Genomic DNA, 69,278 nt, shown 5'->3' with positions numbered 1-69,278 from the left:
TCCGTCGGATAGACGGGGGCGACGAAGGCAATGAAAGTGACTGATGTAAGCAAACTTATAACCTCAGTTCTTGTTTTGAACTGTGGCTTGCAACTTTAAAATACTGAAGATCACATTTGTAGGATAAAAATCACATGATCTGCACATGAAAAAGTTTGTAAGTTATTCCATACCATGACTATATTTTGGCAAAATTTGCCCTAGAACACCGTTAAAAGGTAGAGTTTGCTAGAAGCCACTAAAAAATAGTAGCTATGCTGAGAGACATCGTCAAATTGGATACATTTGCTGAGGAACACTGCCAGCAATATTGTAATCGATTTAATAGTAGAGCAACAGGAAATGGCAATTGTGCCCCTACCTTATCTTCTCCCATGGGTCCTTCCTCGGTTCCTCCTCCAGGAGAACCATCGTGCCCTCGGCCTCGGCGGCGCCGTCGCGATGGGTAGTAGCGGCGGCAAGAGCGTGCTCCGGCGCCGCGCATCCAGTACTGCGGGAAAGTGAATTAGCCCGCGAACGGTGCCGCGTCCTCCTGACCGACGCTTGCCCCAGACTCCACCGGCGGCACGGCGGCAGCTGAGATGTTATCAATCGGCTCCTAGAACTCACGCAGCAGCATCGACGACGAGCACGCGGCCGCGTCCCAGTTGTCAACGCCAGCACCACTGAACTCCACCACCCCCTCCGCTCCCCAAAAGAGGCCATTCCAAGGCCCTCTTGCCATGGCGCCACAGTGCCACACCCAAAGCGACGGCTGCTGCCTTGCTGCTAGGACTGGGATAGCACCACGGCATCCAATGCCATGCCTCCGTAGGTTCTCACCTCCCAAGGAGCCGCCCCATGCAGGGTACACAAGAATCCGAGAAAAGCTAGGTCCCTCCCATGGCGAATCGCCGGCCTGCCGGTCGGGGAGTTGATTGGAGCTGGTTGAGCGGGCAGCAGCTGCAGTGCGGTGGTTGCGGTTTTTTTGTAGCAACACAACACAGCTGGTCGGAGCTAGAACGGAGGGAGCTACAGAGCTGGAGAACACATGAACGCCACTACCTACGCGCCGACGTGGCCGCTGCAGGGAGGGGCCGGCCGCCAGGAAGAATCGGCGCCGCCGTCTGTTCTGCTAGAGGAAGGGACGCGTTGGAGAAGAAAGGCAGCGGGGCACAATTGTCATTGGCTGTTGCTTTGCAATTAAATCAATTACAATATTGTTGGCGGTGTCTTTCAGCAAATGGATCCAATCTAACGATGTCTTTCAGCATATAAGCAATTTTTTAGTGGTTTTCAGCAAACTCCACCTTTTAACGGTGTCCCAGGACAAATTTTGCCCTATATTTTTTACAAGTACGAAAACAATATTTCACCTTTGTCCATAGCATGAGGGCTGTGCAGGCCAGCAATACTTCACCATATCAACCTAGTTCAAATGATTATCTGTACTGTCTTGGCTGATTCTCTTCTTGTGGGTGAGTAAAACACGGATCCAAGCTTTGTTGTCCTAAACAGAACCCTCCGAAATTCAGAATAGTCAAGCTTACTTGTTTTTTTTTGGTGGGGATTTAAATTGCTGCACTTCAAGCTTTCAGCAACTGTTTTATTACCATCATAAATAAAGGGGCCTCCCCAGTCGCCACATTTTATCATGATGAGTACGGGCTGTTTGATAACAAATGTTTTTACTGAGAATACTATATCTATTCAGAATTAATACGAGTTACTCGATTACAAACTATAAGACTTTTAGTCCCATTTATGCAGTATTGACGCCCAATGAGCGATATGCTCGTATTGTTACTTGTTAGACTCTGTTATCTTTGACAGCTTACTTCAAAAACTTGAAGACCCTCTTATCTGTGATGGTTTGAAAAAAACGTTGTTATTTTTTAAAGCCTGAGATGAGATAGAACCTTATTCAAAAAAGAGATGAGATAGAACCTTATTCAAAAAAGAGATGAGATAGAACAGTTTCAGTCCACAACATCCAAAAAATAAGGCCCAACCATTCTTTCAAGCAATTTTTGTCAAGACTTGCTTTAATTACCTCGAGCAAGGGCAACTGATTTCACTCTTTTTTTTTTGCGACTGGACACTGGAGTCCCAATGCACGCTCACTACAGTATCTGCTTGTGCTTGATTTTTAATCGAAAACTATAACTGCAAGTTTTCTTTGTTTCCAGGAACCTTGCTACTGGTGAACATTAACTTCTGCTGTATATTTGGGGCGAAGTGCGTGTCACCATTGACCTTGAGGTCCAAAAGTGGTAAATGTGATGATATGTTATGTAGTAGTCTTTGTAACCCGTTACCTTGAAGATGGTACTTACCTTGGTTCACCATTGTAGATGAATGGATTTACATTTTTAGTTGAATGGAGTTTATGAGTTATGGATCATTTGTTGGCTCTGCTGGTATTGATTCATCTTAAATATGCTCTATTTACATTTTCCCTTTATTTTGTTCCTGAATACTTGTCTAGGCTGAGGCTCTACTGAAGGATAAAATGATTGCATAGCTAGTATCTAATCTAATGGTATCTATTTTCAGGATTGGATGTTCCTTTTATAGATCATCTCTGTTCTTTTTAATTTTGCTTTTAGATAATCTGTCATTCGATGAGAGTCGAGAGATGATTCATGACGGTCAATAGCTTTTGGCATTACTAATCTATCCGTACCTCCTGTTTAGTAAAAGAGATTAAGACAACACCCATCAATTATATGGATAATATAGATACTTCCATTTTTGCCTGCCTGATCAATCAACCACCAAAAAGATTGTATATGTCTCCGGGCCCTGATGAACCTTGTGGGTTTTCATCTTACAAGGATTTTCGAGGTTGTTTATTTAAATCTATTTTTGAAATATTATTGTTGTTCATTCATCTCTTCTACATGGAGGAATGGAGGTACTATGAATACAAAATAGGTTTTTCTGGAGAAATATTGTCATGAATTGCTTTCAGATTCTTTCATTCACTCTCTTCGGCAGCTCCAGCAGCCTCAAGCCCAACAGTGTTTTCCTCTCACCCAGCTCCAACACCAGCTTCCAGCCACCAGCCAGCCAACAATATTTTTCTCTCACACCACTTCAGCCACTAGTTCCAGTCCAGCGAACAGAGTGATTGACAGCTGACGTGTGACAAAGTGACAACCTTGATCTGGTGCTGTGATATGATTCCTTTATTTGGTGCAACATTTATCTTTCTAGATAATGTATCTTCATTCTTCACTCTTGCAAGAGCTCAAATGCTGATTTGTACTGTCTTTAGGGAAAGGAAAACAGATGTGCAGATAGTCTACTCCATCGAGACTTTGAGATTGCAGCAATGTAGGTGCTAGCCGAGAGATATTTGGCATGTCTACAACGACCGTTTTGGTGTGAGACGTGACGTGAAGTGATGTGCTACCCAAAGGCCAAAGGCGAGTTTGTTGCTGCAAGATATTTCTGCGGAGCCACCGCATCCAACCTTGTCCTACAATTGCCGAGCTGAGCAGCAGTCAGTTGCACCATTTTAGGCAGTGGCGGAGCTCGGCAAGAAATTTAGGTGGGGCATAATTTGTAATCTTATGTTAAGAGCAACTCCAACAGATTGATTTTTTCTTTTTCCCTTTCCATTTTTTAGGCATAAAAGGGTTTTAGGGGGGGGGGGGAATTTAGCTCCAACAGATTGATTTTTCCTTTTCTCCTTTCCCTTTTCCTTTTTATTTCTCTCCCCTCTCCCATTTTTAAAGGGAAATTCCACATTCTCTCTTTCCTTCTCCCTTTCTATCCATTCTTTCCTCGCCACAAGATCCACATACATGAGAAGATCCTAGCCACTCATAAATTAAAGAGGAAAGAAAAAAATCAATCCACTGGAGCACATCTCCCCAATAATCTAAAATTGTGATGGGGGATTTCCCTATAAGATGAGAAAGGGGAAAGGGGAAAATCAATCTGTTGGAGTTGCTTACGGCCACAAATGAATGTCAAATATAGTATTAATTCAACAAATACCAACTAAACCATAGGAAGAAGATCCAACTAAACTTATGAATGTGAAGAAGAAATTAGTTAGTTAGTGTATAATATATTATATATGATTATCTAAAAATAGAACACATATCACCCTAACAATTTCCTTCAAAAAATCATCCTAACCAGCTGGCCTTGCACTGCAGGACTGAGATGTTGAGCCAGGCGAATTTTTTATATTTTTAAACTTTTTTTAACAATATTTTAAGTTTAACCCGTATTGGTTTTTATTTGTAGCGCGTAGCCCGTTTGGTCGCGCCAGTGCATGTGGCACGACAATGTGGCCACGCTGGCTGCCCGAGCCAGCGCAGCACCGCGACGGCGATGACGTGGCCCTCCCTGTCGCGCCACATGAACTGGCGCGACAAGCCTGTCGCGCCATGCGGGCTGGTGCGACAAGGCCAATGTCCTGGGCCGCCGGCCCCTTCTCCCCCACCCTCCCTTTCCTTCCCTCGCTCCACTCCGACCACAGCGCGTCCCAGATTCCCCCAAAAACCGGGTTTTTTTAGGGGAAAAAGTACGGGGAATCGTTCCCCACCCTTCCCCGAAGGTATTGCGCCTAATATCTCATCGTTTAACCGTGTGCATTAGTAGTTATTGGTGGTTATTTTGATTAGGGTTAGGTTCTTGATATGAGAAATGATGGTGTTATTGATAGTTTTCTCATGATTAGGATTTTAGATGATACTTAGATGGTACTCTGCTCTCGATTTGGACGTGAGGTAGTACGTGCATGCATCGATTAATATGATTTCTAGGATTGAGTGGTGGGGATGTTAATATGAGTTACATGTAATTTTATTCCATAGTTTTAGAAATGTACATATTATATTTTGAGCGCTGGTATATTGTGCTTAATTAGTATATACTTTGTTTCCATAATTATTTTGTTTTTGTTTCCATAAGTTTTTTTTATTTCACATGGCAATTGAATTTATCTATCTGCAGTGCACATGGCAATGAGCGATGCCCGGTACAAGCTGCTTGGTGGTGGACAGTACCCATCCGAGTGTGATGAGGATGCCCCAGCAACTCCTGCTCTTCCAGTTCCATTCTGTCGTTGTGAACCGGGCAATCAGCTGGCAGAGGTGAAGCAATCGAGGCATCCCAAGACGGCCGGTAGAGCATTCAACATATGCAAGTGGAATGATTCATTGAATCCTTGCCACTGCTTTTTCTTTCAGTGGATCGATGGTCCGGATAAGTTCGATCCTAGAATTCGGCTGTTCCCTTATTATCGGTCAGAGTCGTGGGCGTACAATGAGTTTAGACGATGGGTCCCTCCCCCACCAAATCCAGCACCTATGACAGAGGAAGAGAAGCAAGAAGCTGCTATATATCGTGTGAACAATCCTCCCAAATGTCATTGCGGTGTTCGTGCCAAACTTCAAAGGCCTAATATTGGTGTCCCTGCAAAGTTCACTCCCTTTTTTAGATGCTCGCTAAAGACTAGAGTAAGTGTCATGTAGCGTAGCATTGATTCTTTAATTTTACATGAGTAGATACTCGCTAATGTTATTTGTCATGCAGGATGGATGGCCGGCATGTGACTTCAATGAGTATATTTATGGTCCTAGATCTCATTGGCCGACAGAAGAGGAAGTGCGAGAATTTGAGAGTGGGAAGAAGCCATGGCCATGTACAACTACTCCTAGTCTTCGATGCAAGTGTGGTATTCTGGCCACAAAAGGCGTAGTTCCTTCTGAGCTTGGCTACGGATATTACTATGGCAATAGCTACGGAGAGTATTGGGTTCGTATATTAACCACAAAGTTGAAACTCCTTATGATTCTGTCATTGTGCTAGTATTTGATATATTAACATTTCTGAATGTTTGGCTCTCAATAATTTTTCAGGAGGGAAGGACATGTGATTGGGAGTGGTTCGAAGGCCGGTATGAGCTAATGTTGCAATTGGGCAGAACAAAAGAGCCTTGGAAATCTCGAGACACTTTAAATAGAAAACTGAAGATAAGGAAGGATTACCAAGTTACTTTGCCCCTTGAGTCATTTCTGTCAGGGTCTGTACTCCAAGACCTACGGCGTGAGTATGGAAAGAAGGCAGCAGAAAAGGCGACTCTTGAGGATTGCATTGTTTATTGGAGGAGGAACCGAAGCAAGAACCCACGGCCCCTCACAGATAGGGAGCTTTTGGCAAATTATGAGAAGAAGGAGGAGGAGGAGGAGATGGAGAGGCAGAGGTTAAGGGAGGAAAGAGCAAAGAATGGTTTTACTGTTGATCCGGAAGCTAAATACCGAAAGGGTTCATGGGAAGAATATTTTCAGAAATTGGAGGCTAACAAGAGGATGGAAGAAATTGAAAAGATGGAGGATTTAGCTCAGGAGGCTCAGATAGAGGCAATGCAGGCCCTAGTTGCCGATCTGCCACACAAGGTGCCCAACGTTGAGAACGATGTGTCATCCGCGAGCACGGAGGTTTTGGGTGTTAGAGCTACTCAAATGGAGGCAATGAAGGCACTTGTAGGAGACTTACCTGACCAGGATCACCCGTCTGACAGGAAAGGAAAAGCAGTGGACACACCTGCAGTCGATAACCAAGGGAATAGTGCAGTGCAGGACAAAGGGAAGAGTGCTTCTGAGCATGACCACGTTCCTGATGATGGAGATGATGACGAGTGGTGGTCAATGAATGCAGATGAAGTAGAAGTCATAGTGTCCCAAATTGAGGTAAGACAGGGGAAAGCTGTAGTCCAAGATGATGGAGATGATGATGATGATGGTTGGGGAGAGCTTTTGATTGAAGGCGACTCAGATTAGCTTGTTTTATTTATAATTGTATGGACTGTATATATGATTGGACTATGTGTGTGACGGACTTTTTTTATTGCTGGACTATTTATGTGCTTTACATATTCATGTGGTTGTTGTATGTGTATGAGACTTTATTTGTAGTTTCGAATATTGTATGGTTATGAAATTAGGAATTTATTTAGTTTGTATCGTGTGCATTTTAATGATGGGTCATCTCCATTATTGAACAACTGTTTTAGATTACAATCGCAACTGCAGATGCAAAAATTGTTTTGGCATGATGCGCGTGTAAACTTAACAATTGCGCACCGTAATATTATAAATATTTTTTTTTGAAAATGAATGGCAAAGCACGTTCAATTTGAAAGTGGAAATATTTTAGATCTTTTGAATATTGAGTTCTTTTTTAAAGTATATGTTCTGTTCAAATTTGAAAAATTATGCAAGAGAAATAGAAAATAACATTGAATTGTGTTAGCTGCGTATGAAAGTTATAGATTTTAGAATTTGGAGCAACATTTGTTCAAAACTGCTCTATTGCGAATTTGTTGGTTTTGAAGTTTTGAGCGACGTCCATGCTCAATGTTTTTTAATTAGAATATGTTTCGGTGTCCGAATCATAGGTGCAGCAGATGTCGATAAGCATTTATGCGAACAAATTACGAAAATACTCTGAATTTGAAATGTTGTTGTAAATAGCATGCAGCGAGAGGGAGCATCAAGGCAGAGCCGCAAGGCTGTTAGCTAAATAAAATTCTGTGCTTGTCGCATCACTCCGGATGTCGCTACAAAGCTACTCTGTCGCGACATTGGGAGTGGCGCGACCAAAGGGAGCTGCCACGCCAATAAGTTAAAAAATGCAGTTCTTACTGGGCTTGGGCACACAATGGCGCCACACCACCAAGTTAAAAAATGCAGTCCTTACTGGGCTTGGGCACACAATGGCGCGACAGAGGGCATATGTCGCGCCAGTGGTGTTGGTGCGACAAGCCATTTCAACGAGTTTGTAAAATTGATATCAATTTGTAGAAAAATCTAAAAAATGCAAACTCAAACTTAGGATTTTAGGATTGGCCTTTAGGATTATTACTTCAGAGGTTCTTTTACGATCTTAAAACGAGGGAGTCCTTGGAATTTAAAAAATTCAACTCAAGTTTGAAATTAAAATAGGAAACTTGTAAAATTGATATAAATTTGAAAAAAATCCTAAAAATGTAAAATAAAATGGTTTGCACTCCTTGGAATAAGTTCTACAACTTTGTCAACATGACCATGGACAGTTCTCGGAAATTTTGAACCTTAGATTTAAATCTATATTAAATGACACATAAATGTTCTAGGTGTTCTTGAGCTATACATAGATAACATGGAGACATGTTGAAGACCAAAAATGTGTACAATATCACGTTTTCTTTATAATGATGCAGTATCACCTCTAAGTTAGAACATTTCAATTACACATGCTTACCTGACTCGATTCACCCTGAGTCTGCGATCCTAGGGGAGCATCAAACATCTGCGACATCCTAAGCACCTAAAAGCTTGGGTCCTCATCTTCTGATTCGTCTTGGCGATCGGACTCTTCACTGCCTTCGGATGCCTGGATAGCTTTTCCCCTTGACAAGGCTTGGGAACCAGTCTTGGAAGTGGTCCTTGAACGGCTTCTCGAACCGGAATGCCCAGGAGTTGTAGCGGTTGTGGCACCATAGTGAATCGGTGTCCGTATGCTGGAAGTGGGGCCACGTGCCCTTGAAGTTTGCGCACCAGAGGTGTAACACCCTGGGTGTCTGCACAGTAATTAAAAAGGTGTCTGCACAGTAATTGTGTGTGTTTGCTATGTATCTTGTGCTTGAATTGCTTGAAAAGGATCTTTTTGTAAATACAAAGGTTATATGTGTAATTATAATTTTATGCAAGGTCCTTTCTCTAGTTATGTTGAATAGGTTTTGTAATTATAGCTTTGGTGGAGGGTCTTTTTGCAAAAATTTAGTGCATTTAATGCATGGCAGCATTTTTTGCTTTTAAGTCTATGTTTGAAGTGAATTTGCTTTGAAAAAGACAAATTTCCTAGAATTCAAAATCCCTTCAATGTTTTTAATTTTAGATCTTGAACTTTGATCAAATGAATTTTTGCACAACATCAAAGTTGTAGATATTGAAAAGTTGAACAACTTTTATGTTGAACACTTTTTCATTTGAGCCCTATTTTAAAAGTTATCGCTAGTTTACAGAGTAGTCCCTGGAATTTTTGGAAATTGCAAAACGACCCTTATCCCCATCTCCCACCTCCCTGCTCTGTTCTCGCCGCCGCCCACTGAGAGCGCCGCCCGCCGGCGCCGGGGAGGGCTTTCCCGGCCATTACTCTGCTTCGCGCTGGCACCCACGCGTCGCACCGCTCATCCTCCCCCTCCTGTTGCCTCGCGCTGGAGCTCCTCGGCCGTGCCACGCACCCCCGCCGCTTCCAGAGCCGCCCCGACGGCCACTACCGTGACGCCGCCATGGACAGCCCCGGGCAGAGCCCGCCGCCCTCTCCTCACCCGCGCCCGAGCAATAAAGGAACCCCCGAAACCCATTCCCCTCGCTCTCTTGCCCTTTCCTCGCGCCCACGCCTCGGAACGCCGCTGCCGCACCACCCCGAACCCCGGCGAGCTCACCCCGCCGCGGAGCCGCCACCACAGACCCGCTCCACCCCAATAGCCCCCACCATTAGCCGCGCCTCGCCCTCGCGCAACTCCCAGACCGCTTCCCCTCACCCAACCCTCACCGGAGCACCCTCGCCGTCGATTGTCTCCGCCGCCGAGCCGCCTTGCTCCGTCGAGCCGCTGCCTCCGAGCCCCTCCCCGCAACCCTAGACCACCCAGAGGTGCGCCTTGAACCCGTGAAGCTCACGCAGCCCTCCACCCTCGCCGCCGGTGAGCCCCTCGCCGGGAAACAGCCGGTCAAACCCGCGCTCCCCCTCTGACCCGGCCCAGGGACCTCGGGTTTAGAATTCCAGAAACTTCGGGGGGTTTTGTGAATAGACAGTGACTCATAGGAATAGTGCCAGCAGGGACTTGTTTGTAATAGTTTGCTGTGATCTTTGAAATTCAATATCAATTCGTGGAAAATTCGTAAAATAGTAAATCTAAATGTTTTAGAATCCCCTTGAAGAGCTCTATGCAGTAGAACCATAATATGTTAGGCTTTAGTTACAAGTTTTTGCTGTAGAATTTGATTTGTGTTACTAGTGCATAAATATTGGTTGTTTTTATCTTTTTCTTAAATACTGTATATAGCCATGTCTTGCAGTGAAACTTTTATGGTAGTTTACTTATGTGACACTAGCTTTTCTATAAAAATTTTATGATCAGTTCTCTTGTGTAGCTATTTCTTTGATTTAATCCTTGTTTGGTAGACTTTAATTATGGTAAATAGTTTCTGTTCATATTAAATCGTGAAAATATTTTTTCATGTTCGTTTTGAGTAACTTAGCTTTTCCAGGAAGTTTGAGCATTAGTGCATGACTAGAACAGGAGCTAAAAATAAATCTTGTTAATCTACTTTCTATTTTGTTTATTTTCTCAGAGTTATTTCTGTATAGATAAAATCATGAAAAAATCACAGTTGCTAGAAAATTTCTGTGTAAACCTTCTGTTAATTTTGAGCTTCTGAATTGCTCTAGTTTGGCCTGTATAATTCAAGCTTTTACTAGGTGTTGTCTAAATGAATGAATTGTTGTGATTAAATGGCTACATGTCTTGGCATGATTTTTACAGGGTAGCTTAATCTGTTCATGTTCTGTTTAGGGTAAGTTTTACTAAATTTATTACTGTTTGTGCTTTGAGTTACTTATTTATTAGCAAACATGGAATTAATTGCTATAGGAATCAACCACCACTCATTTTATGAAGCTAGTCAACTTCTTTTGTGCTGTTGATCATGATGCCTTGTGTAGTTAAATTTGGTATTTAACTACTCTATAAACAGTTGCCCATGTGTGTTTTTATAATGTTGTTCTTGCATTACATATAGACACGACTGCCTTATCGGACGGGACGTACGAGCTGATCCCGGAGTCTGGCGGAGGTGATATTGAAGCTCAAGTAAACACTGCTGAACTAACTGAAGCCCCGGACCAAAGTTCGGAAGAGCCTAGGGCGGAAATAGTTAGCAACTATCTAGAAGGCAAGCCCCGGACATAACCTATATTTCAAATTATTATCACTTACTGTTATTTACTTGTGCATTTACAGTTCTTAGGATTTGAATTGAAACCCTAGATGCATGATCCTAGGAACCTATGTACTGAACACTAGACTTGAGTTCGACTACTTGCTAAGCTTATAGGACCGGTAAAAGTCGAGTGATTGCCTGTCACTCGCGAGCTTTATAGGAATTGCCTGTTTACTTTCTGTTATCAATATAAGGACGACGGACGGGGTTGTGTTCGATATCATGACTTTATGTGAGACCCCGTCTGTGTTGATGAACTTGCTAAGGTCGCGGTGTGTGGTAGTGCTGGTTAAGTTTTTGAAAGTACTAGTCACATGCCGTAAATATGGTACGCGGCAAGCCTAGTAGCCGATTGGACCGGGGAGTGGATATACCTCCCACTCTCTCTTAGGGATAGGTTTTATTTTGATGTTGCGCAACACTACGACTTCAAGGGACAAGGTTCGGCCTTGGAGCCCTGTAGTCGGGGAGAGTGGCACTATCCACAAGCCGGAAAGAAAGGTCAACGGTTGTTTGGGAATGACCCGACGGTGTTCCAGACGTGTGTGCTAGGTTTATCCTTGCAAGGTTGAATTTTGGTTCAGAATCGTCCGCCTCTCACGATGAAATGAGACTGCTTGATCTCTTTGCCACACAGAGTAAGAAGAGCAACAATATTATGATCAATCTTGATGTTTGCTTAAAGTTCTACCATGATTGAATAGTAGTTGCTTACATAGAATGGTTAATCAACTAGAATCTTGAAAGCTAAAACTTGAAAGTAAGGACATACTCTTTATTGCTTCTCATCAAAAGGAAAACCAGAGCCTCACAAAACCTTGCATAGTCTAGCTAAAGTGGGCTACTTATACCCGTTGACGGTTAAGTCTTGCTGAGTATTAGAATACTCAGCCTTGCTGTTGAAAACCCTTTTTCAAGTATGAGTTTTGAGGATCAGATCGCTAGCTTGACCTATCCTTGCTCATTGCCTCCTGGCTGGTCCGTAGAGTGGGATACGTCTTCGGCCGGCAATGACTATGACGAGTGATACCATGCTTGGGCTAGACTGGTATACTTTTGCGACGTGTTGTAGTCGTAGTATTTTATCTTCCGCTGTGTTTAAACCCTGAACTTACACTTATGGTTTGTATAACTGTTTTACTTAAGTTGGCTTTGTAATAATGGTTTTAACTGGTTTGTAATCATTACTATGCCTGTGTTGTAAAATTGTGGTTGTAATATCTCTGGACTCGCCTTCGTATGGGGTATGCTTGTTCGATCCGAGAACCGGTGGTTGTATCGGGACGTTACCCGACAGACCAAGAATTGTTCCGTTTGAAGTGCGTTTGAGCTAATGTTGCCTTTATGGTGATAGCCTGCGCACTTGAGCCGGGATAATTTAGGTGGTTCTGCCACAGCTGGTATCAGAGCTGCAAGCATACACCAGAGGTGTTGGAACCTTAAAAATCGTTTTCCGTATAAAACGGAACAACAAAGGATTTCGAAAAACTACGTTGGATTCGTTAAGGGTTATGCATAGAACGTAAAGTCCTAGGGAATTTACGGGAATTACTAGGTGGCTATTTGTGTATGGTTTATGTTATCTGACTTCCAGCACTTTACATTTTGTTAAACCATACTCACAAGCAACTCTTAATTCTTGTAACGACGCACCTACGTTGAGGTAAGAAGGTAAGGATCCTCAGTCAGCTGAGGGAGTCTGACCTTCCCGTCGGTGATGCGAGCCGAACGCTGCCCTCAAGCAGTGGCTTACTTGAGGTGCTTCCAATATATCGACGATTAGTTGACTATATTGAAAGTAAAGTGTGCTCAGTCAGCTGAGGGAGCCTGACCTTCCCGTCGGTGATGCGAACCGAACGCTGCGCTCAAGAAGTGACCTACTTGAGCTGCTGCCAATATACCGACCTCGGTCGGCTATATTAGGAGTAAAGGAACTCGTGAATACGCCACTGAGTAGCGTATGTTAACGTTGGTCATACGGCGGAAATTGTATGGCTGCCGCTTCTATAGTGAGCGGTAATGTTTGGGGACGCTTTCATGAGTGCTGGCATGAAAGGTTCATGGGGTAAATATATATATGTTTTGTCAATCTTCTGCAGGTCCACTAACCACGATTTGATAAGTTAAGAACGGTTAGAGTGTATCGACTAGTTATATAGGGAGAGCCGTATCTATGTATGCCACCGTGCTAACCACGTAAGCCCAACCATAGTTGGCAATTGTTTATCTTGTGAGAACGGTCAGGACGTGCATGCATATTTGGTTGATGTTTGATTTTGTTCCTAGTATGAATCCTCATAGATAAGTGTTAGTGTGCTTAAGCCATAAGTAAGTTAATTTTGAATTTAGAGAGCATGTTTGTTGCAATACTTAGATTTTCTTGGTTGAAAACGATGGTTTTGAGTAATGCCTTCATCCTAAGCCCCATCTTGTTATAAGGATCTTTTCATTCCTTTGAATCTCAAATGATGAACCAGTACCGATTGTGGTTTATTATTCTCTGAGTTTGGAACCATATCATCTTTTGATTTAGAGTCATATTTGCTTTTCCGCAGTCTTCTTAAAAGCTTTATTTAAGAAGTCTTGAGATAATCACATTACTCACGTTTGAATCCTTTTTGATTCAGATGGCGACTTGTCCCCATATCTTTTGGGATGAGAAGGGAAATGCTCATACCGACTGTCTGTACTGGGAGGGTTTTCCAAGGATTCTTTGGGATTCACTTCGTATCTTCCACTACCCAGAGCCACCCCAGTACATGGGACGCCAGTTTTCTGAGGATGGAATTAAGAAGAACAGAGTTACAATGACCATTCCTCAGCACCCCACCTTGGAGTGGCCACCGATTGAGATTGAGGTGATTGGGTACCATCTTGTTGATGCTTTTGAGACAGCAGCTCTCAAAGCAATTACTACTTTTTGTGAGCACCATCCCGAGGAGGTAGCTGCATATCCTATTGGTTTGTTTCCAGCAGTCAGTGCTGGCAATGCAGAGTGGCTGTTCAGGGTCACCCACTTCGGGCACTTAATTGGAGATGTAGCGGATGAGACTATTGAGGCCGTAGTCAGATATATGAATGCTCAGTCGCACTACCAGATACTTCAGCAGTGACACATGGACCAGGTGATAGACTTGGCCCAGAGTTTTTACCGATGTCTTCGTTTGAGAGATACCCAGATTCAGGGACTTCAGGATGCCGTTGCTGGGAGGGATCAGGCCATTGCACAGTTTGAGCATCAAGCTATGGAGCATGGTGCTGAGATAGAGCAGTGCAACATAGTTATTGGTTTTCTTCAGGGGCAGGTGAATGAGCTTCAAGCAGATTGGGCTGATGCCTTAGCACATGTTGGTATGCTCCAGGAGCAACTAGATGCCCCAGCTGAGCTTGCAGCAGCAGATGAGGACCCCGAGGAGATTGAAGGAGTTTCTGATTTAGATTCAGAGCACGCACTTGCTGAGCCTAACCCTCAGCCGGATGACTCTTCTTCTGGCAGTGCCTCTTCTATGGGCAACCTCGACGACTTCTAGGCACCTTAGACTTGACCTAGATAGTTGTGTTTTCTCTTGTTGTAGCATATGTACATAAGGAAGAGATGTTGTAAAATAGCCTTAGGGAGGAGTACCACTTGTTGTATTATATGTGGTAAGGGTGTGTGATGTAGGTTGTATGAAAAATGCTACTTTGGATGTAATATAAGTAGCGACTACCAGCTTGGAAATCATGATCTTCCTGTTTACCAATTCTCTTCGTTTGTACATTTCTAGGTTGTTTGATGAATACTAAATATGTTGCAAGTTTTGTGGCATGTGTGCTCATCAAATTTTAGCCTATTGAATTTGTGAGACTAAATTTTTAGTCCGATCACTTCTATGATCTCTGTTGATTAGCAGCATAGCACATAGCGATAAAGAATGAATTGCTAGATTATCTTCTTTACCCTTTTGCTCTTAGCGTTAAGTATCCAAAACGATGGAGCGTGAAGCTATCTGACAGCTGACCTATTCTGAGTATTATGGGTTGCACAAATATGTGTTATGCATATTGTGCTACACCGCAATTAGTTAAATTTTGCAGATTTGATTTTGATATCCAATGTATGATCATTGCATGTACCATTGATTTTGGAAGCAAGAAATATGTATCTAATGGATGTCTTCCATAATTACAGATGGTTGGTCATACTCGTGGAACGCCTGATGGCTTCGGTTGTGAAGCTGGCAGTGGATCTCAGCAGCCACCGCCACCCCCGTCGAATCTGGCCGAGTTAATGGCCATGCAAACAGAATTACTTCGCCAACAAGTCCAAGGGCAACAAAATCAGCCACGCCAACAGTATGGAGGACGGGAGGCACAACCAGCGGGTTACCAGGAATTCTTTGGTACCCAACCTCCACTTTTCAGTCGAGCTGATGACCCACTGGACGCCGATGCTTGGCTCCGTACTGTTAATTCCAAGTTTGCACTGTTAGCGGTACCTTGTGTGGATGCAAATAAGGCCCATTTTGCCGCTCAGCAACTTCGTGGTCCTGCACGTATATGGTGGGATAATTATTGTGCAATGCAGCCTGCTGAACATGTTATATCTTGGGAGGAATTCAGAACTGCCTTCAGATCACATCATATTCCTGAGGGACTAATTGAAAGAAAGTTGAATGAGTTCTTGGTTCTAGATCAGGGAACCCGCACTGTTTTACAATATGCACAGACCTTCAATCATCTGTGCCAGTATGCGGGCCATCATGCTGATACTGATGCCAAGAAACGTGATCGTTTCCGTCGTGGTCTGAATACCAAGCTCAAGGAACGCCTGAACCTTGTTCAACCCAACACTTACAATGAGCTGGTCAACTTGGCCATCACTCATGAAGATTGCATTGCTGCGCATCGTGCCGAGAAGAAGCGGAAGGCACCAACAGGACCCTCGAGTGCTCAGCCACCGAGGTATCATTTAGTGCAGAATACTCCACCCAGGCCTCCACAAAGAAATGCCCCAGTGGGCAGGCTTGTCTTTAGGCCGCCTCAGCAACAAGGAGGATTCAGACCTCCAGTGCAGCAGCAACAGCAACAGCAACAGCAGCACCAGCAGCAACAGCAACAATTTGGCCCAAGGCTGAATGCCCCACAGTTCAATAGTGGGAATGGTAATAATCGATGTTTCAACTGCGGCAGTACTTCTCACTTTGCCAAGAATTGTCCGCAACCCAGAAGGAATAATCCAGGGCAAAACTCCAACCAGAACAACAACAAGGGCAAGGATAAGAGGCAAATGGTGCAAGTCCGGCAAGGGCGAGTTAACTTCACTACTCTTGCAAACCTTCCAGAAGGAGCACCAGTAATGACGGGTACTTTCTCTATCCACAATAAACCCGCAGTCATATTATTTGATTTTGGTGCAACGCATAGTTTTATAAGTGCCAAATTTGGAGCCAGAATATGATTGGACTTTTGTCATACTAAGGGATCTTTTATGATAACAACCCCTGGTGGGAAGATAGCTTCCAATCAAATCACTAGATGTGTGCCAATTAAGCTGGGTAGCAAATTGATAAAGACAGATTTGATCTTGTTGAACTTAGAAGGCATGGATGTTATTCTGGGCATGAATTGGATGACTAGACATAAAGTACTGTTAGATATCTCTTCCCGAGCTATCGAGATAGATTCACCCCATCAAGGAGCCACCATACTGTATCTACCACAACAAGAGTGCTTCAACTCTTGTGCCTATGCCACAAAAGAAATTAAAATTGAAGATATCCCTATTGTGTGGGAGTATGCGGATGTATTTCCAGATGATTTGCCTGGAATGCCCCCTGATAGAGATATTGAGTTTGTTATTGAGCTTCAACCCGGTACCGCCCCTATATCTAAGAGGTCGTACCGAATACCTCCAAATGAGTTAGCAGAATTGAAAGTCCAACTCCAAGACCTTCTTGACAAGGGCTTTATACGTCCAAGTTCGTCACCCTGGGGATGTCCAGCCCTGTTTGTGAAAAAGAAGGACAACAGCTTGAGGCTATGTGTTGATTATCGACCACTCAATGCGGTCACTATTAAAAACAAGTATCCTCTTCCCCGCATTGATATACTGTTTGATCAGTTAGCTGGAGCCAAGGTTTTCTCTAAAATCGATCTTCGTTCTGGCTGCCACCAAATAAAGATCAGGCCTTGTGATATTCCAAAGACTGCTTTCTCGACCAGATATGGACTTTATGAGTATCTGGTCATGTCTTTTGGTCTTACCAACGCCCCAGCCTATTTTATGTACTTAATGAATTCAGTCTTCATGCCGGAGCTGGATAAATTCGTCGTGGTATTCATTGACGATATTTTGATCTACTCCAAGAATGAAGAAGATCATGCTGAGCATTTGCGTATCGTTCTTCAATGATTACGATATCACCATCTTTATGCCAAATTCTCCAAGTGTGACTTTTGGTTAGACAATGTGAAATTCTTAGGCCACACTATCTCCAGTGATGGAATATCTGTTGATCCAACTAAAGTACAAGAAGTGATGGATTGGGAATCTCCTATTTCAGTTCATCAAATTCGCAGTTTTCTTGGTTTAGCTGGATATTATCGTCGATTTATTACTGATTTCTCTAGAATAGCCAAGCCTATGATGGAGTTATTGAAGAAGGGAGTGAAGTTTGTTTGGAATGATAAGTGTGAAGAAGCCTTCCAAACTCTCAAAGCACGATTAACTACTGCTCCAGTATTGGCTACACTAGACAGTACCAAACCTTTTGATGTTTATTGTGATGCTTTGGGTACGGGACTTGGTTGTGTGCTTATGCAAGATAACCGGGTTATTGCTTATGCATCAAGAGCTCTCCGGAATCATGAGAAGAATTATCCAACACATGATCTGGAGTTAGCAGCTGTTATTCACGCCCTCAAGATTTGGATACATCATCTTATGGGAACTCACTGTAATATTTACACTGACCATAAGAGCCTCAAATATATCTTCACTCAAACTGATCTCAACATGAGACAGAGACGCTGGCTAGAGTTGATAAAGGATTATGATCTAGAAGTGCACTATCATCCAGGAAAGGCTAATGTGGTTGCGGATGCACTCAGCCGCAAGTCACAATGCCATTGTCTATCTATAGAACCATTCAATGAAACTTTATGCCAGGAAATGATGAAGTTAAACCTAGAAATGGTACCTCAAGGAAGTTTGAACCATATATCCCTTGAGCCTACACTTCATGATAGCATCGTCATGGCACAATTACATGATGAAGGTATCAAGATCATCAAGGAAAAGTTATCACAAGGAGAAGCAAAGTACAAATGTTTCCGAGTGGATCATAGAGGAGTTCTATGGTTTGAATCTCGACTGGTTGTACCCAAGGATCATCAGCTTAGAAAGCAAATCCTTGATGAAGCACATCTATCGAAGTTTTCGATTCATCCCGGTGGTACCAAGATGTACCACGATCTTAAACAAAACTTCTGGTGGACTCGAATGAAAAGAGAGATTGCCAGATATGTTTCTGAATGTGATGTGTGTCAAAGAGTTAAGGCTAGTCACTTGAAAGTAGCTGGTACTCTCCAACCTTTACCCATTCCATCCTGAAAATGGGAGGACATCAGTATGGATTTTATCGTTGGCCTACCCACTACTCCTCAAAAGCATGATTCTGTTTGGGTAATCGTTGATAGACTCACCAAGACCGCTCATTTTATTCCAGTACACACAACTTATTCTGCCAAGAGATATGCAGAAATTTATCTCTATCAGATTGTTCGTTTGCATGGAATTCCAAAGACAATTATTTCTGATTGTGGGCCTCAGTTTATTGCACGTTTCTGGGAGCAAATGCAAGAATCCCTTGGAACAAAACTGATTCGTAGTTCAGCTTATCATCCACAAACAGATGGGCAAACTGAACGAATCAATCAAATCCTTGAAGACATGTTGAGGGCATGTACTATTCAATATGGCAAGAACTGGGTTAAATGCCTAGCACTGGCAGAGTTTTCATATAATAACAGTTATCAATCCAGCTTGCAAATGGCACCATTTGAAGCATTATACGGTCGAAGGTGTCGAACTCCTTTGAATTGGTCACAAGCTGGAGAACGCAAAATTTTTGGGCCAGATTTAGTCTCTGAGGCAGAGGAGAAAGTCAAAGTTATCCAGGTTAATCTTAAAGCGGCTCAATCAAGACAGAAAAGTTATGCAGACAAAAGAAGAGATCCTTTACAATTCGAGGTAGGGAACTTCGTATATTTGCGAGTATCTCCTACTAAAGGTGTTCAACGCTTTGGCATAAAAGGGAAATTAGCACCCCGATACATCGGACCATTTGAAATTATCGAAACTTGTGGACCCGTTGCCTACCGACTTCGTCTTCCATCTCAGTTGGCTGTCATTCATGATGTCTTCCATGTATCACAACTCCGGAAGTGTACCAGGGTACCTACTGAGATCCTTGAACCACAAGATATCGAGATTGAATCCGATCTGTCTTATACGAAGTATCCCATCAAGATTCTTGACACCAAAGAAAGAAGTACTAGAAGGGAGAAAGTTAAAATGTACAAAATCCAGTGGAATCAGCATACTGTGGAAGAAGCTACTTGGGAGACTGAAAATTTTCTCCAAAGAAACTTTCCCGACTTTCTTAGAACAAATCCAGGTACCAAGTCTTTGCATCCTTTTATTCCTGTAATCTCGGGACGTGATTTCTTTTAGGGGGGAAGGCTGTAACACCCTGGGTGTCTGCACAGTAATTAAAAAGGTGTCTGCACAGTAATTGTGTATGTTTGCTATGTATCATGTGCTTGAATTGCTTGAAAAGGATCTTTTTGTAAATACAAAGGTTATATGTGTAATTATAATTTTATGCAAGGTCCTTTCTCTAGTTATGTTGAATAGGTTTTGTAATTATAGCTTTGGTGGAGGGTCTTTTTGCAAAAATTCAGTGCATTTAATGCATGGCAGCAATTTTTGCTTTTAAGTCTATGTTTGAAGTGAATTTGCTTTGAAAAAGACAAATTTCCTAGAATTCAAAATCCCTTCAATGTTTTTAATTTTAGATCTTGAATCTTTGATCAAATGAATTTTTGCACAACATCAAAGTTGTAGATATTGAAAAGTTGAACAACTTTTATGTTGAGCACTTTTTCATTTGAGCCCTATTTTAAAAGTTATCGCTAGTTTACAGAGTAGTCCCTGGAATTTTTGGAAATTGCAAAATGACCCTTATCCCCATCTCCCACCTCCCTGCTCTGTTCTCGCCGCCGCCCACCGACAGCGCCGCCCGCCGGCGCCGGGGAGGGCTTTCCCGGCCATTACTCCGCTTCGCGCTGGCACCCACGCGTCGCGTCGCACCGCTCCTCCTCCCCCTCCTGTTGCCTCGCGCTGGAGCTCCTCGGCCGTGCCACGCACCCCCGCCGCTTCCAGAGCCGCCCCGACGGCCGCCTCCGCGACGCCGCCGTGGACAGCCCCGGGCAGAGCCCGCCGCCCTTTCCTCACCCGCGCCCGAGCAATAAAGGAACCCCAGAAACCCATTCCCCTCGCTCTCTTGCCCTTTCCTCGCGTCCACGCCTCGAAACGCCGCCGCCGCACCACCCCGAACCCCGGCGAGCTCACCCCGCCGCGGAGCCGCCACCACAGACCCGCTCCACCCCAATAGCCCCCACCATTAGCCGCGCCTCGCCCTCGCGCAACTCCCAGACCGCTTCCCCTCGCCCAACCCTCACCGGAGCACCCTCGCCGTCGATTGTCTCCGCCGCCAAGCCGCCCTGCTCCGTCGAGCCGCTGCCTCCGAGCCCCTCCCCGCAACCCTAGACCACCCAAAAGTGCGCCTTGAACCCGTGAAGCTCACGCACCCCTCCACCCTCGCCGCCGGTGAGCCCCTCGCCGGGAAACAGCCGGTCAAACCCGCGCTCCCCCTCTGACCCGGCCCAGGGACCTCGGGGTTAGAATTCCAAAAACTTCGGGGGGTTTTGTGAATAGACAGTGACTCATAGGAATAGTGCCAGCAGGGACTTGTTTGTAATAGTTTGCTGTGATCTTTGAAATTCAATATCAATTCGTGGAAAATTCGTAAAATAGTAAATATGGATGTTTTGGAATCCTCTTGAAGAGATCTATGCAGTAGAACCATAATATGTTAGGCTTTAGTTACAAGTTTTTGCTGTAGAATTTGATTTGTGTTACTAGTGCATAAATATTGGTTGTTTTTATCTTTTTCTTAAATACTGTATAAAGCCATGTCTTTCAGTTAAACTTTTATGGTAGTTTATTTATGTGACACTAGCTTTTCTATAAAAAGTTTATGATCATTTCTCTTGTGTAGCTATTTCTTTGATTTAATCCTTGTTTGGTAGACTTTAATTATGGTAAATAGTTTCTATTCATATTAAATCGTGAAAATATTTTTAAATGTTCTTTTTGAGCAACTTAGCTTGTTCAGGAAGTTTGAGCACCAGTGCATGAATAGAACAGGAGCTAAAAATGAATCTTGTTAATCTACTTTCTGTTTTGTTTATTTTCTCAGAGTTATTTCTGTATAGATAAAATCATGAAAAATTCACAGTTGCTAGATCATTTCTGTGTCAACCTTCTGTTAAATTTTGAGCTTCTGAATTTCTCTAGTTTGACCTGTATAATTCAAGCTTGTACTAGGTGTTGTCTAAATGAATGAATTGTTGTGATTAAATGGATACATGTCTTGGCATGATTTTTACAGGGTAGCTTAATCTGTTTATGTTCTGCTTAGGGTAATTTTTGTTAAATTTATTACAGTTTGTGCTTTGAGTTATTTATTTATTAGCAAACATGGAATTAATTGCTATAGCAATCAACCACCACTCATTTTATGAAGCTAGTCAACTTCTTTTGTGCTGTTGATCATGATGTCTTGTGTAATTAAATTTGGTATTTAACTACTCTATAAACGGTTGCCCATGTGTGTTTTTATAATGTTGTTCTTGCATTACATATAGACACGACTGCCTTATCGGACGGGACGTACGAGCTGATCCCGGAGTCTGACGGAGGTGAACTATATTTCAAATTATTATCACTTACTGTTATTTACTTGTGCATTTACAGTTCTTAGGATTTGAATTGAAACCCTAGATGCATGATCCTAGGAACCTATGTACTGAACACTAGACTTGAGTTCGACTACTTGCTAAGCTTATAGGACCGGTAAAAGTCGAGTGATTGCCTGTCACTCGCGAGCTTTATAGGAATTGCCTGTTTACTTTCTGTTATCAATATAAGGACGACGGACGGGGTTGTGTTCGATATCATGACTTTATGTGAGACCCCGTCTGTGTTGATGAACTTGCTAAGGTCGCGGTGTGTGGTAGTGCTGGTTAAGTTTTTGAAAGTACTAGTCACATGCCGTAAATATGGTACGCGGCAAGCCTAGTAGCCGATTGGACCGGGGAGTGGATATACCTCCCACTCTCTCTTAGGGATAGGTTTTATTTTGATGTTGCGCAACACTACGACTTCAAGGGACAAGGTTCGGCCTTGGAGCCCTGTAGTCGGGGAGAGTGGCACTATCCACAAGCCGGAAAGAAAGGTCAACGGTTGTTTGGGAATGACCCGACGGTGTTCCAGACGTGTGTGCTAGGTTTATCCTTGCAAGGTTGAATTTTGGTTCAGAATCGTCTGCCTCTCACGATGAAATGAGACTGCTTGATCTCTTTGCCACACAGAGTAAGAAGAGCAACAATATTATGATCAATCTTGATGTTTGCTTAAAGTTCTACCATGATTGAATAGTAGTTGCTTACATAGAATGGTTAATCAACTAGAATCTTGAAAGCTAAAACTTGAAAGTAAGGACATACTCTTTATTGCTTCTCATCAAAAGGAAAACCAGAGCCTCACAAAACCTTGCATAGTCTAGCTAAAGTGGGCTACTTATACCCGTTGACGGTTAAGTCTTGCTGAGTATTAGAATACTCAGCCTTGCTGTTGAAAACCCTTTTTCAAGTATGAGTTTTGAGGATCAGATCGCTAGCTTGACCTATCCTTGCTCGTTGCCTCCTGGCTGGTCCGTAGAGTGGGATACGTCTTCGGCCGGCAATGACTATGACGAGTGATACCATGCTTGGGCTAGCCTGGTATACTTTTGCGACGTGTTGTAGTCGTAGTGTTTTATCTTCCGCTGTGTTTAAACCCTGAACTTACACTTATGGTTTGTATAACTGTTTTACTTAAGTTGGCTTTGTAATAATGGTTTTAACTGGTTTGTAATCATTACTATGCCTGTGTTGTAAAATTGTGGTTGTAATATCTCTGGACTCGCCTTCGTGTGGGGTATGCTTGTTCGATCCGAGAACCGGTGGTTGTATCGGGACGTTACCCGACAGACCAAGAATTGTTTCGTTTGAAGTGCGTTTGAGCTAATGTTGCCTTTATGGTGATAGCCTGCGCACTTGAGCCGGGATAATTTAGATGGTTCTGCCACAAGAGGCGTGTGGACCAAATGCCTCGTCTGGCCAAGCCATGCAATTGACCCTAGCGGCCATCCGCCTGCAGCTCCGACGGACTCTCTGTATCAAAGAGCAATATGTGAGTCATTACCCGTTCAACTATATTTCAGATAACCAGTTACATTCGGATTCAAGGAAAGATAGTAACCTCGACAAATGCCCTAAAGTGCCCCCCGGCATTGTCTCCTTCGTTTGCATGAGCCATTGCCACGCCAGCCTCGTTAGCAAGGCGTCCGAGTTGTTGTGCCTATTTCAATTCAGTTAGTCCAAAAATAATTGAAAATGTGCAAACGTAAGGAAATGTCAAACAAAGAGCATGATGTACCATGTAGTTCTGCAAAGGGCCCCGTTCGGGCTGAACTCCTCCACGAGTGATATCATCGTACGCATCGATGATGTCATCATCATCGTCGGTGTCCGCGTGGTCTTCTATAGATTCAGTGGATTGTGGTGGCTTGACTGAAACTCTAGCCACTGAATGAAACCACCGAAGGTACTCCTTGAAATGGTTGTGCCTATGTGCCGGTCCACTTTCCGGATGCATCCTTTACCTTTGTTCCCACTGTGCCAGTAGCTGTGCGTGTTTGACACGCCAATCATTCTCAGTGTACCGTTTCTTCCTGTCAATACTAACATAAGAGCGGTGTATTAGTGAAATAATATTGGTAAAGAGAAATGAATATGAAGGCATAAAAAGTACCTATGCAAAGCTTGGGAGGTCGAAATTCCTTCCGGAGGGAAGTCTTGCAATCTGCCGAACTGTCTCTTGACACGGTGCGGCAAGTGCATCTCGACTACAAAGAAAAAAATCAAAGGCACGCAAGTCCTCCACAGTTCGGCATCGCATGTGCAAATATCACTCAGTTCCAACTCGTCCAGCTCGGCTCTACTGTACGGTGTCCAGAAGATCTACATACCACGTACGCATTAGAAATCATGTAGACAGAAGCATTTATTTACCGAACGGTATGAAGGTTATAACCTGGTTTTGAGTGAGGCAGTCTAGGTCATCCATGTAATGCATGTAGCGGCGTGCAGGATCCCCTCTTACAGCTCCCACGTTCTTCCAACAGTAAGCAACGGTGGGCCTGGACTCCTCATCATGGTGTGGCCACGGCTGCAAAAGGAGGAAAATTATGGTTATCCAAAAATCATTTAATGCCCCGCAAACGAAAAGTGAGATTGCAACGCTAATTAATACCTCAAGTTCGCCTCGGTACGGCCGGCCTACTGGAAAGCGCTCCCAAATCTAGATTTGCAGGAGGTATGCACAACCTCCTAGGTTTGAATCATTAGCAATCCACCGACATGCGTCACAAAGCTGCCGGTACATCCAAGCTAAAGTTGCCGACCCCCAACTATATTGAGCAATGTTCTCCCACTGCTGGCCCACAATTGGAAGTATCATCCATGAAATCGTGTTTCCCGAACCATCAGGAAACAGAAAACCTCCAAACAGGTGCCACAACCATACGCGAGCATACCACTCTACAACCCCCTGCGGTGCTCCTTGAGGACAATGGTTAAAATTCTGCCTCAACCAAGCCGAGCTAACCCCTGAGGTTTTCCTGTCCTTGACCCCCTCAGGTGGTTCTGGAGGCCGAATCCCAATCAGTGCTTCTACCATATCTCTCCAGCCATCATTCTGTATAATGCCGGTCACTGCTATTCCCTCTAAAGGCAGCCCAAGAATCATCGCCACATCTTGCAAGGTGATGGTGACCTCCCCGCAAGGTAAATGAAAAGAATGTGTCTCCAGCCTCCAACGGTCCACAAAAGTAGTTAGCAGAGGCGCATCCATCGCTGGGAGGCCCGCACACACCACTCGAGCAAGAGGAAGCATCCCAGCCCGGCGAAGGTACGGCACATACCGCTCATCCCACCGAAGGGGGGGAGTGGGTACGTGCGCGGAGGGGCGCCAACACCTAATATGGGAACAAATGAGTCGTTACAGGCAGCTAAAAAGTTAAATTGAACTATTGAGAAACAGTAACACTAACCTCGGCACGGTCAACTAGGACGTGTGCTCGGTGCTTGGAGTCGTAGAACGTCTCCAGTAGGGGGAACGCGGGGTGCGCCATCCTGCAATGATGAATCAAAACTCGATGAGTATAAGACAAAAATAAAGACCAAGACAAACCCAACTAATAATGATTAGCAAAACACTGTATGTATATATTAATATTTGTGCTAAGCACAAACTACTGTACCTCTCCCCGTGTGATACGCCTAGTCCTCTTTCTAACGCTTGTTGTGGACGTTCTTTTTCGTTTAGATTTTTTTTCTTCTTACACTTGCACTGAGAACAAAATCTATGGCACTTGGAGCAACGGTTCTGGCTCCTGTCCTCATCGAAATCACCGGTGCCATAGTCCGCACTAGCCCGACCTTGCGACTCGTCCATGTCACCTTTGAGCCTTTTCTTCCGCCTCCTTCCTTTTTTAAGTTTCAATAGCGACGCATCCGGCACGTACTCTAGTCCCTTGTACTCGGGCCATTGGGACGGATCGAGATAAGGCTCAAAACTGGACTCCCATATGTTGATTGTGTTCGACCGAGTGTAGTACGGGCTCAAATAGGTGGGGTTTTTGAAACAAAGTCCTCGATCTCTACATGCCGTTATTAGGTGCGAGCATGGAAGGTGCAACAACTGTGGTGTCATGCAAGTGCACTCGCCAGATCTGAGGTCCACTTTGTAATGGCGTCCTCCATGACTCTCTCCTCCTATATTTGTACCACCTGCACCTCTAACACTATAAATCATTCTTTCAGGGCCGTAAGGCGCTGCAAGCTGGTTCACCGATCTATCCTCAGCATCCTTCAGGTGTTCCTCCGCTATTAGTCCCCATTGTCCACCCTTATCCAACAAACTCCTGCCTTTACCCCATCTATCGACGAAGTACTCGTTCAACTTCTCGAAGGAGTACTCTACAATGCCTGCAATAGGTCTTGACCGAATACCCCTAAAAATATTATTTAATGACTCAGCATTGTTCGTGGTCATGATACCGTACCGCTTCCCCCCTTCATCATAAGCAAGAGCACATTTATCCTTGTCCACCATCTCGCCTTTCAGCCACTCCTTGGCCGTGTCATTCATTTCCTTTTCTAAATCAGCAAGTTTTTCTTCAAAAGCTTTTTCCGTGCGCACTGAACACAATAACTTTAGTTTCCCAATTAGTTCCTTCTTTTTCTGACGCCTCCACATGTTTGCTGCAAAATGTCGCATGCACCACCTATGCACAAGAGGGGGAAATCCATCCATGTGCTCTTTAACACAGTTTAAGAGGCCATGGTGCCGGTCAGAAATCATACAAACTTGTCTGGAGGGACCCAAGACATACTGCCGCACCAGCTTCATGTACCAGGAACAGCTGTCGTTGTTTTCTCCTTCGGTCAAAGCAAATGCTAATGGAACTAGTTGCCTCTCTGGATCCACGGCAACTGCCATCATTAGTGTCCCCTTGTATTTACCCGTCAAGAATGTGGCATCCACGAGGATCACAGGTCGACAATGCTGGAATGATTCCGCACACTGGGGAAAGCACCAGAACACCCTTTGTAAAACATGTTTGTACACTCCATTGTGAGGAAGCATCATGTTTCCTGTGTGTACGAACCATGTAATCCCTGGATTGTATAGGGACATGCCCGTCAAGACTCTGGGCACCCTTGCATATGACTCAATCCAATCTCCCCAACAAAAAGCTATAGCATACTGTTTTGCACGTCAAGCTTTCGAGTACTTCACCCGGTAAGAACACATGCCGAAAATTGACTCCATAAGCGAAGGAACGGATGTGTCGCTGTCCTTCCGAACAATACCAAGAATGCGATGTGCTAGGTAACGTGCCGTGCACTGTGCGTGAACTTGCTTCGGTCTGGAGGATGCACATGTGTGAGGCTGTCTGACTTTGGTGATTTTCCACTGACCCGTGCCCCTAACAATCCGTGCCCATACACCCCGTAGGCACCCCTGCTTGCATAGCACATCGTACCGTACGCTCTTGTCCGAATGAACCACATTAAATGGACGATGATGATGCACTGCATAATCAGCTAAGAAAAACTGCAACTCTGGAAGTGAATTGAACTTCATGCCCTTGCGAATCTCTGGACTGTCACTATCAATTACAAACTCGCTTTCAAAGACATATGAGTCACAAATTGCTCTATGGATCCTACTAAGATCCTTATCATTTGAAACCGCCGGGACTTCAACGTGGGCTAGCTTCATCATGCGCAACTCTTCAGCGGTACAACTAAATCGTGCCTCAGCATTATTAACAGCTCGACCCATTGCCCCATCCCTACACTCCTCATCACCACTTATGTCCTCATGACTAGGGCTGGATCCGTCGCCATCATCATTTTCCTGCTCTGCTTGGGGCGCCCTAGCATTACCCTCCGGTTCTTCTTCCCCAGTGGCTTCATCATCGTCCTCATCATCACTACTATCGTATTCATTGTCCTCCGAACCTAAAGAAACATCATCATCCTCTCCAGCACCCCTCTCATCCTCCTCCTCGAAGGTACCACTGTCGAAATGATCGCAAGCGACGGCCATATCATAATCCGCAACAAATTCACTAGCACAAGTGAGATTTGGGACATCTTCTACAAGAGTTGACTCTTGAGTTATATTCTCAATACGAAATTGAACTTCATCTACTATCCCAACTGGTTCTTCTAATCTTGTTCTACGGGTTATTTCAACAACCACCTCTAAACAAACCACATTTGCACGAGCTACTATATCCTTGTACTTTCTCCAATGCATCTCAGATTCCAATGTCATCAAAACATAATGTGCTCTAGCTTTACCACAATCAAATCTACCCCTCAGAGATATTTCATCAGTTCCACATGAATGTTTCGAAACCACCCGGTCTACCAAATCCTTTAACAATGGAGGACTATCGAACAGTTCGATATCCTCTACCATATTCTCAAACTCTCCAGTTTCCTTAACCATACCACCATGAAAAAACCCGAACTAATTCGTCCATCTACAACAAAAAAAATCGGAGTACCTTCATCACTTATACAACCCTTGGATCTTGAAACAATATTATGAGTATTACATCACATGAGCTTGCACCTTATCCTAAGAATAACTAGATGGATCTTTAACCAACCATGACAAGATGATCCGATTTTTACGAACCTGACCGCAAATTTAATAAGCTCAACACCAAAGGAGTCCAAGTAATTGTTTCTCTCTCAAAACTCTACTTGTCCTCATACTAGGATTTGGACCAGGTAGCAATGCTAATAGATGGCTATGGTAACACCAATCTAGATGAACTACAAAAATAATTCTTCACGGTGCCTAATATCCATTAGTGAAAGCCATATTAACATCCCCACTAATCAATCCTAGAAATCATATTAATCGATGCATGCACGTACTACCTCACGTCCAAATCGAGAGCAGAGTACCATCTACGCATCATCTAAAGCCCTAATCATGAGAAAACTATCAACTACGACATGATTTTTCAAATCCAAAACCCAACCCTAATCACCAAGAATCACTAATATCTACAAATGTGCACGGATAAAGGATGAAAAAATGGGAGCAATACCTTCGGGGAAGGGTGGGGAACGTTTCCCCCAACTCCCCCCCAAAAGCCGGATTTGGGGGGATCTTGGGGGGGGGGGGGGGCGGCGACCCCTGGACGAGCTCTGGGCGGGGAGGCGTGAGGGAAAGAAAGGGAGGGTGGGGGGAGGATGCTGGTGCGGGTCTAGAACATTGGCCTTATCGTGCCAGCCCGCATGGCGCGACAGGCTTGTCGCGCCAGTGCATGTGGCGCGACAGGGAGGGCCACATCATCGCCGTCGCGGCGTTGCGCTGGCTCGGGCCGCCAGCGTGGCCACACTGTCGCGCCACATGCACTGGCGCGACCAAACGAGCTACGCGCTGCAAATAAAAATCAATACGGGTTAAACTTAAAATATTATTAAAAAAAGTTAAAAATAAAAAAATCGAGGCAGGCAGGCGGCAGCCCTGCAGGTTAGCCTGGCAAGGGGCGCTAGCGGGCTACATAGGCACAGCAGCAAGGGGCGGGTTGCAGCTAGGCCTAGGGCGCGGCAGCTGCGCGCTATGGGATAGTGGCCTGATACACAGCGCAGTGACAAATCCCTTCTACAGGCAGCGAACGGCGTCGCTCGACTGCTGCACCTCAGGAAGGGTAGTACTAGGGGCTCCTTGCTGGCAGTAGGTGCCCCACCCTGTCGCATGGGGAGCTCCGCCTCTGATTTTAGGAAGGAATGATGCTTTTAGGCCCTGTTTAGTTCCCACTACATGAACCTCGTAAACATAAAAAAAACATTACATCGAATATTTCGACACATGCATGGAGTATTAAATGAAGTCTATTTACAAAACTTTTTGCATGGATGGGCTGTAAATCGCGAGACGAATCTAATGAGCCTACTTAATCCATGATTTGCAACAATAATGCTACAGTAATCATCCTCTAATTATTAATTAACTATGGATTAATTAGCATCATTAGATTCGTCTCGCGATTTACAACCCATCTGTACAAAAAGTTTTGTAAATAAACTTCATTTAGTACTTCAAATTAGCAAGATTCCAACGCAAATTTTTTTTGCAAAACATCTAAACACGACCATACTGGCCGTTCTTTGTTAACAAAAGTGGATCGTTTGTTCTCTCCTCGGTCTCACAGACTGCCGCTTGCAACAACCTCCAACTTCTCATCCATGTTCTGAAGTTGCCCATCAGAAAACTACTCATTTTGGTGGATCGTACCCGAAAACCCTATGCTCCCTTGCAAGAATGATTCCTTGTTTCCTTGCAAGAATTAAAAAAAAAGTTGGGGGCAGTGAAGTCGCTGGTCAGAGACACCGATGCTGAGACTGAGATTGTGAGTCGGGAAGCCACAAGTCACAAGACGTGAACCATGGCAAAACCGTGGCATCGCGGTGCTGCTCACCATGCTGCACGGGAACACGGCACTTGCAGGCCATTTCCTGATGATATTTTGACACTGACTGGGCACTTTTTCTTTTTTTGTTTCGGAAAACGGCTGGACACATGTTAACCAAGTGCTGCGAAATCTACTTTTGTTTCAAGAAAGATTTTCCACATAGTGCTGTCAAAATCTATAACATAAATGGTCGTAAATGATATTAATTCTTTCTAAATCTTGACGTATACATCTGTAATACCTGTTAATTCTCAGTCTCTCTAAATCTGACGGAGCGATCATAAAGTTTTACGATTTACATAATCCAAATTCGAGGTTAACCGCTATTAGACGTACACTGCTTTCCTTCTTTTGTGTGCTCATATCATAAAATTCATTGTTTCTGCCGAAAAAAATAAAATCCACGTCATTTTTGTAATTGCCGTTGTATGAATCCAGAGACGAGCACAGATGGTGGATAAACTCGTCGAACGGCGAGTATCATCCAAACACGCCAGCCCAAGCACGTGCACCCGTCTCCGTGTGGACCCAGAGAACCGGCCCACCTGTCAGTGAGCCACACGGATCAACATCGCCGGGCTGGACACTTGGCCTCCACGAAAGCCACGGCACCGCGCGCGCCTTCCCGCTGCCGCCGACACGTGGGCCCCGTGGACGCTCCCCTTTGACCCGCCTCGACGTCGGTGCCGCGCGTAACCCCCTCCTCCTCCCTCTCCCACCGATCAGGCGAAACGGCACGCAGAAAAAAAATATTAAAAAACCTCCTTCCCTCCCGTTCTGTTCTTCCCGGCGACGAGGCGAGGAGCGGAATAGCAGGTAGGTTTTCGAAATCCCTCCCTCCCCAATCCCCCACTCGTTTCGTTTCGTTCGGGTTCCCCCGCCGCCGATCCTGACGAGATTATTGCTGCTTCTCTCCCGACGCGCCGCCGCCTCCCAGTCGCGAGGAGTCGAGGAGGATCCGAGGCCAGTTATACGTCCGCCCCCTTCCCTCTTCGCGCGATCGTGGTTGGGTTTGTTGGTCGGGTTCCGCGATTTCGATCTGTTGTTGATTGCGTCCCGCGATCGGTTTTTTTTTTTGCTGGATCGCTTTTTTTTCTTCTCTGTTGGATCGATCGGTAGCGATTCGATTTCACAACGCTGGGATCACGAACTACGAATTCCCGTGGCTCGGTTGTATGGTTGCAATCTGCTTCGCGATCGCGTCCTCGGCTGGTCGACCGCCTCGTTTGCGCGCTGTAGGGATTTGGGCCCGGGGTTGAGGGCGCGTGTGCTTGAGATTCGTGCCGCCCGCGGATGGGTCGACAGCTATGGCATTGCATCTGATGCGAGGTGGGGAACTGGGGATCTTAGGCTTTTGCCGGCGCGAGCGGTGGGGCATGGAGTACATGGTGGTGCTCGGTTTTGCTGCTTTGACGCAATCTTTGTCGCCACTCGGGGTATGTGTGATTTCTCCTTTTGGGGGGAGATGTGAGGATTTCAGTAGTGCGGTATTGCCGTTTGCTCGTGAGGGAATGCTTCTTCTGTAATCACAGAACTGTGATCGCGATGGTTTCTCCGTTTATAGTGTTATCAGTTCTGTTTATAGTGTTACCAGTTCTGGCGGCTGGTTGGTTTGATCTTGTACTGTTGTCTGTTTGGTCCCTTGGATGAAATCCAACACTGAATTGGACCATTCTGCCCCCCCCCCCCCCCCCCCCCCCCATTGCATCAGCCATTCAGTTGCGTTGTGCAATCATGCTGAGCACCATTCTGGTCTTATCTTTATGTGTACCTCTATGATGCTATGCAACCCACCCCATCACTGAATCTGCCTCGAGACTATACAAAAAAGCTGGCCAGCCAAACTGGCTGACTGACCGACTTTAGCCTCGTAGAGGAGCCATTACGTCATGAAGAAACTGCAGGATTGCAAGTGTGCTGCATCAACACACCACACATGCCATGCAATCTATTGCACTCGCAGACTCACTGGAGCGTGCATACAATCAGTAGTAATATAGTTAAAGTTCATGCACCTATTATATTGCTCTTTGTCTTAGGTAGTGCTCCCATCGTGGCCCACTCGTGTGCCGACTAATTGCTTTGTGGTCCAAGCCAGGCAGGCAACTCAAAAGGGAACAAAACAACCAATATATTTCATTACTCATGTCAGTGAGAGAGTACAAATCAGAAAGAGGTGCTCTGCAAATTGTACCATCATCTTTGGAATCCTAGATAGGAAGATATAGCATGCAAGTGCACCTAATGATTCATTTTCTAGGAACGAGAGAGAGTGTACTTAAATCAATCCTTGCAAAAGTGGGGTTTCAGTTCAGAAATTTCATACTTTGGGACAGCAGAGAATTATTTATGAATGTTTGACTAGTATGCAGGCTGCCAGGATCTAATCTAGGTAGGGGCTGGATGCAATGAAATATTTATTTACCAGTAGTATATATCCTGTTCTGCTGATACATATATTCAATGTATCTTATGGGTCATGGAGTGTCTTTGTGCAAAGATGATTTATAAGTTGTAAATTCTGTATTTTGCACATACACGTTCTTCAATATGTAGTACGAAAGAAACTTACAGTTGAAACATAAATGTGCTATGGTTGTAAACATAACAAATTATTTTAGTATACCTAGCTGTTGGAATACATTTTTCTCAAGACCATTAGCATCAACATCTGCTTCAGCGTATTCTATCAAAATTTAGATCCAGTCCTACTACAGATACAGATCAACCTTCAGCTTCCACTTGATAGTTTATTAGGTTATATGCCCAAACCATTCCATTAAATTCTAGGTATTTTGAAGGTCCTTTGGTGGTCCTACCAGTCAAAAACCAATTAGTGACTAGGTTTGTAGCTGAAGGTTATCTGTGCTCTGTTACAAGTTTTAATTCTAATCTGAGTATGCTTGTTAACGCAAAAGCTAAAGGCATGAACTGTTTCTTCTTGGTTGTGCAAAAGCAGAGAATCAAAGCATGTTAGGGGCTATCAAGTGACCACTTCCTTTAGAGTTTGGTCATGGTCATGCATGGAAGCACTTCCCTAGGAGAGAATCCAAACTAGCTTTTGGACCCAGTTTTTTACACGACTCCATGATTTGCATCTGCTACTCCTTTCACTTCACCCAAGAGAATGGAATGGAAGAGAAGGCATATCAACCTGTGGTTTTGAAACCTATATCTTCCCTCCTAGTATCTACTAGAACCACTGCTAGTACTAATAACTAGCACAGTGCCATAAGAGAGGAAATAGCTGGAGTAGATAAAAAGCTAAAGTAAATCCACTGATGTAAAAGCCTCACGGATGGGCATAAGTAAAGGGCAAGGGAAACAACGCAGGAGATGCAAAATAACTGAAAAATAAAGGGGTCTTAAAAGAGTTCTAAAGAGTGCGGTCAACGCCAGCCTCGAGGAGTACTACCATCTTGAATTCACCTTATCATTCAAGCATGGTCACAAGTAATGCTCACCCTTTGCTTTCTGCTGAGGAATCATTTTCATCTTGTTTTGCGCATTGGGAGTTCATTATGAGACAATGCCATCTTTCTCTGTATTCGAAATTCCCCTCTCTTATAACAAAAAAGATAAAGCCAAATTCTCAACACTTACAGCTCAGCAAACCAATTGGCTCTGTCTTGATTTGAAGTGTTACCTTTTCTTTCTCTTATCTTCTGTCACTTTCATCCATTTATTTTGGTATTATGTAACAAAGCAGTGTAACCATCTGCCAGTATGCTTTTGCATTAGATTAGACAACAATTCACACCTCTGTTGTGGATATGAGTAGAGGCTGCTATTTTTAGTAAACGTGGACAAGGATTTTGTATCAGTAACCCCCTTTGCTCACCCCCTAGGTTCTTGGGGCCCATGTGGCACATGATTCCTGAAAGGTTCTGAGGATGTTGCTAAAGGAAAACTCAGGTTATTTGCTGAGCATAGGGTAACAAAGACTTGTTTTTAAACCAATTATTTGCTTAAGCATGTTTTTCTTTCATTGCATGAACTGCATTCATGACATAACTCGTGTCCATCAGCCCCCTCCCTTTGCAATTTAAAAGTTTTCAACTTATTGGATCAACATAGTTGGTAAGACACTATGTTCGTGGTTTCACTAGTGAGTTTTATTTTGTCACCTGCACATCACGTTGTAGCTGTTTATGTTGATGGCAAGCTGTTGATGCTTTATGCTCCTTTCTGTCCTGGCATTTAGAATATTCACTTGGTGCTGTAATGTCCCAGTATTCATACTTGTTCCTTCTTATCCGAAATTTCAGCTAGTCCATTTCTTATCCATGCAAAATAAAAGGGCAATTTGTTGAAGCTTGGTTGTACTGTTTTCCTAAAAAAATTTTTGGCGAATTTATCTATTGATTATGGGACTTGTTTCTGTCATCTTAATGATTAGATAGCTTTCAGCAAGTTGATTAGTTTAGCCAGTTACATGGAAGGGACTTCTAAACTAAAGGAAAGGTGTTCCAGTTTAAAAAGGCTTTCAAGTTATACTGAATAGATGAGACGGTTGAGGCGTTGAGCAATCATCTTGTTGTAGATTGCTTGACAGAAATGGATATAGCCTTGAGTTGATGTGATGGTTGGGAATGGATTCCATGGTCTTGTCTCAATTATTGATGGTAAAAGAAGGTAAAGTTAGTGTCGAATATCAGGAACAGGAATAGTCTTTTCTTAGTTGCAGGAATCAATAGTTACATGGCAATAAATAAGCATAAGTTCAGAATGGTGGGCACTATTCTCTACATGTCAAACATCTGTTTATTTACATCTGCACTCATCTTTGCTCAGAATCTAGTAAGTGCTGATTTTAAGTTTTGCTTTTCTTTCAATATATTTGCTATGGCTTGACTTGATTTTGTATATGCAATATTCCATCACACGTGTGTGGATAGCGCTGGAAGTAGGCAAGTAGCCAGCACAATTTCTCAAGTTAGTGTGATAAGCTGGATTGCTGGCATGGGATTAGATTTTCTGCCTTTTGTCATAGATATGATTGTGGTTTTGCAACGAGGGAAAGAAATGGGTGCTATGTTCCCCTTTCAAAAATAGGCCTCTGTCATTCAGCAGTTAACCATAGCTTAGCTGGATCGATTCAAAATGTGCCATGGAAACAGAGAACACTTTTACTGACCATTAACATTTGCTTGTCTGAATGCTATACTGATCCCCTGAAATTCCATATTAATGTCACAACCTTTTATTTTAGAACATTTCTCAAAATATTCTAATCACCGCTACAAAGACTAGTGCATACCAAATTTCCTAAGTACAAGAACACCAAGAAGTGCACACTCCTCCATCCCATGTCTCAAAAGATGTTGCCAAGGCAGGCAGAGATGCAGGGCAAAGGAGGCATTCAAACTCCCATAATTCTTTTCCCTTTAATGGCTTTCTCTTCTTTTCTTTTCTTTAACTCCCCTCTTCTTTCTGGTTTTACGTGATTCCCATGTTCTTCCGGCCAAAGTGCACCAAGAATCAAAGGCACAAAGATAGCTCAACCCTCGGTTTCAGCATCCCCTCCAAACTTCACTATAAATACCCCTGCACATAGCACCTTGCTGCATCACCATTTCACTTCACAGCACTCCTTGTCCTAGGCCCCAGAAACACAAACGGACGCTCTTTGTTTAGGTAACTTAGCTTTGTGTTAGTGTGTAACTTCATTTATATCTTGGCTGAACTCTGTTCCTTGACTTAAGGGATAACAGTTGGGTCGTCAAGCATGATGCGTGTTTTTGTTCTAGCTACAGTTTGATCGTATCGAGTTTTATCTGGCTAGATGTGCCCATTTTTGGCATTGTTTTGATTGTGCAACTTCTGCAGGCAAGATGAACAGGAAGCCTGGAGACTGGGACTGCAGGGCTTGCCAGCACCTCAACTTCAGCCGGCGGGACCTATGCCAGCGCTGTGGTGAGCCACGTGGAGCTGCTGATCGTGGCAGCGGTGGTGGAGGTGACTATGCCAACTTCGGTGGCCGCGGTGGCTCCTCCTTCGGCGGTGGCTTTGGTGCTGGCTCTGATGTCCGCCCTGGTGACTGGTTATGTTCCTGCGGCGCGCACAACTTCGCCAGCCGCTCCAACTGCTTCAAGTGCTCTGCCTTCAAGGAGGAGGCTGCTGTCAACAGTGGTGCTGGTGGCTTTGATGGTGACATGTCACGCTCTCGCTACGGCTTCGGTGGCGGTGCTGCCCGCACCAACCGCCCTGGTTGGAAGTCTGGAGACTGGATCTGCACCAGGTGTGTATCATTTAACCCTTCTTCTACCCTACAAGAATAAAATAGTGCTATCCTTTCTTGTTTTTGGTTATTTGTAGCCAATGAACTGGCTTAATTATTTCGCTATAACGCTTTCATGAATCTGTGCCCTTTTTATCAACTTGGATACACATGGTTTGTGGTAGTTGCGCCCTATGTGTGCTTATTATATCATTGTTTTAGGCTATTCTTCCATGTTTTGGGGCTTTATTTTCGAAAAGGAGGATGGTGATATGTTAGAAAAGAGAATTCGTTTATCAGCAACGTTATGCAGCAAGAGACAGCAGAATCATCTGGCTACCCTTTCTGTCTGCGTGGGTGATAATGCCAGAGTGGCTTTATCTTCTACTGCTAGCTGCCGATGCATATCAACTGTCACGTACTAGCTAGTGGATAATTAGGTCGGGATTGGTTGTCCCTACCATGTTTCAACTTTAGCAACAGTGTGTCCTAATCTTCCAATGTTAAAGTAGGCATATGATTTGAAGTTTCATGTCTTGTGAATTCTGCTTTCGGCTAATGCATATGCGCATCTAACTATAACGCTTGCAGGTCCGGATGCAACGAGCACAACTTTGCCAGCAGGATGGAATGTTTCAGGTGCAACGCACCACGGGACTCCGGTAGCGCTGCCATGACCTACGATACTTATAACTTAAAAATTATCAAATTAATCTTTCCTCCTCTCGTGCCCAGTGTTCACGACCTGACCTCCGCGTGTTACTCCTTGGCAGGCACTGAGGTGTAGGATCGGAGCTGATGCTTCGAACGGACCCCGACGAGCAGAAGCAGCAAGAAGATGAGTCCCTCAAGCTGATAAGAAGAGTAGTAGATTTGCAAAAGGCGTCCCCGATGCTCTATTACTAGTTTTGTTCCACCCCTACCGTTTCCTTTTAGAATTTGGTTCTCATCTCATTCGCATCTGGGACAGTACCCCCTCGGACCCTATGTTTGCTGTTTTATTCCCGTTGTTTCCCGCAATGTTTGCGCTTTGCATCGAGTCATGTGATGTAACCCCAAAACGCTTGCTTCACAAGTATTAACTAGTACTGTTGCTTCTTAATATTTCATGGGTGTGCCTTGCGTTTGTTGGTGTGCGTGTGTGTATTGTGGAAACAAGCCTTTGGTGTCTTGTTGCTTGGCCGGGGAAAGACGGCAAGAACACAAGCGGTCTGCCGTTACAAAGCAAACACCGTACCGATTCAAACAGATGAAGAATCTACTTGACTAAACCTCAGGACTTTGTTGTGAAACTGTTACTAGTCTTCTTCGAAAAAGATAATGTTCTACTACAACTATAAGTAATCGAGAGCTTGAGAGACTGACGAGGGCTAGCAACACGCGCATGCACGTGCGACGCAACACGTCGTGCGGCGAACCGTAACCTCTCCTCCCCAGGCCGGAGGGGCCATTTCGTGCGGCCACATGTGGTGCTTTTTTCTCTCTCCCAAGAAGGCCAGGATCAAGAATTGAAGCGCGCGCCAGCACGTGCACAACACAAACACACAGGCAGGGTCTCAACTCTCAAGTGCGGTGCGGTGCGTTGCATTGGATGCTCTCTCTCTCTCTCTCTCTCTCTCTCTCCCCCCCCCCCCCCCCCCCCCCCCCCCCGCCTGTCTTTGAACTCTATCGCGGCCATGCCTTGTCTTTAGCTCTTTGCGGTTAAAAGGAAAGCGCCCTGCCTCGTTCTCCCGTCCACGCCATGAGCGCGAGCTCACCTGCTCAAGGCGGGCATGTGCGGCCCAAGTGATACGGCTAGTGCCGCGGCGTGGCAGTGGCAGGGGAAAAAGATCCCAGTCAAAAGCGGCCAGCATCACCCCCACTCGTCGGCATCCCTGCCGCGCACCTCGCCGCCGCGGCGCGGCACTGGCATGGCACTGGCAGGTCCGCCCGCCGGGCTCGCTCTCGAGAGAGATTCCTTCTTCGGTCGCCTCGCCGCCCCCCCCCCCCCCTCCGGGCTCGCTTCGCTGCTTTATACGTGCGCTGCCACTGCCTGCCGCCCCCGCTTTGGCTCGCTTTGCCCGCGGGCTTGCTTCTTTTCTCCCTTTGCCCCGGCCGGCTGCCTTTTATCGTTGCGACTGGCGAGAACCCTGCGGCAGGGGCAGGGCATCCAGGGCCAAAGGCGGGAGCACTAGCAGCGCTGCGTCGCATATGGGTATGACTCGCTCGCCGTGCCTTTTTGGATTTGGACGCTGGCCGCTGCCGCCGTCTCTTGTTTCCCGGCGGTTCTCATTCTTCCGCGCGGCTCCCCCACCTGCGTGCACCGCGAAGTGCATCCACCAGCGGGGGATGATGGGGTGCCGGCAGTGCCGGGAGAGCATGCATCGCGAAGTGACTCAAGGTTTGAGAGAACGGGCCTCATAAACTGAGGATAAATATTAATACGGAACAATGACTCTCAAATATAGGGTGGCTATGGAACATAAATGGATTAGATCCACGGCTCCTGAAAACAACGCCCCTTCTCTTCGTTATACATAAAACATTGTTGAAACTCCGCATCCCTTTAAAGTCAGAATTTGCTAAGTGTAATTGACAAGGCAATGATCAATGTTGTTTTTGTAATAGCAAAGAAACTATCCATTATATGTCTTTTTTTAATTGTTATTGCCGCTATGCAACAAAATTGCACCCAGGTCCCCAAATTTGTACCGAAGTTTCATCTAGGTCCCTAAACTCTCAAATCGTCCATCTAGATCCCTAAACTATGTTAAGAGGTTCAACCGAGGTCCCAAAAGCGCCACGTAAGCAACAAAAGCTGACGTGGCATGCCACATTGTATCATAGTGGCAAATATTTGTAAAATGACTAAGCCTTTCTTCCCACCTCACAAAGAGACCCCTGATTTTAGCACTTAGGACCCTAGAACTAAAACATGGATTACAATGTGGCCCTCAACCCCACCTATCCTATCCGAGCTCCCATGCCGGAGCCACCGTCTTGAGCACCGTCCTGTCCGGCGCCGGCTACCTGCAGGCTGCAGCCGGGAGCGGCGGCGCGGCCGCGCCACGGCCCCGGCACAGGTGCATCTCGGCCCGGACGGCCTCAGCCTCGGGTTCAGCACTGTCACCGGCGGCGCGAGGCAGAGCAACTCGGGCACGACAACAATGGTGAATGGTGGGGCATCACTGTGGTGGTGGAATCGCGCAATTGGTAGAGGGGAAATAGAGAGGGAAGGTACGGGATGCTCTGGTCGAGGGGAATCGAAGAGTGATGGCTCGTGCTGCTCGAATTTGACCGGCACTCGCGCTCGGCTACGGAGGAGCGAGCGGCGACAATGGAGGCCGAGCTTGGCCTTTGTAGGCGAGTAACAGAGGGGGCGCGGGTGGAGCGCGATCAGGGGCAAGCCGAGCACGCGTGTGCAAGCCCCGTCCCTGCCCCCACCCCCGCCGACGGCGTTGCCGTAGCGCTCGGCGATGAGGCCGCAGTAGGCCTCGAGCTCGGCGAGCGCGTCGAACGTGTCCTGCTCCCAGACGGCGTGCTCGGCGCACTCCAGCGCGCGGTCGCGGCGACCCAGGCGGAGCAGCTGCTCGACATCCCTGCACGCACCGCACCTTGCGGTGGCCGATCCTCCGGGCTGCCTCCTCCACCGGCCCTGGCGCCTCCTCATCCTCCTTCGCGGCCGCCGCGACCAACGGCGGATCCCAGCCCCCCCCCCCCGGCGACCCCTTCGTCCCCAGCCCCCACAACCTCCTCGCCGTCGCTGAGTTCTTCGTCAGCTTGCCGAATCTCTAGGTGTGGAGAGAGAGAGATTGGCGAGGGAGAGAGAGAAAGGATCAAATACGAGAAGATAAAGAAATTTAGGGTGTTTTTTGTAAATATTCGCCACCATGACGCCACGTGGCATGCCATGTCGGCTTCGGGTGCATGCGTGCGAGGGTTTGGGATCCATTGTGAAACACTTAATGTACTTTAGGGACCCAGACGGACGATTTGAGAGTTTGAGGACCTAAACAGAACTTCGCTGTTCGGGGACCTAGAGTGCAATTTACTCTAATATTTAATTGGAGAACTGCACAAGTTGCATTTGAATATAATAGAGTATAGCTCATTTATTCGAACTTGATTGCACCGTGTAAGCTAAAAATTGGATTTGTTCGGGGCTATGCCCGCGCGCGAATGGCAGATACTCTTTTTTTTTTTTACTCAAGCACTAGTGGAAAAGAGTATGTTGTACCATGGAGATGACGGTTAAGTAGATATTTGTCAAACATGGAAAAGGCTATGCGCGTGAATTTATTTGTTTTGGAATTAGTTGCTTCGAACCCCTGGCAATTTCAACTTGGTTATTACTCTACCACAGTAATGATTTGAGATTGTAATAATGAATAGCTGAGTGCATGCGCAGGCCGTACCGGCAAATTCGGAGGCCCTGTGCGAAACAATGCACCGGGGCCCTAGTGGCCTAGTGTAGAATCGCGAATGCCAAGCGATAGTAGCCGGCAAGCGCGATGTACTGTGTGAAAGCGCAAATGTTAGAAGTACCACGTGTGACTGGCAGTCAAATCATCACACAAGGCCCAATAACTATTTTTTATTCTAGAATTTTTATTGTTGCTGCAATAATTATTATTGTTTGTGCAAGAAAAAAAATTATTACGGAACAAAAGAAATTTGTTCTAGCAACAAAACACAGTGACCTGGTTTATTGGGCCGACTTTAGACCCAAAACATAAAATTCTGGAGAGGTTGGGGTGCTGTGACAGGTCCACTCGGGGTCACACGCGTGACCCCGAGCAGCACCCGTGCAAAGGAAGCGGCAAGCGATACGCCTACGATGATTCATCTTCCAGAAGCAATTTGGGCCACGTTTTGCCACAAATTGAGCCAACAATCAACTAAATTAAATTCTCTATATAATTATACTTAATGTATACATAGTATTTTAGGGGCCTTCGAATTTGGAGACCCTATGCGGTCGCACGGCCCGCACGGCCCAAATACGCGCCTGCATGCGTTGTGTACAGGTTGGACTAAAGAATTTTTTTTATCTAAAACCTAACAGTAATAATTACCGGTTTTAAGAAATGACCAACGACAAGAATGGCGATACACTCTATTTAACCTCTATTAAAGAAAATCATGATGTTGAAAACCGTGAATGTTTTACCCTTATACTTGAACAACTAGTATATCAATCATGAAATTTGTTCAAGCCCAAGGATGATTAGTGATGAACTGATGATCGAGTGATATTTTCTGCCATTTAAAAAAATTATTCCGTCACCGGAAGGTTTTGTGTTCGATTTCTCCATCTCTCCTCTACGGTTTTTTAAACGGCCTCGACTGGGCCTGTTTCAATTCTAGTTGTTAGGCAATGGAACGTGCTAAAGACTATCTGTCTACCTGACACTGAAACTAAGCTGCAAATGAGAGATATCGAATCCCATTTATAGGCGCGGCAGTGGATAAGGCGGGGGCGAAAAACTGTTATTTAATTTGCAGTAATCTACCTAGCTTCATCTAGCCTAACACTTATAGTTGTCCATGCACCCCGCAGTCCGTTGGCCTGCCCGAAGCACGACAATTTTGGCAGGGCCCAAGCACGGCACGGCCTGCACCATACCGTGCCCGGGCTTGGGCCGTCACCATCGCTCGCCGCGCCCGTCGCCGCCAGCACCCACTCGGCCCGCCCCTCCCCACCGGCCGTCGTTCGCGCCCGCCCCTCGCTGCCGGCCCCTGCTCGCCCCGACGGGCATAGGCGCGCAGCAGGGAGGTGCGGCGGACGGCCACGATGCCGATGGGCTTCGGGCAGCCGGGCCCGTGCATAGTGCCAGGCTCTGCCGGGCTGGCCGGGCACGAAACAGGCTAGCACGGCACAGCCCGGTGGGATATTGGGCCGAGCTAGGCACGTCCTCATAAAGAACAGGCCAGGGCGGGCCTGTGCCAGGGCCGGGCTGAGCGGCCCGAATGTCCATCTATACTAACACTAATGTTGTAGGCGTTGAGTTGAGTTCGCAGTCTTGGCGGCATGTAGTTGTATTTCAATTTTTTGAAAAAAAAACTTTTTCTGTGATACAAAGATCCGCAGATCTTCTACATGCTCGAGAGAATTCAATTTATATACGACATGATATCATGCGCAATATTAATTCTGTTGCGAAACGAATTTTTTTTTTTCGTGTGGTCGTTACTTGCTAGTTCACGAAAAGTCCAGTTAGCTTGGGATCCCCTATTGAGCAGCCCAAAAATATGGCCCATATTCGACGCCGCACAGAACCGGCTCCCCCGCGCGAGGAAGCCCAGGTGGGAGCCGCCCTGACTATATGTCGCGCGTGCGACAAATTTGATGACCATCGCCTGAAGAGGGTCAACCGGATGATTTGGCCTAATAGGATAATTTTGGCCCAAGAGGATGGAAAATTGGTTAGCCCGTGAGTGTATGCAGATGAGGAGCCGGCTGAAAGCTGCTCTGCAGTGCTGCTGCTGTTGCACGCTAAGCCCTTAGAGACGAGTTTTTTTCTTTTTATTTTTTTCTTCTCTTTTATTTTCTTCTACTTTTTCTTCTTATTAATTTTCTTTTGGATAGATGGTATTGTTCTTCATGTTGAATAATTTATTCGTAATTTGAAGTTTTCTATGGATCAAAATTTTCATGATGTTGAATTATTTTTTTGCTTTTGTAGACTAAGTGCCTTTTTTTCCTTCTCTTCTCTTTTATTTTTCTTGTCTTTTTATATTTATTCATTTTCTTATAATTTTCCTTTTGATACATCTGCAAGCATGCATGCACCAGTACGCTCTTCTCATTTTTCTCTCTCCACATATTCTGATAACACCTATCTTTGCAACATTTTTTTCTTTATGCACGGACGCATGTTTGAAGTTTTTTTTTCTCTATATACATGCATGGTGCTTTTTGTCTATATGTGCATGCTTGGTGCAGTGCTAGTACGCACCTTTCTTTTCCTTTTTTTATTCTTTTTCTTCCTACTTTCATTTTTCTTTTTTGATGGAACTCTTCAATGATAATTTTTTTCTCCGCTTGAAAACTATATCTTTCTTTTCATTTGATTTCTAATTATTTATTCTTATAATTTTTCTACTTTATATATATAGTAATTGTTTTATATATTTATAATTTGATAATTCATATCTATTCTTTTATACATTCGTGAGTAATATCAATACATTAATACTTGGAGGTACTGATATTCTTTATCTTTATTTTGTTTTGTTTTTAATTCCTATCTATTTGTCCGTATTTAAAAAGGTTTATACCTAATGTACACCAATTTATTTGCATCCCGGACTCATTAGTCGGTGTATGAAACAGTCTAGCTATATACTAACTTGTTCAACTCATGTTCATATTCTATTTGCATAAAAGTTAATTTATTTGCCAGGTGGATACATTGCAAGCATTATTTATCTACGTGTAACTAATTTGTTCGCAATATCAAATTATTTATTTATTTTGTAGATTAAATTGTTCGGACATGTTGGCTCATTTGTTCGCGATATTTATTTTTATTATTTATTCTATACAAACAAATATTCGCGATGTGTAATGTTTTGTTCGTTGTACATTATTATTTGTTCGGTGTGTTTATGTTTTTGTTCGTAAAAATAATTATTTGTTCGTGTTGTTAAAATTTTTGTTCCCGATATCTGAAATTAATAATTTAGTATTAAAAAATATTTTTTAAAAATGTCATGCAAATATAGGCATGTGTGGTCTTGTTTTGAAGATCTCATTGCAAGAAACTCAATAGTGCAATCAAAATTTAATTTTGATTCTCAGTTTAGAGTCTATAGCTTTTTTTAGTCTCGCAGTTTATATATATGCATGATACATCATCAATTTTGTCTTTACCTTACATGCAAACATGCAGCCTCTCTCCATTCCTTTCGCACAGTTAAGAAAATATTGTGTAAAGATCGCACAAGATTTGTCTAATTAACTCTTCTAACAAAGCCAAACACACTTTAGGTATATCTAAACAGTAATGTTTATTAAGTTGGAAAGTGGTGCACCACACGTGGCTGGTTCTTGAGGCGATGGTGTGATATTATCGGGGCAAAAGTCTATTTTACCTCCTCCAACTATCACCAAAGTTTGGTTTTCCTCCTATAACTATAAAACCGGGTATTTCACCTCCCTCAACTTTTCAAACCGTGCATTTTACCTCCCTCGAGCGGTTTTGAAGACTGTTTGCTACAGTAACCGTAGTTTTGTCTTTTACTTTTTTTAAAAAATTTCAGTTGAATCTTTGAAAAATCATAGTAAATCATAAAATAGAAAATTTAATTTTGTTGGACTCCACATGAGTAGATATATGTAGTGAATATATTATATGGTATACTTTAGTATAATTTTTTACTGTAACTTTAGATATATACTTTTCTATAATTAATTTATAGCTACAGTTTTCGTCGTCTCATTATGGTGAAATTTTTATGGTGAGCTAATCATTATATGATTGAGCTGTAGTAAAAATTTTATGATTATTAGATCATGTTTGACTGATCTATAGATTTATCTATATAAACTAGATAAATCTATAGAAAAATCTAGACGAATCTATGGATAAATCTATAACTCAGTCATACATGATCTAATAATTATAAAATTTTTACTATAGCTCAATCATATAATGATTATCCCACCATAAAAATTTCACCATAATGGGACGACGAAAACTGTAGCTATAAATTAATTATAGAAAAGTATATATCTAAAGTTACAGTAAAAAAATTATACTAAAGTATACCATATAATATATTCACTACATATATCTACTCGTGTGGAGTCCAACAAAATTGGATTTTCTATTTTATGATTTTTTTTATTTACTATGATTTTTCAAAGATTCAACTGAAATTTTTTAAAAAAAGTAAAAGACAAAACTACGGTTAGTGTAGCAAACAATCTTCAAAACCGCTCGAGGGAGGTAAAATGCACGGTTTGAAAAGTTAAGGGAGGTGAAATACCCGGTTTTATAGTTGTAGGAGGAAAACCAAATTTTAGTGATAGTTGGAGGAGATAAAATAGACTTTTGCCTATTATCGGATATCCAGCCGCGCCCGGTGGGAGCGCCTCGCCGGGCCCAGGCAGGACGCCAACGGAAGCTGCGGCTTGCGGCCAGTGCCACGGCCCACGCGTGGATTTCCTCGCCTCGCACCCTTAAAAAAAAAATCCTCGCCTCGCCGCCGCGGGCGACCAAGTCAGCCGACTCGCGACGCCAGCCACACCTCCCCTCCTTTCTCACTTGCCCTGTTGACTCGCGCGCGCGGGCATGGCGCGTCTCCATCGCTGAAGCTTCCGTGGTGCGCCGGTGACGGGAACGGCGTCGGGGCCCGCCGTGGCCTCACGCCTCTGCGAGTTCTCACGTCGCTTTCAGGTGGAGAATCCAATTCCCCGGTAGCGCCACTGAATTTCTGATGGCAAATCTGCTCAGGCCGGCAGCTCCTGGCTGCTAGCGGTGGGTGGGGTGCAGAGAGCGCGACAGCGTGGTTTTGTGGGATTCAGATTGGTCGATGCGCGGAGGTGAACCATCGGCCGGTTGATTGTTCGCCGCTCGCCGGCCTCCGAACGATGGAGGGGGGAATTTCGCTGGTTCCAGCAACGGCGACCTGGAGGGCGCCGGCGCCGGCCATGTGTTTGTGGGATTGCGGCAGCCAGCGCAGCTGAGTCGGATTCCTCCACGGAAGGTGCTGCCCTTGCGTCTGTGATCCGAGTCCTGGTTCTCGAAGCGAGAGGGGCCATGGACGCGGTGCAGGTCCTCGCCTCGGCGGCGCAGCTGGTGTCGGCGATGGTGACCGCGGTCGGGGCGCTGGAGCAGGCGGCTGCGGACATCGCCGAGGCGCCCAGGCGGCTCCAGGTGCTGGAGGACTTCGTGTCCGACCTCGACGCGCTGGCGCAGCAGGCGCGGCAGCGGCACGCGCACAAGATGCACAGCCCGCAGCTGGAGCGCCAGTTCCAGAGCCTGGGCAGGCTCATGGACCAGCTCCGCACTAACGTCGCCAAGGCGAGGCAGGTCCTGAGCAAGAAGGGCAGAGGGAAGGGGTTCGCCAGGGTGGTGCGGAGCTCCGTGGTGGGCGACCCGCTCATGAGGTACGTCAAGCTGATCAGGGACGACCTCAACTGGTGGCTGGAGCTGCAGGAGCTGACCCAGAGTGTCGGCAGTGTCATAGCGTCGACCGCCAAGAGCACGCCGTCGTTGGTGCGGGTCAAGTCCGAGCATGGCTATCCGGTGTCGAAGAAGTGCAGCTATGTCAGGGAGCTATTGGAGAGGGATGGCGGTCATCGGGTTGTCCTCATCGTCGGGTTGTCTGGCATCGGGAAGTCTTGTCTTGCTCGGCAGATAGCTTGTGATCCACCGGGTAACTTTGTAGATGGGGCAATTGAGATCAGTTTCGGGCGTTGGTGCAGCAGAGCAGCGTGTAATGGGAGCAGAAGTGAATACCATAAGCGTCTGGTTCGGAAGATTTGTAAGTTCCTTGTGCAGATCAGTTCCATGACTGTCAACGAGGAGATGGGAAAAGATCTCGATGATGTCTGTTGCTTGCTCCAGACAGCATTGATCGGAAGGAGCATGCTGATCCTACTTGATGATGTTTGGGAGCAAGACATTGTTGATCGCTTCACAAAACTGTATGATAATGATTGCCGGTATCTCGTGACAACAAGGGATGAAGCAATCTACGAGATTGCAGAAGCTGAAAAGGTAGAAATATCCAAAGATGATATCAAGGAGATCAGCAAGGAAATTCTTCTCTATCACAGCCTTCTTTGCGTTGGAGAGCTTCCGGTATGCTTTGCTGTTTGCCCCAATGGCACTTCATTAGTTTCAGCTATACTTTCGCAACTCTTAGCTTCCTTCGCAGATACTAGTTAGCATATGCTCATTTGCTGCTTTAATGAAGACATCCCTGCTGTCAAAATCTCCATTGTACATATGTTTGCAATTCAAGATTAATCTTATTCTGTTAACATGTTTTCTTTAGTAACGTCATGTTTAGCTTGACAAATACACACAGTATTTTTCACATAAATATATGTTTTCATGCAGTCTTTTGTAAGTGACTGGTTATGCTAATACTTGAAGAGATGTTGTAAGAATTTTGTTATGATTCATTTTCAAGAAAAAAAATATATATGCTACAGAAATTAGAATCACTGCAAATTCCAAATTCCAAAACTCTATGGTTTTTGGGTGCTAAATTTCTCTGTACTTCACAGCCTGTTGCAGAAGTCTTGCTGGATCGCTGTGGTCACCATCCCCTTACAGTTGCTGTCATGGGCAAGGCTCTCAGGAAGGAGACCAGAGTGGAGAAATGGGAGAAAGCTATATCCAACCTCTCAACATATGCCACTTGTGCACCTGGGCCAGTTTCATATGTCAATGAGAAAGACGTGGAGAGCACATTGACCATATTTGGATCTTTTGAGTACAGCTTAGAAGCAATGCCAGAGAATTCAAGAAGTTTTTTCTTGGTTCTTGCAGCTATTTCTTGGGAAGAACCTGTTCCAGAGGCTTGTCTGGAATCCATTTGGTCAGCACTTCTGCAGGACAGTTTGTTCTCTCTTGTGGTTTCGAAATTAGTAGAAGGCTCACTCATCATAAAACTGGAGGACCAACTGTTGTACCACATGCACGACATGGTTTCTCTCTACCTTGAGAACAAAACAAATGATGCTGTCCGTACTCTTTTATCCGAATCAATTTCTGATTGTGCCGCATTAGTCGCTCCTTGGCTTTTTGTTTTTGGCAAAGAGAGTGTGAAAGGGCCAGCCGAACAGAAGATCAGATCATTCTTTTCTCAGCTAGAATTCATGGAGATTGAGATTTTATTGGGAAGCACAACTCAAGCTCTCATGGCATGCAGATCCATATCTGACTTTGAGGCAAGCAGACTTGGGTTCAGCAAAATACTTGGCCCTAGAATAGCAGAGATAATTTCAGTAGGGTCGCCAGATCTCATTTTTGCAATAATTAAGGCAATTACAGTTATATTTTTCCAAGCAGACTACATAAATCTTGCCCAGTCTCTTGAAACAGCAGGTTCTATAGATAAATTAATTGATCTTCTTGGTGTCTGCGAAGATACTTCAACTGTAGCCAACTTCTCTTCTGTTCTTGCCAAGATATCTGAGCACGTTGATGCCACAATTGCTGATGAAATTTTGTTGAGAATTCCCATGGATCGAATTGCAGGTCTCTTGTCTCCGGAAAATGAAGAGTGGCATGAAATTGTTTTTACAACTCTTTCATCTTTGACAAAAGTTGGAAAGTTGAAGGCTGTTGAGACCATGATTGAATCAGGAGTCGACAAGAAACTTCTTGTGCTTCTAGGAAATGGTTCTGAGATCTCACAGCATCATGCGATTGTCATGTTGAAAACATTCTGTGAACTTGGTGCTCCACTTCAAGGGTGCATGGGGCCTGCAGTACTGATTCATCTGCCCTGGCATGCTCGGATCAGTTTGGAAAGATTTGTTTTGTTTGACCAGAGTGTACCTCCATCACCAAAGCCTCAGCAACCATTTGAGGCGATTCTTCATAAGATCCTACAAAGAGACAGCAAAGAGATCATTGAAGCCATCCAAGGTTTGTTACCTCTTGCCGAAAGGGCAAACGATTCAATGGTGCAAGACTTCCTCTTGGGGAGCAATCTGTTTGATAGGCTGTCTTTGCTGCTACAACGCAGAGAAGTCGAAAGCAACCAGGTGAGGTCTCAGACTGCCTTTCTGGTGATGAAATTGGCCTGCACCGGAGGAGAGCCATACGTCCACAGGTTCCTGGAGCTCAATATCGTCCACGATCTCATTGGCATGATGCAGTGCAACATCGACGAGCTCCAGGACTCAGCATACTACGCTCTCCACCAGATCATCTTCGCAAAGGGCGGATCCCTTGTCCTGCAAAGGTTTCTGCAGCTAGGAACCATCGAGAAACTGGTGAGCCTGCTCGACTGCAAGTCCCTGAAGACGAAGGACCTGGCCATGCAGCTGCTGGTGGACATTGCGGTGGTCGGGACCAAGCCCTGCATCGAGAGGATGCTCGCCTCCCACGTCGTTGAGAAGCTCGTGGCCCTTGAGAAAGCGGGGGAGCCTTTCGGCGGCGCGGTGTCCAGGTACATCCAGGGGCTGAACATGTGCAAGAATGTCCAGTCCGCGGAGAGGGCGGTGATGAAGCAGCACATCCTGAGGAAGGTGCGGTCGGCCGTGAGGGGCCATAAGCTGGAGGCGAGCCTTGTGGCCTCCGTGGAGGCCTGCATTGCCGAAGGCTCCAAAGGTGCGAGCAGCAGTAGTAGCAGGAAAAAGAAGTAGCGTTTCGCCGCTCATTTCAGAAACCAGAACACGCAGCTTCCTCGCTTAATGCCATTTGATGGAATGATGGTTCAGATAACAGCTCGTCAATCCAAATACTTGCTTCAACATTGCTGATGTTTTGCCTATTCTGTTAGTTCTTCCTTATCATTTTGGCATCTGGCGCTGGTCTTTGACGGCTGTTGGTTTCAGAACCAAACATCAGGAGAAGATGCGTGGTTGGTTCAGTGAACAGTGAAGTGCAGACACATGATAGTTTAGCCATTCCCGTACGATGGCTTAAGCTAATGGCTGCCCCGGCCGGGTAGTGGTTTCCAGGCGAGCCACTCGCGCCGCGGCTTGCTTTCCACGGACACCATCATTCGGCTGCCTCTGATGTCCGCCACTCCGGCCGCCGGCTTTTCTCTCCAAATCGCCGCCCCTTTCCGCGTTATATATCTTGCCATCGATCGCATCCTTCGAGCAGGGAGGAAGGAGAAGGGAAGGGAAGGGGGGTCGACATGGCCGGGCTGCACCTGCAGAGGTCGGCGCAGACCTTCCGGCGGTCGGGCTCGTCGGGGCTGGTCTGGGACGAGCGCTTCCTCACCGAGGGCGCCGAGGACGGCGGCGGCGCGCGGGCGACGGGACGCCGGCAGCCGGAGCTCCGGCACTCGCGGAGCGTCGGCAGCGTGCTGCGGCGCGGCGCGGCGGAGCACGCGGACACGAAGCGGTCGAAGCTGGTGCTGCTCGCTGCCAAGCCGAAGCAAAAGGACGAGAAGAATCAGCAGCACCGGCAGGAGGAGGAGGAGGTGCCCGCTGGCAGGACGGCGTTCCGGACGAGGGACGTGATCCCGGCCGCCGAGCCGCCGTCGCCGAGGGTGCCCGCGGGCTGCTGCGCGCCCTGCGCCATCTTCCGGGGCTCCGCCGGCGCCGCCTCGTCGCTGGCGCGGCGATCCAGGCCCCGGAAGCGGTAGGGGTGCCGACGATTCACCGCGCATCCACCGATTGCGCGCACGCTTTGAGGCCCCGCCGCGCGTCCGGAACTCTTGGGTTTTCTGAATAAGTTTTTTTTTAAAGAAATTTTCTGAATAAGTTTCAAAGGAAACATTTCGATGTCTCCGCGAATTTCTGCAGAATTTGCAGCTTTGCTTTCCTTCCAAGTTCATACGGTTCTCGATTTCGTATGGACGCGCGCGCCGTTTGGGCCGTCGCAACTGCGGGTGAGTAGAGTGAGTTGGTGTGGTTGCAGCCCAACGATACCTTTCTAGCCGGCCCATAGGCCATAGCCCACCTTACCCTCTCGCTCGCTCGCCCCTTGTGCGTCGGATCCAACCAGTTCGACCTTCGACGGTTCAAGTCTCCACCGACTCATGGCACACCTTCTTCCCCCTCAAAAAGAAACAAAAAAAAACGCGGCATCTTCTTGTCACGCACCTGATTTTTTGGAAATCTACAAGTGACGACATCGCTCGCTCAGATCTTATTTTGCCGCCAGGAAAAACCGATAGGGAACTGAACCATCAGTTTATTCTTTCTCCTAGGAATTTTCAGAAAAAAATATATTCTTTCTCCTAGGGGGAGCGGGGGGGCTTTGCCGGTGCCGGCTGCCTGAGCCCTCCCGTTCACGCGACCCGTGCGTGCGCTCCCTCGCGTGGCCGATGTCAACCCAGCGCGCTCCGCCTCTCACGCGAGAGCGCCGCGCAGGGACGGGACCCTGCCTCGCCGGCAGCGCCGCCGCCGACGGGCGGGCCCCGAGGGGCCGGGGGCCCGCGCGTCGGCGCCCCGGGCGGGGAGCGGGAGGGGCCGGGGCGCGGCCACGTAGCGGGGCCGGGCGCCTCGCGATGGCGCCGGCGAACGCGTGGTCGCGGCAGCGGCCACGCTGGCGGGCTCGCGGCCGTGCGATCCCGCGCGCGGCGGACGGGCAGCTCGGGCCCCGCGGCTAAAACCCCAAACCCCCCCGGCGGCGGGGCGGGCAATCAATGCCGCCGCTGGGAGCCGGCTTCGCAGAAAGGCCCCCCTCGCATCTGGAAATCACACGCTGACGCCACTGTTCCTGTGCTCGCGCTGCGTGGGGACCTGGACGTAAATAGCTAAGTACTTGTCTGCAATATTTGTAGATTCCGAGGTGCTGTTCCGTAGAGTTTCTGTGGTGCCAAAAGGTACCCTTTGGTCCATAGAAGCAGAGGCAGCCAAGCGACGAGGAGGGAGACAGGGAAGGATCCCAGCAGGCTCCCATCAGAGCAGAGGAGATAGGTAAGGAGAAGCAGGGTGAGCGCAGCGGCGCAGGGAGGCGGAGAGGAGGGGCCGAGAATGCAGGAGCAGGCGGCGAGCTCGCGGCCGTCCAGGTCCAGCAGCGAGAGGTCCTCCAGCTCCGCGCACCACATCGACATGGAGGTCAAGGAAGGCAAGCCCGGCTCTCTACCACCACCGTCCCGTCTGGGCCACCTCCTCATCCTGCATCTCCGTCTTGCTCTTCTTGTTCTTCATCGCATCGGTTCTCGAATCGTCTCTGCTCGTGCGGCGGAGCTTCATTTCTGATTAGGATCTTGTCAGCTTCTCGTTTTCGTTTTTCATGCAAACCATGGCAGGTCGGACACGAGCGCCGAGATCTTGAATGGTTTGCTGAGTCGAGCTATGATTGGGTTGCAGGGATGGAGAGCGACGAGGAGATAAGGAGAGTGCCGGAGCTGGGCCTGGAGCTCCCCGGCGGCGCTTCCACGTCGGGGAGGGAGGCCGGAGCTGGCGCCGGCGGCCCGGAGCGCGCCCAGTCGTCCACGGCGCAGGCCAGCTCGCGCCGCCGCGTGCGCAGCCCCGCCGACAAGGAGCACAAGCGCCTCAAAAGGTGTGAGATTTGCTCTAATCCTAGTAATAGTAATAGCATACAGCATCATCTAAGAATTCCAGTTAACAAAAAAGGCATCACCTGCGACTTCAGTTCAAAAGAAAAAAAAACACTTGCAAGGCATCAACCTGTGTTGAAGTATAATTAATCAGGAATACCCATACCATGTTATGCTGCTACGCGTCCGGTCTTTTTTTTTTCTTTTTTTGCAGATGGTAAGGGATCAGTTTGTTGGGAGTGCTGGCCCGTCTGTTGACAGAATAAAATGTCTTTGGTGATGTTTCTTGTATGCTAGCCATGCATGTTTTTGGATCTAGTGGTGGACCATATTGCATCCACATCAGAGTTAGGTCCCCTTCGTGGAGTTTAGATAAGAAACGAGTGCTTGTGGAGCTAGGTGTCGTGGGAAGATTAAGTTTTCAAAAGCATGAATCTAATTGCCAGGATTGTTAGTTGCTAATAGGTAAGATGGTAGATAGTGATGCTCAATTTGTATTTTGTTGGAATTGTGATTGCGCCTTTCTAGGGCCAACAGTAGGAAACGGTAATGAAGGCGCCTACTGAAATAAATCAATGTGTTGGGCTGTCTATCTCCCTGAACGCTGCGTGATGTGCTACCTGCTCAGCTAAATAGTTTGGTGGGATACAACAAGTGGAGTGGGGGCAGATAACAGTTTTGGACATATCATATGATTCATATATGCTAATAGCATCTACATTGATCCCACAACTTCTGCGATGCAGCATTACTGTGCACAACCTTATATTAATATGTGCTGATATATGAAAAACCTCAGTGGTGTTGGTATGATCCTTTCAGCAGTACTGTGCAGCATCCTTATATTAATATGTGCTGATATATGAAACTTAGCTATGCCACCAAACATGGACAGCACATTAATGCTAGTGATGACCCTAAAGAAGCAATGTTCGTGACATTGGAGTGGACAAGGATAATATTCCAACTAAGCATTCAGTTGGTATTTAAGTGTATCATTCTATTTCAATCAACAATGGAAATTACTTTATATCATCTGATATTACCGAAAACATTTTTTGTGTGCTTAAATTTAAACTCTTATATGGATTGTGTTGGATTAATATGGATTATGGGAGACAATGCCAAATTTATCCTGATCCAATATATTCGTTATTTCTCCATTTAAGAAGTCATGAATCCTCTCCTCTTTCCATTTAACCGATGCAATTTGCAGTGCACGCACTGTAGTTAATCCCATCTTAGGTCTGAGTTGTCTTGATTTGCTACATATGTTTGTGACTTGTGAAGATTACTGAGGAACCGGGTGTCAGCCCAACAGGCAAGAGAGAGGAAGAAGGCTTATCTGACTGACCTAGAGGTGAAGGTAAAGGACCTGGAGAAGAATAACTCAGAGATGGAAGAGAAGCTCTCCACCCTCCAGAATGAGAACCAGATGCTCCGACAGGTACATTTTGCATTGTCTATGTATTTGGCACGTAAATTTTGTCTGTTTGATGATTTAAATTCTGTTGATTTTGTTTGGGACTTGTTAAGCTTCATCAGTATGTTCGTACCATCAAAACTTCTTCTTTAGCGCCTGCTGGTGCACCAGCAAGATTTGGTAACTAATGGATTGTATTCTGTATGACCTTGCAATTTGGAATTATACTGGGGTGCAAGGTTTTTTGTTTGTGACAGAGCACAGGTGGTATGATGCAGGCATATATACAGCATTTTCTTATTGGAGTTTTTCTCCCTGTGCAGATACTGAAGAACACCACTGTAAGCAGAAGAGGCCCAGGCAGCACTGCTGGTGGAGAGGGCCAATAGCACAGAAGATGAGGACAAATAGTGATGCTTTTATGCCAAAAAAATATATATACTTATGTGGAATGGATTTGGTCAGGGCGTTTTCTGGCCGAAGAAGAGAACCCCAAAAAAAAACGGGGTGAAGAAATTGTGCAGACGGTCATATAATATCTCACTGTATTACCATCCGTATCCGATGTACAGACGGTTCAGTGGAAAAAACTTGAGGAATGCTTGAACATATATCGTATCATTTTGAGACATTTAACATGCTTTACATACCCCATGGTCTGCAATTAGTTTGTAAACTAGAAATGCTAGCGGCGTTGCCACGTATGGCCAGTGTGTAGGCTGCTTCCACTGCAGATGGGCCTCTGATTTTCCGTCTGCTATAGTAAGTTGATGTAGCTAAGGATCGGATGGGTACTGGGGCTTCTTATCCGTTGATTTTGAGATCTCTTGCCTGTGTTAGTAATTTTTTTTAGTGAGCTCCGACATTATAATTATTACTTACAACTTTAGTGGTACATAAACTAATATGTAGAGTAATAGTTATTTTATGTAGGTAGCTCTTTAATTTTTTCTTAGGCGACATAGGCAAGGCAAATTTGTCGCTTTGTTGTTTTCACGTAGGTGCCATGGTTCGGGGAGGGCAGCGCCGTCGCGCGTGCTTGCTCAAGCTCGACCGTAGTGGCGTAGCTGAGGCACCCGGCACTCCGCCCTCTCCTGCTCCTTCCTCCTGTGCCTTTCCATGGCAAGCGGACAGTGGATGTACCTGTGCTACGTTTTTTATTTTTTAACCTGTGGTAGGATAAATATTTTTTTAAATAAATGTTGTAGATTTTGGAATATTAGGCATATTTTGTTTTGAAGTGTATGTTCTGTTGAAATGTGAAAATTTGTGTAGGAGAATTGGAAAAGAGCATTGAATTCTATTTGCTTTATATGAAATTTGTAGATTTTTTGAATGTGGAGTAAAAAGTACCTCAGAGAGAGGGATGTAGCGCGGGTTATTTTTGATAAAGAACGCGGGGCTTTCAAAAAATTACCTTAGAGGAGGATTGTACTGCCGGTCTAAGAGGAGGGAGGGACAGCGGGCATGATTTTTATAAAATCCGAGGCTTTTTTTTTTTGCAAATTTGCCGGCCACCAGCCCAATCTGGACCATCCGTCGCGCGATGCAACAGCCGAGATTTGCTGTCGACGTGGCTCGATGATGTCTCTTCTCGAATCATCAAAGATTCCAATTCGCATTTCCGATTTTTACTACAATTTCTAAAAATGTAGATCATGTCATTATGTCAAGGATCAAACTATCTCGAAATAGTCCAACAACGAAATGCCTCCTGGCTACGATTTTCTAGTAAATATAATGATATCGATTATGCTTGTTTTTATGAAATTTAGAATGCTGTGATTTGAAATTTAGCTTAATGTATCTCCCTTAATGTTAATTGAGAATAGATTAACGGAGGAAGGGATATTTTTGGACATAGCTAACATACGGCCGGCCATAATTTAGGCTGGCGTACGGCCGCCCACATTAGAAAAGGCAAATAGAATCAACACATGCTACCTTCCCTATATAGTAAATTACTCCAGTCAATACAAGAGAGAGTCCGGCATATCAAGTAATTTTCTGCCACCACCGCCACTTCTAATTTGCTCACTTATGTATGTTTCTACTTCACTAATACTACCAATTCAACTCAATGGTTATACAATGAAATAACTTTTTGGGACCTTATAAGCAAAGTTAAAAACTCTAAGAAAATTAGAACATGTACAAAGGTATTTTTCACCCATTTAAACATTCACACAAAAGCAAGTCTTCGGGTTTCATTCTCTAGCACCAAAGAAACACGGACCAGCACCATGATCAGATTTGTGTGAGCCTGCTGTGACACCAAAACAAAGAATTGAATCACTATTAATACTGAATTTGTTCTTTCAAATGGAATATTAATAAAAGAGGCCAAATAATCAAAATATGAAATGCTAAAGTAATAATGATTTTTTGCTTGAAATTGTTCAGTAGACCCAAATAGTAAAATTCACCAACATATGAAAAAGATTGCCAGAACCAGAACAAAAAGTGTTGAATCACAGTTGATAAATTGCTTGTTGATGTAACATAAGTTGCCTAATTTAGTACCATATTTTTGCCTAATGAACGATGAAAAGAGCTGCCACTATTCCTGTTACTGAATCTAAAATAAAATGAATTTGGCATCCTATTACAAATGCATGTATGCTTGTTAGAAATTACAATTTTGCCTACACAATCTTACTCATGCACCTGTAGCTACCTCATCAGGTCCTAATCAGTGTGGTGCCTACAACTGCATCATTTCATTCAAATCTACAATCACTTCAGAACACACAACATTAGCCCCATGAAGAAAAAAGAACGCAGAAATGTCATGCACCATCATGCATCTTAGGACACAGTTTTCAGACCTACATAGTTACCTATTTATTTGTCTACTACTTTGACTACGGAACTATATGTGAACCAGAAATCATAAAATGCACTCAATATGTACTCCAAAGTGCCACTCGAAATATCTTCAAATCTGCATCCATGTTCAAAATCTGGTGACTTGCATTGTAATTATAAAAAAAATCAGAGAGAACATGCAACTATGCAAGTAATGGAGGTCCAAAAAACATTCACAAATTAGTAGGCTGAACTTGTATTAGCATTGCTGTCAGTTGTATGTTATCTACTTATCTATTTTGTAAAGGCAAAAAAATTGCTTAATGAAATGTATTATTGTGTCTAGATACAACAATGAAATTGCTTATTGGGAATCAATATTATTACCTCCGTAGAACAGTTTTATTGGGAACCAACATTAAAATGCCTATACGAGACTGAAAAAAGACATAATCGATCTAATTAAAATGCTTATGAGTTTTGCCAAAACTGCGTACCTCTCTACTACAGAAGCATTGGCTGGTGACTGGTGATCAAAGAGGAGAAGCACTGGCTGTTGTAGAGCTTCTTGAGCGACAGAGACAGGAGGCATGGGTTGGAGATTGCGATTGGCTCCGACTTAGCAAGGCTGCGGAGGCGCTTGAGGAGAGCTCCTCAAGACGAAGGAAGGAGTGGAGGACAACCTCGATTCCCTTGGCGCCGAAGTAGTAGGAGCCGACGGCGAGCTAAAATCAGAAAAGAGGAAGATGTCAGATCATCAGAAGAAAAAATGATAACTCAAACCTAAAATGCATAATTTCAGGAATAGAAATTTCATATGTTACACACAGGAATGCTAAAATATGTTTTGTTAAGAGTATTGATCTAGTTAAAGAAAAAAGGAAACTACAGGAATCTCCCGTACTTGGTTTCAAGTAGCAACCTTGTGTCAGCATCAAGATTAGTATTTTTATGCACCACAAAGAGGCGAAGAAAATCATAACATCACCAGTGGCTTTGCCATTAGTTTTGCTTATATCACTGAATGTCTATAGACCAGTAATTATGAGTTAAAAAAGTCTATGGTGAAGAGATGACCACAAATTCATGATGTGAGTTCTAGGAGATAGTCCTAACAAATATCTCTAGTAATATTTCATCAGATTCACCTTCATGGTTCAATTGCAAAAAAGCTAAACCATGATATGTAAATTGCTTAACTGTTACTGGAGAAATGCTAAAGTCCCTAGCTATAATTGCATAATATAATATATTGCTCAACTAAAAGTATTACTTTGGCTAACTAAAAGTATTACTTTGCCTACAGAAAGTATTTAAGTGCAAAGTGAACTGATACAGAACAATTCGTATATAATTGGAGAAAAAAATTGTTTGATAAACAAAGAAATATGTTGATCTTCTGAACGGTGCTATTGATGAACATATAAGTATGGGCTATTTGATGAACAATCTATATTTAATAAGTTTAACAAAATGATACTGTTTGTAAATATTTTGATGGCCTCGTCCCACTTTTAGCTCATCAGGGGCCACAGAGGAGGGAGCACGCAGAGCTTAGATCTACCATGTCCTGGAAATCAGGATCTGACAATATCAATTTAAAAATAGACGATCTAACAAATTTTTTCCTAAATGAGAATATTACTTCTAGTTTGTTACATTTGCTCATGCACAGGCATAAAGAAAAAGGCTACTCTGAAACATTGTAAGAAAAAAGTGAAAACCAAATAATCAGAGGAGCTAAGTAGCTTACCAACTTCAACTAATCACACTAGGAAGTAGTCATATTATTTGACTGCACATAGACATGCTTAAAAAGATTGGTCTGAACAATATGGGATAATGCACTTGCAAGATGCGATGCACACTAATAAGTACGAATGTCTAAAATATGAAGAAAAGTACACAGATCAATTTCATCTTGGTATTGATGGAGCCTTCCAGAGAATATATTTTTATAAGCATATAAAGGTAACCTGCTTAGGTCCCCATAAACAACACCAAAGTAATGAATCCATTAACCGCTGAAAATGCATGGCAGAACACAGCTACCAGTACAAACTATTGTTGCAGCAAAGCGAATAATGGTGCATGCTGAGTTCGAATGCAGTGCTCTATAGTGTCAAAAGCCATTCATTAATCATTATTAAACCTAAAAATGAACAAAGAAAATAATTCGTATACTTGCAGCTAGCAGGCAACACTTGATTTCAGCAGCCGCATGAACTCTATCCTGCTCAATCCTCCAAAGTGAGGCCTGCACCCCACACGAACGACCATCCAATTGCTCAGCATCCCTGACACTGGCGGACCATCCTTTCTGGTTCAGATTAAGCTTCTCCTTCTCACGAATTGGAGCCGAACACCAACCAGGTTCATCCCAAATGGTTGTTGGTCTTATTCCAATCAGCCCTGCGTTGCTCCCAAACAAGCCCAGCGTCCCCCGAGCACCCCAACGGAGAAGCCCGCGGAGAAAGGGGCCTCGCCCCCAATCTCAAGCCGCACTTCGGCCCCGAACTCATCGGAGCCCCCAAGGACGCCGCCAGCAGGGGCCACCCTGACGGCGCAGCTGCACAACTGCCTCCCGTTTTCACCTTCCTCTAACATTTTTCTCACCTTCACCCTCGAGGATCTCGGTTAATGGCGAAGTTGGTACGCCTCCCGACGAGGAACCTCACCACCTTGTCAACGGCCAGCGACGGATGCTACATCGCCACCGCCACGCCTCTTCACAAGCGTGCTGCCGCGGCCGCACTTGCGGATGCCGACTATGAGGTCGATGAGCCGTCGCCGCCCCTCGCCCGCATCCACCTACGCCTTGAAGCCGCTCTGAAGGAGCTCCGTCTGCTCGTTGGGCCACGGCAGCGTCGCCTCCTCCCCTGATTATCTTCACCAAATCAAAATGGGAAAAGCCACACATCAAAACGACGAATAGGGGGTTCTGCTGGGGTGCGCAGGGGAGGGGGGAATCACTTACCCAAGCTCCCGAACCACCGCAGATGTCGCCGGGATCCAGAGGATGGCGCCGATGGAGAAGATGAGAGCAGATGGAGGTGAATCGCCTGTCAATGCGAGCGAAGGAAGAGGAGAGAGACTAACCCTAGAGAGGGAGAGAGAGGGAGGGGAAGAAATGAACACCAGAATGAGTTACTCCGCTCTCTCACTGACCTTCTGTAAGGTGGGACCATCCGATCAGGTGCACGCGGGTGCGCAGGGGAGCTGGCATCGTTGGATGGAGCGTGAAATGTATGGCCAGCTGAAATAGAGCCTTTACCTTAAAAGGTTGAAGCTGTCGTGTCACATCTAACGACCAAGTATATACCGGAGACAAACACTTGCAGATAGATGGGCAGGGGAGGCGGCTTCCTAGAAGCTTCCTTGGCAATGGTGGGACGCTGCCGGGATGCTGGGTGGCCGTGGCATCCACCACGTGAGTGGGACCCACTAATTCTTTACTGCCCAATTCATCGTTGCGCACGGATGAGAATGAGATGCGGCTGCGCATTCATCTTCTTTCTACCCCTTCTTGGTTATCTCATCTCCTGCACGCGAGCAAGCAGTGCGGCTCTGGGCATGCTCAAGCGGCGAAGCGACCTTGGGCGATATCGAGCACACGCTGATGAGCTCTAGCGTAGCGAGCGAGCTGGCTGGAGACGGCGCAGGCTTGGCGGCTGTAGGTAGTCCAGCTCCTTCAGGCCTCCAGGCTGCTCTCCCTCGGCGGACGGCATGGGCAAGGTCTCTCTCTCTGCGCGCGCGAGACGCCCCTCCCCTGCTTGCTACGTCGGGAGCGCCGCCCCTCCCGTCGTCGCTCCCCGGCCATGGCGCCCCTATGCTCCTCCCTCCCCTGCCGCACCGCCCCCGCCGCTACGCCCCTCCCCTCCTCCCTCCCCACAGCCGCGGAGCTGTGCGGCGTGGACGGGCCTCGCTGCGGTCAACTCCCGACGGAGGCGAGGCGGGCGGACGGCGGGGAGCGGGGGCCGGCGAGCGCGCTGTGGGCGAGCGCGCGTGGCAGGCGCTGCGGCTCGGTCCCCTTGCTCTCCCTCTCTCCCACCCTCTCTGTCTGGCGGCGGGCGGCGGGGCGGCGAGCTGCAGCTCTATCGGGCGGCCTCGACGGCAAACGGCGGGGCTGGGTAGATCCGGCGGCCTGGAGCTCGGCACCGCGGGAAGACAGCGGGGCTGGCCAGATCCGATGGCCTCGAGCTCCGCCCGTGGCGGCGGCAGCCGGATCTGGCAGCCTCGACGTCCGGCTATGGCGGTGGTGGCGCCCTCCTCGAGCTTCGCCGCGCCGGCGGCAGCTCCTCCAGGCGCAGCGGTGGTGCACGAGCGGGGGCGGCTGGCGAGGCGCGGCGGTAGCGCACGAGCGGAGGCGGTTGGCGAGGCGCGGAGGGACTGCGGGTTGATTTCTACTGAATTCAGGGTTCTTTTTGCAAAAAAAACCATGTAACGCGCGATCCAGGTTGTCCATGGGCCGATCCGACGGCCGAGGTGAACTGCGCTGACGTGGCCACGCTCGCCGCCGACCTTTTGGTGCGCAAATCGTATTAAGAAGATGATGAGATTGTGCGTCAGAGTAATCAATGTCAATTCTGGAACTAGTGTGCAAAACCTGCAGAACAGTACTGCAGGGTGTGCGTTTATGGCTGTAACATTATGATCAGAGGTCAGCTAGTTGTACATTGCATCGTTTCAGCTGAAAAAGGAAATGGGCAAACCCTCCTGGGATTTTCCTTGCATAGAGATAGAGGCAACAGAATCCCTGCCCGATTTTTTTGTGTTGTCTGACAAGTGACAAAGCCTAACATGTTTTCCCGGTTCCTTGTTAAGTAGAAATGCATATCAAATAAAGTCTGCCATGTTTTGCATGTTTGCATTGGCTTTTATTTCAGAGAAGGGAGGTTATATGTTCCAGTAAGAGTATGTTGTTTCACATAGTTATGATAAGAGCAGGACCTAACCAATCTGTCCAGAAACATGCCAAAACAAATGAATGAACTCTCCTTGTCTAATAGATCAAATTATCTGATTTGTGATACAATTGTGCATGTTTTATGACTCTTTTTTTTGCATGTTTTGAAAACTATGTGCCAATGTTCGATTGGGAACGCAAGTAACCTATTGTAGCATAGTCATTTGTCCCCCATATTAAGGATTCAATAATAATTAAGTGTAGCTATAAAATAAGAAGGGTAGTAGGACAAGGCCTCAAGGGCATACGTATGCCCCATGCACTCTCCCAATGTAGAGGCGGCTTATGTGGTGATGAGCGTAAACCGGTGATGCTCATGGGTAGTTGTTGGTAGGCGGCATTGCACATGCACATTGACAAGGACACTGCTAGCCACCTATGGATGGGCAGTAAAGTCAATATCAATGTTGTACTTTTTCGTGGTCAGTAAAGAAGGAGGAGAGTCTCCTCGTACGAATGGGACTAGCATGGAGATGTACTGCCATAAGGGCAGCTCTAGTGTACGCGTTGAATGAAAATGTCAACATCGCTGGTAGGACTCATGTATAGAGTTCCATCCCTCTCTCGTTTGCATGGGCGAGTGGCCAGAGTCAACAGCCATGTATATGAAATAGTATTATTTAATTTGTCTCGATTTGACATTTCTGCAATTGCCAATTTCTCTTCTGATAACCATGGTTCGATGCTTTTAGTGTTCACGATTTGATTCACTCTTCCCACAATTCTTTTTCTGCAACACCGGAGCTGGTCTAACGTTTGTGGCAGGAGAACTCCTTCTGACATCCTCCCTCCCTCCATAGAAGGCGTTTCTTCTTTTTTTATTTGAAGAAATCCATGGAAGGCATCTCAGTGCTTCCATTTTTAAGGAAAAGGATGGCACATATTCACTCTGTTCTGCTGGTAACAAGCAACAGAGTTTTTACTCACACCAAATCAGCATCAGCCACCAACCAATCAGTAATACTTTTCTTTCACAGTAAATCCGCACCAGCCACCAACCACAACCAGCCAAACAGAGCAAACTACCATCGATACTGTATTACTTTGCTGGCCCTGCAACCCTATCGTATGATTGCTCCTGCTCCTGCAAGCTGACCTCTCAACTCTCAGCGATGGCAGGGGCCGATCACCAGCCCACCTCCTTCCCCTTGTTTTGATTCCAAGCGACTCCACGCAATCTAATCGCATGCGTTTGTTTTTGTGCCTGCCTGATCTTGACAATCCACGCCACCGCTCGCCGCTCTCTCTTGGTTGTGTTTAGTTACAAAAAGGGTGCGAAAATTGTTTGCGAAAAATACTGTAGTACTTTTCGTTTGTACGTGGTAAATATTGTTCTAACATAAGCTAACTAGACTTAAAAGATTCGTCTCGCAACATACATCAAAACTATGCAATTAGTTTTTTTATTTACCTACATTTAGTACTTCATGTATGGGTCATTTGCTATATTTAATGTTTCGATGTGATTTCGATGTGATGGAAAGTTTGGAGGAGTTTGGGGAACTAAACATAACCCTTGTCTGTTTTGCCGCTTTTGCAGGTTCCGTTTGCCATCGTGGGCAACCCTTCTGTTCTGTTCTGTTCCGCTCTGTTCTCTTCTCACCCTGCAGCTGTCACACGATCTGAACGCGATTACAGGCCGCGACCACATAAGATGAACGTGTTCATGAAAGTTCTGCAGCTGCAATTTGCAACGACCTGTGTCAAGAAAACGATTATGGTAAGCATGGATACGTCGAGCTGCAAAGGCTGTGACTGTGATGGATGGTCTGTGCTCAACAAAGTTATCTTCTGAATCTATTCAGAGCAGCAGTCAGACTCAGACAAAGAAACAAGAAACGAGCAGCAGCAGGAACGGACGGTTGTTACGCTGCTAGTAGATTTTAAAATGTTCAGCTTTAATTCGAGCAGCGAAAGGAGAACACGGCTGCAAAGCATCCGGATAATAATCTGGAAGATAATGATCTTTGCTCGTCAGCAATCAGCCATGCAATGCAAGCGAACAGGGGTGGTTGACTGGGATGAGGAGACGGAAACGACAGCGACGGAAAGGGTTCTCCAAGCCAAGTGCGTGCTGCGTGCCGCAGGCCGCGGCTGCGGACGGACCGGGTCCACCGGCAGGCACACACGCCCAGGATTTAATGCGAGGGGGGCGGTCGCCACCTTCCCTCTCCTCCTCGCCTCTCGCCTTGCAGAGGTTGCAGACAGGCTGCAAGAGTGCAGGGTGTGTGGAACATGTTTCTGGTTGGGAGGGCTCGGTTGGGCCTCCCAGCTTCTTCTTCGCACGGTTCAGAGGCGAACTGAAGGAGGAGGGGGAGGATTGGGATAGCAATGGTGTGATGTCTGGTTGGTGACCGGTTCCTGCAGTTGCAAGGCAGCTAGTCGATTCATTGCTCCGGGAGCAGCCATGGATGCAAGGAACCGAACAGCTCCGGTGGTGAGTCCCCCCTCCTCTCTGCTCCAGTTTGAAATCTCTGACGATGTTCACCAAGCCGTTGTTGTTGTTTTTCGTCAGATAGACATTAGATCATCAGTTTGTCGTACCTTTTTTTTCCCTCATCGATTTGAAGGTGTTTTGCTTGATTGACTAGTTCATCTGAGTATAAACGAAAAAACTTGCCAGAAAATCGAGCCACTTGTTTTGAAGTCAGATGGATGGAGGTCAGCTAGCGCGTTTGAACATCTAGATGTTTTCTTTCAGCTTCTTCTCCACTTGAGAATAGTCTATGTGTATTCTAAAGAAATGATGTTTTCTATCATGTAATTACCCAACAAGACTTGGACGGAGATAAACTGGTCAATTCTGTGTGCAAGTCACTTGACCTATTGGCAAATATGGGCAAGAAGTCAGGTGTCTTTATTTGGTTCGGTTTCATCTGAATTCAGAGGTTCCTTTCCAAGGAGAAAATTTGCAAGTTGTCGATCGTTTGCTTAGGTGCATAATAGTCTTTTTTTTAAAAGGAGGTGCATAATACTCTGATACCTTCAATTCTCCTCCCTTTTTGTTCTTGAGAAAAGTGTATTATAGTGTAATGAAAATAGCACCTTTGCTAATGCCATCCATGGTGAAACTTCTGCATGGGATACCATCAAACTTGGTCCCCCACAAAAGTAGTTGTTCGACTACTTCTGTAAGTAGCTGCTGTTTCATGACACCATTCAGTGTCTTATGCTATTGTCTGATCACTCTAAAGCATCATCGACCAATCAATTTTGTGGAGAAATAACACGCTCAGTTGAATCCCCAACTGCACCGAACTATGATGCATCCAGTTCATTGTCTTCCTTTATGGTTTGGGCAACTTGTTAATGATTTGTTCAACAACCTGAAAAATTTCGCTTCTTTTCTGATGTTTCTGCGTAGGTTGATACCTCGTCATGCTTGTGCCGAGTGGACAGATCATCCGCCGCCGCCGCGGCGAGGCGCATCTCGGTGTCCAAGGCGTGCGTGGAGCCGAGCCTCAGGGCGTCCATCCACCCGCTGAAGCCGAAGGCGTCGCCGCGGCCGGCCGACCGGAGCAGCGGTGGGCAATGGCCGCTGCTCCCCGGCCTTCCCGACGACCTCGCCATCGCTTGCCTCATCCGGGTGCCCAGAGCCGACCACTGCAGGCTGCGGCTGGTGTGCCGGAGGTGGTGCCGCCTGCTCGCCGGCAACTACTTCTACGGCCTCCGGCGTCGGCTCGGGCTCGCCGAGCAGTGGCTGTACGCCGTGAAGCGCGACGACGGCCAGGACGGGCGCGTGTCGTGGGACGTGCTCGACCCGTCGCGCGGCGCGTGGCGCGCGCTGCCGCCCGTGCCGCGGGAGTACGCGGGCGCCGACGGCTTCGGCTGCGCCGTGCTCGGCGGCTGCCACCTGTACCTGGTCGGCGGCGCGGACCCGCGCCGGGGCGAAGGCGGCGGCGCCATGCGGCGGGTGGTGTTCTACAGCGCGCGGACCAACCGTTGGCACCGCGCGCCGGACATGCTGCGCCGGCGGCAGTGCTTCGGCGCGTGCGTGATGGGCAACCGCCTGTACGTCGCCGGCGGCGAGAGCGGGAGCGGCGGCGGAGGCGGGCTCAGGTCCGCCGAGGTGTTCGACCCCGCCAAGAACCGGTGGTCGTTCGTGGCCGAGATGGCGGCGGCGATGGTGCCGTTCGTCAGCGCGGTGCACGGCGGGCGGTGGTACGTCAAGGGCCTCGGCGCGCAGCAGGAGGTGGTGAGCCAGGCGTACTCGCCGGAGACCGACTCGTGGTCCGTCGTGCTCGACGGCATGGTCACCGGCTGGCGGAGCCCCAGCGCGTGCCTCGGCGGCAGGATCTACGCCGCCGACTGCAGGGACGGCTGCCGGCTGAGGGCCTACGACGAGGCCGCGGACGCGTGGACCATCTGCGCCGACAGCAAGCAGCACCAGGGGAGCTCCCAGGCGGCGGAGGCGGCCGCCATTGTCGCGCTCCACGGCAGGCTCTGTGTCGTCCGCAACGACATGAGCGTCGTGGCCGTCGACGTCGCGGCCGGGCAGGGGAACCAGCAGAGCTGGGAGACCCTGGCCGGCAAAGCGCATGCTAAGAGCTTCGTCACGGGCCTCTTGTCCAACCTCGCCGGCCGTGGCCGCGCCAAGAACCGCATCCTCCATTGCCTAGTTCTTGAGGCCTAGCTGATCACTTGCTGCCTATGAATCACCGATACTTCACTAACCCAGCCGTATCTGTATCCGATACTTGCGTATCCAATACTTCGATACTCCGATACTCTCTCTATACTACCACTATGTCGTTTTTTAAACTCACATATCACCGTATCACCGTACCCGTATCGCTGTACCCGTATCGCGTTATCGGTGATACATAGCTTGCTGCTTCATCTGTTCTATGTAGAATCACACACTGAAAAAAAGAAGAGAAATTCTTCCATATTAGCTGAGGAGTTTTGGTCAGTGAGACATGTCTGCTGTAGAGTTCTGAAAAAAAGTGAGAATTACACCCGAAGCAAGTGATCATTGTACATACAGTTCATATGATATATTGATATTTGAAAAGTTCATAGCACACACAGTTACTTTCTATTCCTTAATTGTCCCCCAGAAAAATAATTGATTTTTCTTTACTTCAGTCGTTTTTGCTTGCTATGCTGTATCTTCAAGAGAAGACCTGACCTGGTATTAGCTGCCCAGGCCATTTATCCTTGACCTGGCACTGCAAGTTGTTCCTGTTCCAGGTCAGCGTCTGGAGTTGGTGAAGATGCCATGGATTGGTGGTCTCATCCTAAAAAAACCTACCGTTTTTTACTAAGAGGAAGTGACTTCGGCTTACCGAGAAAAACTCCATAACCTGACTTCTCTGGCCAACGAGAGAGATTTTTTTAAAACTCAATTTGTAATCTGCTCCCATCGGGAGTCGAACCTAGGACCTGAGAAGTGCTACTGGATGTGATCTTCTCTTGCATTTTCTTCAGAAGAAATAGATGAAAAATCATTTTTCTCCATTTCTAGCGTTGGCAATGCAGTCCTTGTCACTCTAGGAAGTGGAGCAGTTGGAAATCGTTAACGTAAAGGACCATGCCCAGCCACAAACTACGAGTTCAAAACGAAGAAGATAACAATAGAAAATCCACAAGATTAACAACTCCGATATTGAAGAAGAGAGTGACGACTGAAAATCCACTGTATTCAACCATACTTTATCTAAAATTGCACACCTGTATTGTTCGTTGTTCCTCGCACCGAATTCATGCTATGATGATTTTTTCATTGGAATATAAGAATTTTTTTTTATAGTAATGCAAGATCAGAATGGATCCATTCATCCGTTTCTTTGTTCAACTCTCGCTACGGCTGAGTTGTTACCCTTTAGTAAATTTCGTTTTGAACCCAACCTATAGCGCTATGGCTTCATACGTGTAACACCAATCTTTTTTTTATAGAAGCAACCGGCAAGAGTTCTATCGCGCATATAGAGAGGGAATATTACAACAAACAACAAGACAATGTACATATGATGATAGCAATTAGCAAGACAAACCACCGCAACAATAATATCCAACTAAGCATCAATGCACCGTCAATGAAGCGTCACAATGCACCGCAGCAACCTGCACAGGGGTGTAGGCAAGGGGCGGATCTATGATCAATGGATAGTGGATACCCCCTCCATTTTTGGAAAAAAAAGAATGAAGAAGGGGGAGGAAGAACAAGAGAAGGGGAGGAAGAAGAATAGAAAGGGAGATGAGCCCCTTCTAAATGTATCGGCTAGATTCGTCACTGGGTGTAGGATCTCTCCAAATTTGTGCCTCCAAGCTAAGAAGAGTATGACTCCAACAGAAAATGACATCAATTTCGCTCATTGCTCACTACTGAAAACATTAATCACGACTTTTAAAAATGGCCTCGGAGGCAGGCGCGATTTTTAACTGCCTCAATTAACCACCACCCTAAGCCCCCCCCTATCCCACAGCCGGTGCGGCCGTGACCGTGGTGGTGCATGGCGGCGCACGACAGCACTAGGCGAGGCGTGCGGCGGCAGCGGCGACACGGATCTGCGTGCGTGTAGGCCGGCGAGGAGCCAAGGAGGGGCAGGGAAGGCGCTCGCACCTCATAGAGGGCTCGAATCCGAAGGCGGCAGGGCTAGATTCGGCTGCGGCGCGCGGCGACGCGAGAGGTTGGATCCGACGGTAAAGCGGCTGCGCGTGGTGGGGGCGGTGCGGGCTCAGCGGCGCGAGGCCGCGGCCGCCCTTCCCTTCCTCCTCCGCATGGCACGGAAGGCGGCAGCGGCGGAGGAGCAGCAGCACGGTGGATGGGCTCGGCGAGTCCCTGATGGGCTTGGCGGACTTTTTTCTTTTAAAATTTTTTATTTGATTAACCGAGGCGGGTACCAAAACCACCTAAAAATAGGTCATTTATCGTGACCCCTGCTCCGAGGAAGTTGTGGTTGTCCGTCTCGGTTAATAGTTTTTTACCGTATCAGAAAATAGTTATTGTAGTAGTGGTTGCAACCAGTTGTAAATAAAACGACAGATGCAGCAAACAACTGCCTCAGTTGCTTCTCAGTTGCTTCAGAGTTTTTGTTTTTCTGCTCTCTGATTCAGGGATCTTTCAGTTAAATGTTGTTCCGAGTATTGTAATTCTGACTGAGCTATCTGCTGCATCGGGAAACCCATGAAAAATTTGCAAACATAATTATTTGGTAGTCACCTTAACTTGTTTCAGCCATTGGATTTTGGAGACTGAAAGAAGCAACAACGACATACATGGAGAAGAAATGAGTGCCTGCTCAATTGCAGACTATGGATATCCTGTTATGTTTTAGATTATTTTTTTTGAAAC

The 69,278-nt window shown here is 46.1% G+C and overlaps 7 protein-coding genes across 14 annotated transcripts in view; all 7 read left to right on the top strand.

Annotated features, from left to right (window-relative positions):
• Positions 1 to 2,426, top strand: part of LOC120683011 — a 3,194-nt gene extending 768 nt beyond the window's left edge. Inside the window, exons 1-3 of one of the 3 annotated variants that reach the window (XR_005678692.1) lie at positions 1 to 45; positions 123 to 178; positions 1,321 to 2,162. The exon at positions 1 to 45 is cut by the window's left edge and continues 768 nt beyond it. Coding sequence is in view for 2 of the 3 variants with exons in the window: in XM_039965128.1 (XP_039821062.1) it covers positions 1 to 44 (44 nt within the window). In the remaining variant the exon portion in view is untranslated. The other 2 variants (XM_039965128.1, XM_039965059.1) reach the window with 2 other exon arrangements.
• Positions 2,427 to 4,428: 2,002 nt separating this feature from the next.
• LOC120682922 lies at positions 4,429 to 6,894 on the top strand. Its single transcript, XM_039964965.1, has 4 exons — positions 4,429 to 4,555; positions 4,954 to 5,459; positions 5,536 to 5,757; positions 5,862 to 6,894. The coding sequence occupies exons 2-4, from the start codon at positions 4,959 to 4,961 to the stop codon at positions 6,780 to 6,782; spliced, it is 1,644 nt and encodes a 547-aa protein (XP_039820899.1). The 5' UTR covers positions 4,429 to 4,555; positions 4,954 to 4,958; the 3' UTR covers positions 6,783 to 6,894.
• A 24,215-nt stretch (positions 6,895 to 31,109) lies between these two features.
• Positions 31,110 to 37,757, top strand: LOC120682557 (RNA-binding protein FUS-like). Of its 6 annotated transcripts, XM_039964624.1 has the most exons (5): positions 31,172 to 31,246; positions 31,368 to 31,398; positions 36,260 to 36,671; positions 37,242 to 37,346; positions 37,424 to 37,757. In XM_039964624.1, exons 3-5 carry the CDS (start codon positions 36,265 to 36,267, stop codon positions 37,428 to 37,430), a joined length of 519 nt encoding a protein of 172 aa, XP_039820558.1. In that variant the 5' UTR covers positions 31,172 to 31,246; positions 31,368 to 31,398; positions 36,260 to 36,264; the 3' UTR covers positions 37,431 to 37,757. The 6 variants fall into 6 exon arrangements, with proteins under 6 accessions (XP_039820622.1, XP_039820820.1, XP_039820558.1 ...); XM_039964688.1 differs by lacking the exon at positions 31,368 to 31,398 and having other exon boundaries at positions 31,110 to 31,246; XM_039964886.1 differs by lacking the exon at positions 31,368 to 31,398 and having other exon boundaries at positions 31,111 to 31,246; positions 37,242 to 37,312.
• An 8,098-nt stretch (positions 37,758 to 45,855) lies between these two features.
• On the top strand, positions 45,856 to 50,093 carry LOC120682344. Its single transcript, XM_039964229.1, has 2 exons — positions 45,856 to 47,443; positions 47,875 to 50,093. The coding sequence occupies exons 1-2, from the start codon at positions 46,397 to 46,399 to the stop codon at positions 49,963 to 49,965; spliced, it is 3,138 nt and encodes a 1,045-aa protein (XP_039820163.1). The 5' UTR covers positions 45,856 to 46,396; the 3' UTR covers positions 49,966 to 50,093.
• A 105-nt stretch (positions 50,094 to 50,198) lies between these two features.
• Positions 50,199 to 51,078, top strand: LOC120682470 (MAPK kinase substrate protein At1g80180-like). Its single transcript, XM_039964441.1, has one exon. It carries the CDS (start codon positions 50,466 to 50,468, stop codon positions 50,916 to 50,918), a length of 453 nt encoding a protein of 150 aa, XP_039820375.1. The 5' UTR covers positions 50,199 to 50,465; the 3' UTR covers positions 50,919 to 51,078.
• Positions 51,079 to 51,909: 831 nt separating this feature from the next.
• LOC120682405 (transcription factor HY5-like) lies at positions 51,910 to 54,856 on the top strand. The gene is made up of 4 exons (XM_039964334.1): positions 51,910 to 52,348; positions 52,594 to 52,786; positions 54,075 to 54,231; positions 54,531 to 54,856. The coding sequence occupies exons 1-4, from the start codon at positions 52,255 to 52,257 to the stop codon at positions 54,594 to 54,596; spliced, it is 510 nt and encodes a 169-aa protein (XP_039820268.1). The 5' UTR covers positions 51,910 to 52,254; the 3' UTR covers positions 54,597 to 54,856.
• Positions 54,857 to 64,139: 9,283 nt separating this feature from the next.
• On the top strand, positions 64,140 to 67,022 carry LOC120682266 (F-box/kelch-repeat protein At1g55270-like). The gene is made up of 2 exons (XM_039964123.1): positions 64,140 to 64,418; positions 65,346 to 67,022. The coding sequence occupies exons 1-2, from the start codon at positions 64,389 to 64,391 to the stop codon at positions 66,612 to 66,614; spliced, it is 1,299 nt and encodes a 432-aa protein (XP_039820057.1). The 5' UTR covers positions 64,140 to 64,388; the 3' UTR covers positions 66,615 to 67,022.
• Positions 67,023 to 69,278: the final 2,256 nt, after the last annotated feature.

The sequence above is a fragment of the Panicum virgatum genome, chromosome 1K, assembly GCF_016808335.1.
Source record: "Panicum virgatum strain AP13 chromosome 1K, P.virgatum_v5, whole genome shotgun sequence".
Classification (NCBI taxonomy): Eukaryota; Viridiplantae; Streptophyta; class Magnoliopsida; order Poales; family Poaceae; genus Panicum; species Panicum virgatum.
Note: the sequence above shows the minus strand (reverse complement) of the source record. Positions and strands in the feature narration are given on the sequence as shown.

Coding starts and splice junctions, on each gene's coding strand:
- LOC120682922 (XM_039964965.1), top strand. CDS start 4,959: ATGGCAATGAGCGATGCCCGGTACAAGCTGCTTGGTGGTGGACAGTAC. Junction 5,460..5,535: donor GATGCTCGCTAAAGACTAGA/GTAAGTGTCATG, acceptor TTTGTCATGCAG/GATGGATGGCCGGCATGTGA. Junction 5,758..5,861: donor ATAGCTACGGAGAGTATTGG/GTTCGTATATTA, acceptor ATAATTTTTCAG/GAGGGAAGGACATGTGATTG.
- LOC120682557 (XM_039964688.1), top strand. CDS start 36,265: ATGAACAGGAAGCCTGGAGACTGGGACTGCAGGGCTTGCCAGCACCTC. Junction 36,672..37,241: donor GGAGACTGGATCTGCACCAG/GTGTGTATCATT, acceptor TAACGCTTGCAG/GTCCGGATGCAACGAGCACA.
- LOC120682344 (XM_039964229.1), top strand. CDS start 46,397: ATGGACGCGGTGCAGGTCCTCGCCTCGGCGGCGCAGCTGGTGTCGGCG. Junction 47,444..47,874: donor TTTGCGTTGGAGAGCTTCCG/GTATGCTTTGCT, acceptor TGTACTTCACAG/CCTGTTGCAGAAGTCTTGCT.
- LOC120682470 (XM_039964441.1), top strand. CDS start 50,466: ATGGCCGGGCTGCACCTGCAGAGGTCGGCGCAGACCTTCCGGCGGTCG.
- LOC120682405 (XM_039964334.1), top strand. CDS start 52,255: ATGCAGGAGCAGGCGGCGAGCTCGCGGCCGTCCAGGTCCAGCAGCGAG. Junction 52,787..54,074: donor GAGCACAAGCGCCTCAAAAG/GTGTGAGATTTG, acceptor TGACTTGTGAAG/ATTACTGAGGAACCGGGTGT. Junction 54,232..54,530: donor AGAACCAGATGCTCCGACAG/GTACATTTTGCA, acceptor CTCCCTGTGCAG/ATACTGAAGAACACCACTGT.
- LOC120682266 (XM_039964123.1), top strand. CDS start 64,389: ATGGATGCAAGGAACCGAACAGCTCCGGTG. Junction 64,419..65,345: donor GGAACCGAACAGCTCCGGTG/GTGAGTCCCCCC, acceptor GTTTCTGCGTAG/GTTGATACCTCGTCATGCTT.